At 44.1% G+C, this 72089-nt stretch overlaps 1 protein-coding gene across 1 annotated transcript; it reads left to right on the top strand.

Moving 5' to 3' along the window:
* Positions 1 to 9769: 9769 nt before the first annotated feature.
* Positions 9770 to 46594, top strand: STC1 (stanniocalcin 1). Its single transcript, XM_086943543.1, has 4 exons — positions 9770 to 10007; positions 14090 to 14232; positions 30665 to 30876; positions 43615 to 46594. The coding sequence occupies exons 1-4, from the start codon at positions 9884 to 9886 to the stop codon at positions 43877 to 43879; spliced, it is 744 nt and encodes a 247-aa protein (XP_086799669.1). The 5' UTR covers positions 9770 to 9883; the 3' UTR covers positions 43880 to 46594.
* The last annotated feature ends 25495 nt before the right edge of the window (positions 46595 to 72089 follow it).

Here is a 72089-nt window from a genome sequence, read left to right on the forward strand (position 1 = left end):
GGTTTATAGGGGAGTAGGGTGGGAAGTCATTTAATTATAATTAATTAAATATGTTAATTTATGTAGTGTAGTTTAATTATAATTAATTAAATATGTTAATTTATTTATTGGTATTTGTTTATAATTAATTGTTACATTATATTTTTTGGGTAATTCATTAAATTTTAAATGCCAAATAATTTTATTTAATTGATTAATTCATAATTATGTTAATTTAAGTAATTTAATTTCTGTAGCGAGGTGTGGGTTCATAGGGGAATAGGGTGGGAAGGAATTTAATTATAACTAATTACATATGTTAATTTTTTTGTATATTTATTAGATTTTAATTGTTAAGTAACTGTTTAATTACTAATTATTAATTGTTAATTTGTAATTAATTAGTGTTAATAGATAATTAATTATAATGATTAAATTAAATTAGTATTTGTAATTAATTAATTATTATATTATATTAAAGTGGTAATTACTATTAATTGCTTTTTTTATAGATATTATTATATATATTTTTTAAATAATATATGAAGTATCTACTTTCTCTACTGTTGCACTCACTGGAGTGGGAATAGTAATTTTTACCCCTACGCTATCCAACGCTTTCCCTACTGTTGCACTTTCTGGAGTGGCAATAGTAATTTGAACCCCTACGCTATCCAACGCTTTCTCTACTGTTGCATCCTTTGGAGTCGGAATAGTAATTTGTACCCCTATGTTATCCAACGTTTTCCCTACTGTTGCACTCTCTGGAGTGGGAATAGTAAGTTTTACCCCTACGCTATACAACGCTTTCCTTACTGTTGCACTCTCTGGAGTGGGAATAGTAATTTTTACCCCAAAGCTATCCAACGCCTTCCCTACTGTTGCACTCTCTGGAGTTTGAATAGTAATTTTTACCCCTACGCTATCCAACGCTTTCCCTACTGTTGCACTCTCTGGAGTGGGAATAGTAATTTTTACCCCTACGCTTTTCAACCCTTTCCCTACTGTTGCACTCTCTGGAGTGGGAATAGTAATTTTTACCCCTACGCTATCCAACCGTTACCCTACTGTTGCACTCTCTGGAGTGGAAATAGTAATTTTTACAGCTACGCTATCCAACGCTTTCCCTACTGTTGCACTCTCTGGAGTGGAAATAGTAATTTTTACCCCTACGCTATCCAACGCTTTCCATACTGTTGTACTCTCTGGAGTGGGAATAGTAATTTTTACCCCTACGCTATCCAACGCTTTCCCTACTGTTGCACTTTCTGGAGTGGCAATAGTAATTTGAACCCCTACGCTATCCAACGCTTTCTCTACTGTTGCATCCTTTGGAGTGGGAATAGTAATTTGTACCCCTATGCTATCCAACGTTTTCCCTACTGTTGCACTCTCTGGAGTGGGAATAGTAAGTTTTACCCCAATGCTATCCAATGCTTTCCCTACTGTTGCACTCTCTGGAGTTTGAATAGTAATTTTTACCCCTACGCTATCCAACGCTTTCCCTACTGTTGCACTCTCTGGAGTGGGAATAATAATTTTTACCCCTACGCTTTTCAACCCTTTCCCTACGGTTGCACTCTCTGGAGTGGGAATAGTAATTTTTACCCCTACGCTATCCAATGCTTTCCCTACTGTTGAACTTTCTGGAGTGGGAATGGTAATTTTTACCCCTATGCTATCCAACCGTTACCCTACTGTTGCACTCTCTGGAGTGGAAATAGTAATTTTTACAGCTACGCTATCCAACGCTTTCCCTACTGTTGCACTCTCTGGAGTGGAAATAGTAATTTTTACCCCTACGCTATCCAACGCTTTCCATACTGTTGTACTCTCTGGAGTGGGAATAGTAATTTTTACCCCTACGCTATCCAATGCTTTCCCTACTGTTGAACTTTCTGGAGTGGGAATAGTAAGTTTTACCCCTATGCTATCCAACCCTTTCCCTACTGTTGCACTCTCTGGAGTGGGAATATGAATTTTTACCCCTACGCTATCCAACCCTTTCCCTACTGTTGCACTCTCTGGAGTGGAAATAGTAATTTTTACCCCTACGCTATCCAACGCTTTCCCTACCGTTGCACTCTCTGGAGTGTAAATAGTAATTTTTACCCCTATGCTATCCAACGCTTTCCCTACTGTTGTACTCTCTGGAGTGGGAATAGTAATTTTTACCCCTACGCTATCCAATGCTTTCCCTACTGTTGAACTCTCGGGAGAGGGAATAGTAAGTTTTACCCCTATGCTATCCAACCCTTTCCCTACTGTTGCACTCTCTGGAGTGGGAATAGTAATTTTGACCCCTACGCTATCCAATGCTTTCCCTACTGTTGCACTATCTGGAGTGGGAATAGTAATTTTATACTTCCCCTATCCTACGGTAATAATATTGGATATATTTTAATTATATTATGTTACTATATATATATGTTTTAACAAATATGATTGTAACTTTTTTTTATAACTTTAATTAATTATTTAATTATTATAAGGTAATTTAAGTATTTTTAAGTATATTTTAGTAAATATTTTTTAATATTATTTTAATGTAACATTGTTTTTAATAATGTCGATATTTTTACAAACAATATTTTTGTAAACGATATTTTGTACTCGATATTTTTGTACTTACCTGTTTGTAGATACAAAGTCGATATTCTGTCTTTCGATATTTTGTCGCCGATATTTTTGGTACTCGATATTATGTCCCTCGATATTATGTCAGTGATCCATCTTATACTTCTATATATATTTACTTTAATCCAGGTCCGAACGAGTAGCGTGACACAAAATTATTCCCCCTCCAGAATGGGATGAGGGGCCATTTCTCACAGCTATCCATGGGCTTTAGACTGGGGCACCTTCCACTTTGGGGACTTGTGTTACATCCCTGGTCCAAATAAGTGTTGTGCAGGAGTCTCTGGTGCTGGCCTAACCTAATGGAAGTAGCTATTGGGCTGTACAAATGCAAGTCGTTGGAGAATGAGAAAAGCACTTGCGCACACCTGTTCGTGATTTTGAAAGCAGCAATCAGAATAGGCGGTGATTCATATGGATGTGTTCAGTGTGCAGCTCTGGCTCTTTAAATCCTCTCGTTTTGCACGTGTTTGGGTGCACAGCCAACCATACTGCAGGCATCTCTCAGCGTTTAGTTCAGAAGGGAAGAGGCAGTGTGCAAAATGCTTATCCTCAGCCTCAGCATTTGAATAAAGGGTAATCAGGAGCTATGCTGCAGGAATCAGTCAAAAAGCAAGGTCTTGAGTCCCTTCCTGAAATGGGTTATGTTATGTTATGTTAATATTTATTTCTAAAGCGCGCGTACACCTGTAGGTTTCATGGCGCTGTCTGTAAGGAACACAGAGCACAGTCTCTAAGCGTAAGCTTGCTGGAATAGCCACGTTTTCAAAGATTTTCTAAATGTCAGAAGATCCTGGCAGTGTCGGATGGATGGTGGCAGGGAGTTCCAAAAAGTGGCTGCCAGATAATGAAAGCATCTACCTCCTTGCCGCTTATTCCTGACTAGAGGGACTTTTGCTAGGCCACGATGGGCAGAGCGCAGGTTGTGTGCCGGTGTATAGTTGGTAATCATGTTTCTAATGAACCTGGGTCCACTACCATGCAATGCTTTAAAGGTGATACATCCCGTTTAAAGCCAATCCTTTGCTCCACTGGCAACCAGTGAAGTTTTTCCAATCCAGTTCTAATGGATAGCCACTTAGGTTGCTTCCAGAGAAGTCTGGCCGCCTGGTTCTGGACTATCTGCAGCCTTTTCAGCAAGCCCGCTGGGAGACCCAGATAGAGACTGTTCGAGAAATCCAGGCGGGAGAGTACAAGGGCTATGGTTACTTGGATGAGTGCTGTGTGTGTTAATAGATGAGCTATGTTTTTAATTTTCCTAAGTTGGAAAAAACTGGAGGATACAACAGCTCCAACCTGTCCTTTAAGTGATAGATCAGTGTTAAGCGTGATCCCTAAACTTTTAACCGAGTGGGTCTTGATCGGCGGAGATCCCATGTCTGGTGGCCAAAAATGTTGTCCCCAGCTTAGTTTGCTTTTCACGGGCAGAATCAATTCTGTTTTGCCCGGGTTGAGTTTAAGATGATTAGCATTCATCCATCTCTGTATATGTGTCATTGTTGCCTGGAATTCAGCCACAGAGTCAGTAGAGCTTAATGGGATAATTAGCTGAAGATCATGAGCATAATTGAATATAGTAATTTTATGATTCTTCAAAGAGTGTAATAACGGGTGAATGTATAGGTTAAATAACAAAGGTGATAGTGATGAGCCCTGTGGTACCCCACAGGTTGATGGAATCCTGGGGGCTGTGAAAGTCCCTAGTTTCACTGATTGTGTGCGATTCGTGATAACGGAGGTAATCCAGTTCAGGGAGGGAGCTCTGATGCTGGCCTGTTTGACACGGTTCATCAGTATGTTATAGTCAACTGTGTTGAATGCGGCCGACAAGTCAAGAAGCACAAGGGCTTGATGGATGCCCTTGTCTGCATTTGATCTTAAGGTATCCTGAACTGCCAGGATCACAGTCTCTGTGGAGTGAGATGGCCGAAAGCCAGCCTGATTAGGCTCCAAGTACACAGAGTTTTCAATTAAATTGGACAGACATCTAGATACATGGGCTTCAAGAAGTTTGGACGGAAAAGGGAGGAGGGAAATGGGCCTATAATTGGATAGCTCCAGGTTTTTTCACTAATGGGATTACCGTGGCATTCTTATAGTTGCCGGGGACCTTACCTTGTAAAAGGGATTCGTTAAGCAATGAGAGGATGCCAGATGGTATGGCCAGGCAGATCTCTTTGAAAATATGAGGTGGGCATATATCGTTGGGTGAACCAGATTTGACGCGGGAAAGAAGTTCTGTGAATGTTTTAACGTCAATGAGAGGGAGAGTGTCCAATGTGAGTGGATTCTGGAATATATCAGCTATAGGGTCCAAGTCAGACAGGTTTTGAATGCTCTTTTTTATAGTGACAATTTTATCGGTGAAGAAATTATTTAAAGAGTTGCACAATTCTTGCGTGGGGGCCAAGGAGGAGGCTGTTCTTTCACTATTGCATAAATCATTTACTATATTAAAGATGTCTTTAGATTTATTTTGAGAGTTTAGTATTTTAGTTGAAAAGTAGTCTGTTTTGCTATTTAAAATGATCTTTTGATAATTTCTATGAGCCAAAATAAATTCCTCCTTGTCTTGTACCAGATATTTTGCTCGCCATTTTCTTTCTTTCTGGCGAACCTCAAGTTTTAGATTCTTCAAATCTGAGGAAAACCATTTGTGAGCGTCCATGCTACAGGTGCGAGAATATTTCATTAGGGGCACATGGTGTTCCGTGGCTTGTAAGAGCCAGGGTCATGGAGGGTGTGGTGTGGAGGTGAAAGGGGAGGGCATTACAGGCTTTGGCAGCAAGATGGGAGAAGGAGCATTCCCCAGAGTGGCAGTGGCGAATACTTGTTATCTATGCGAGATGTGTGGAGTGGAGATTCTGGTGGGTCAATGGAAATGTAGGCAGTGATTCATGTCGGCAGGTCCTTGGTTGTGGGGAGCTTTGTAGGCATAGAGGTTAGAAGCTTGAAATTGCATCTCTTCTGGACCCTTTTCTATTTTACACGTTGTTGACATTTTCTTTATTATCAGAGTCAAAATTGTAAGGGCTTCTTTCTTTTTGAATTCAACTATCGGGTAATATTGATAGGGTGGATTGATATATAGACACTTTGGCTGGACTTTTGATGCCCTTTGTTGTTCACAGAAAGTATTGTGTTGTAGTAAGTTTCAAAGAGAATTTTCTCAATAGTGTGGTCAATCTCCTTTGAAAAAACTTGTATATATTTCTATATATGTGTATATGTAAATACAAAGGATTGCATTTTTCTTTTATTTTGTTTTAGGTTACCTTTGTGCCTCTAGTCCTCATTAGGCCCAGACGAAATGGCCTGAAACGCGTAGAACCTAGAAAGAAGCCCCTATGATTTTGACTATGATAAAAAAGAAAATTTCAACACCGTGTAAAATAGAAAAGGGTTGAGGCTCATTTTTCCCCTGATTGGTGTTGACAGAAGGGCTATCTTGTTGATACGGGCTGAGAACCATAGCTGTGTACATAATTGCTTAGCACAGCCCCCTAAGAAATTTGGGCAATAAGGTATCTATGAATGAGACAGAAGATACTACACAATTGTTGCTATATGTTAAATGTATATGTATATATCTTTTCATAATTGTTTGCATTGTTATACTTTTTTGCACTACTTTTTTGTATGTTACTGTAGATATTTGATCTTTTGTTGACAAATATGTGCATAGAGATAATCATCTTGATGTCAGTCTAGATTGAGTGCCTTTTCAATAAGATATATGTTTAAAGAGAATATTTCTCCCATGAAGGAATAATTAAGGTTTTCTTTCAGATACATAAATTATCTGTTGTTTTTTATCAATTCCACCGCATCAATTTTTGTTTTTTGCTGTTTATATTGCCCAGGTGCGTGAGAAGTAGTAGGACGACCCCCCTTTTTTATTGAAACAAGTGTGTAGAAGCAGGCTGAGGAAATGGTGTTGACCTGATGTTTCATGGAGAGTTTGCTGTCCAGGATGATTCTGAGGTTACAGGTGTGGTCTTTTTGCATTGTGAAGGGTCTCAGCTCCACTGGCCACCAGGAGTCTTTCCAGAGGGTGGTGTGTCTTCCAAAGATCAGAACTTCAGTTTTGTCCATGTTGAGCTTTAGTCAGTTGCCCTTCATTCAGGGTGAGACGTTCTTCAAACAGTTGTGAAAATTCATCGAGGTGGAGTCCACTGAGAGTGAGAGGATGAGCTGGGTATCATCTGCATAGGAGATGATGTTGATGTTGTGTCCGAATGGTGTCATGTAGATTTCGAAGAGGGTAGGACTTAGGGATGAGCCCTGAGGGACGCCGCAGATTGTGTACTTGGGTTGCAAGGTGAGGGGAGGGAGGCTGACTGGGAGACATTGTTTACCAGGCATCCATTTCAACGTGGTACTTTTACATTGTGGTTTTCACTACACAAGTTGTTACATCAGCTTGCACTGAAGGGCGCTGTAGACTAAGGAATAGACTCACGTTGTGAAAACCATGATCTAACAGACCACGTTGAAATGGCCCCCGTTGTATCGTCATACATCCGGCTGACTCTCTGGGTGCATCCTGTGAGGAAGGATGCCAGCCATTTGAGTGCATCGTCTATGATTCCAATCTGGCATAGTTGATTGATGAGTGTGTGATGGGAGACAGTGTTAAAAGCTGCTGATAGGTCAGGGAGGATTAGGGCTCCTGATTGTCCTCTGTCGAGTAAAGTGCAAATTTCATCTGTTGCAGCGATCAGGGCTGACTCAGTGCTGTGGTTGGCTCTGAAATCTGATTGGGAAGGGACCAATAGGTTGTTTCTCTCCAGGTGTTTGGTGAATTGGAGCTTGAGGGCCTCCTCCAGGACTAGGGCATGAAATGGGAACAGGGCCTGGACATATACAATCGACGCCCCCCCCCTTTCCAACAAGGTAAAAATGTGCATTAAATAAAAAAAGAAGAAGACTCGATGTTGTTTGTTATTCGCATACTTATAGTTTGACGTTTCCAGTTTAAATGCAATGCTGCAAGAAACAGAACTGCAAAGTGATTCCAGCGCAAAAGCGCTGAGAGACTGAAAGCTTCACACTAGGTGGTGTGCATTCTTTCTGTGCAACTGGGATCTTGTTTTGAGTGCTTTCTCTGCTATAACCAGTGCTTTAAATTGGAAAATATAAGTGCAGGTACTCACTAAATTGAATTAGGGGTGTGGCTAGTGGGCGGGGTTAGAGGCGGAGCAAGACATGATGATTCAAAGACACTTCTATTGAGTATTCATTTTGGTGTGGTGTGAAGACTTGTTTGGAAAAGCCCTAAATCATAATGGAAGGGGTTTGTAAACTGAGTGCAGCCAAGCCATCTATTGTACTATTAGCACTTTCAGGCTAATAATCATTGCGTCCCAGGAACACCGAGACACTGGCATAGCATCATTAATAATGAGTTTTACACCATTTGCATGACATACCAAAATATGTGTGAAATGTATCAATATACATAAAGGGGTTAACTCGTTACTTGAAATGAAGGGCAAACACGAAATGTTTATGTTTCCTTGTTTTTGTAATATTTGCAGCTTCCGAATGTCATACTCTTTCTACTTGCTTGCCTTAAGTGTAATCCTTATGTCTTGTAGAGTGCGCACACATACACGCAGAAGCAAGCACCTCACGCATGTCCTTTCAAACATCCCGAGTGTCCCAAATCTCTTCCTCTGATCTCATCTCTCTCTCAAACATACACAATATCAGGCAAACCTGAACACACAAGCAGAGAAATACACAAAAGGTTCACTTCGGATTATTCATAAGTTACTTCGCAGAACCAGCGCTGGGGCAACTGTGATTGACAGAGCTGGACCTGGATGGGGTCTACTCTGTCAGAGACAGCAGGACGGTGAAATTCCCAACACCCGGACATCCCGTGCATAATGCAAATGAGCCGCTGAGGAATGGTGCAGAGGTGTCTCAGCTAAAGGCTAGAGAGGCGCTTTGGATGTCAGAGTCCCCGACAGATCTGCTCCGCTCTGACTGACTAGAGCTCAGTAGCACTTGCAGAAATGAGCTTACATTTCTTGAGTGCTGACTGGTACTCTCCTTGGTAGTAAAGAAGTGCCGGTACTCATCTCGGTAAAAATGAGAAGTGCTGGTACTGAGTACCTGTGAGCACCGGCCCATTTAAAGCACTGGCTACCACCAAATGCATACTTCATGCTGTCATAGATATCAAATGACCTCATGTCAGGTGTCACATTTGTAGTCACACCTGATACCGTTAGGTGTGACAGCACTTCTGGCTTTAACACCAAAGGAGATTTTGCATGCTGGGATGTTTAAACTATTCGAATATTTATTGAAAACGGGATGTCCAAGAATGCAACGTGATGTTGGCAAAAAATTACCAGGACTGACTGAAGGTGTCAAATATGGTTTCGGAGCTACTTTTCAGCTCTTGTACTGTTGCCGTAGTACCCTAACACAACCTTTTACTATCCCTAATTTGCACCAATCTTTGATTGTCAGTAATCTCTTCGCATCTCCTCACTAAACGAGCAGTAGCTAGCAATGTTAGCACCCAGCAACAACTAGGTCCTGGGTTACAAATAACACAAAACCACCGACATTCAGAGGATTTAACTAGTAAATTGTGCAGTACACATAACTTCTGTTTCAGGTGGGGGGGGGGGGGTTCAGTCCTACATGCACAGACAGCATTCTGTTTTACAAAATCCACCCAGTCAAGCGTCAAACTAGCTAGTTGAAAAGCATGCATGCCCTATCTCCTCATCTCACCAAAAAACTGAAATAGGGCACTTGAAATCTGTATTTGTTCGGATTAAACTGTTCCAGTGGGGGTGGGGCATTAATGAATGCCTATGATTGGCGACGAGGCATGATCTCCGGTTCACTGCACCTAGTTAGGGAAGTGCAGTTTATCTGCAAGACCTAATTAATATATGTGTTAGAAGCAGGCGATTATCACGTGCATGAGAGAAAGGGGACGGGTCCCACCACTTGCAGCTCGATTAGCCCCAGGATGTGTTTTTTTCAATTTCGGCTCAGTGGAGAGTGGAGTTTTTGGGGCAGGTATTCTTGCAGCGCATGAATGAGGCTAGCAGCTGATTGGCCAGGCTTCTGATGGGTGTGATACGTGCTGGGTACATAAGGGCGGACTGGAAAGGAGCTCGGTCTTCAAACCCCGGCCAGCTTTAGAACTACCAGCAGGAGAGCTGTGCAGCTTCCCAGAAGAGACCAGGAACTCACAGGAAACATCTAGCGCCACCCTCAGGGACCCTGCCAGAGAATGCTCCACAAGTGTGCCCTGCTCCTGCTGCTGGTGGCTGTGTGTACCTGCGCGGCCCAGGACTTCGAGCAGGATGTGTCCGTGAGCGGCCGCAGGTCGAGGGGAGGCGCAGCCCAAAGCTCAGGTAGGGGGCGAGGGGGGCACGCGCACGGTTCAGGGGAGGGGGGTGAGGAGCAGCGGCAAACAGAGCAACTGAGAGAACAGAGCTCGGACAGGCGGCGGTGGAAGCAGCCGTCACGTCTCGCATGAGGGTGGAGGGGTAGTTGCAGCAGCAGCTAGAGGGGGGCGGGACAGAAAATGAACAGGGAGAACCGAGCCCGGTGTCTAGCTCGGCTCTATGGACTAAAACGTGAGCTGAGTCATTCACATATTTTTTCATTTAAATTGTGCATCGAACCATTCAAAAGTATAGCAGTGACGAAACAATTTTATGAAATTGTTTTAACCTGCAGACGTGTTTCCCTTTAGAGAATTAGTTTGCTATGAATGCCATTTATTGCATGACATTATCTTGGAAACATTTATGCCCCCTACCCTAAGGGCGATGCCGCTGGTGATTTCAGGTAAGCCAGGTGTCGTCTGTAACCTATATATTTTCTAGGTAGTTGTGATATAGGGTCTCTTAAAACAAATACAAGAATGTTTTCTACAATGCACATCCTTAACGGGAGCATTTCAAAGTCCTCTCTCAAACATGATAATGGAATAGGAGGCAATGTGACATAAGATAATTGCCTCGGATCACACATTTTAGACGCGGTAGAAAGCCGGGATTGATCTCTAGATTACTGCTTGTGCAGTTAAGCCACCAGAAGGGTATCTCTCTCTTGCTTTACATCAAAGTTTCCTGCAGGTTTTTCTTTATTTCTCGAGGAGCTTCTCCTTGACATTTTGTTTTGATAAACATACATATTCTTTTTTTTATATCAAGTTGAAATAAGACGGCTTTGTCGTAAAGTTGTCGACGAGGGAGGGTGGCAGAAACTACATGAAAGCTCGGCTTTGTTTAGGCTCGAAGTTCCTAGAAGTCCTCGAGCTGACCCAGACTTAGACACCCCGCTCGAGTCTTCAGCACCTCGCCCGCCTCTAAGCACTTGTATGGGGCGATGAGTAACACCGCACAACTCGTGGGGGAGGAGAGCAGTAGCACACAGCAATGTACAGCGTGGGTGAGAGCCAAGGGATTAGCAAGACACAGTTCAGGTGCGAGACATGGCTGCACATAGCTCAGATAAACGGTCAGGATGGAGCAGCAGCGCCCAGAACAGTGGCCACGGAGTGGAGTGACAGCGCACAGCTCAGGGGGAGAGGAAGAGCAGCTCTGGAAGGGGCCAGAGGAGTAGCACGCAGCCCCGTGAGCGGATGTTCTATACAGCACAGGCCGAGACAGGGAGAGCAGAGACCCCTCTCCAGTGAAAGAGGGGGTCAACAGTAACATGTGTTTATTGTTAGCCAACTCAACGGTACTCATTTTATGGACTTCAGAAGGATGAAAGGCTGAGTCTACCCGCCGGGATTTCAACCTGTGACCATGAGGTCGACCACACGCCCCCTAAGGTGCCTCAGTCCACTGAAGACACCCGACCCGGCTGCCAGTTCCATAGAAAGACGGAATGCGATCCGAGCACCTTTGAAACCAGTAGTAGAGTTGGGGGGACGTTGTATTGATCAAGTGTTCGGCTTCATATGATCCATATTTAAGAGGTGACCATCGGCTGGTTGGTTGGCGCTAGAGGTGTGGGGGAGTGGAGCAACCAATTGAGGGTTTCCGAAATAAGGCTTGATACTCTGACCTCTAGAGGACAAGACGCTGTGTGGGGGAATTAGGGGCGAGTTACTCACGGCTCTCCAGGGCAGCGTCATTCATTGCCGAGATGTGACGGGCACATACAGTGCTATCGGTGACTCTCCAAAGGGCACGGGGTAACCAGGGTGTCCAACAATGAGACCCCTACGCCTGTTGCAAAATAACGCTGTTAGAGCATCGCCAGAGGTGCCCACCAGTCGATTCACACGCCTATGTTTGTAAAACACCCGGCAGCACCGAGGCGCTGTCCAGCACCGGAAGTACCCGGGTCACGTGCGGCAGAGGGCTATATTGAAAGCACGTGCGTTGGCCGCACCTTCTGACACGCCCCGGCTCAAGTGCTGCTCATTACTGCAAGATGTTTCGGTGGCTTCAAAAGTACAGCGGGCGGGGCCTGGCATCAAACGGACGATGCGCGGCATGAACGGGCTCTTCCCCCAACTGTGTGGTGTCTCTAGGGGCGGGGGACATGCCCTGGTGCTGGTTTCATGCCTGCTCTATTGCGTCATTTACAATCCGGGTTCCCGTGGTGCTTAAACACCGTGCATCCTCATAACAGGTGTTTCTATTAAGGGGCCGCTTTTTCATGCACCAAACACAGGTGCAAGGTTTTCAAAAAAATATTTGTGAACGGTATCCTGGGGGGGGGGGGGGGCTAGAGCTCGAGTCATGCTCTTGCTGCTAAATAACTGTACGTGATGGTGCACTTATTAGCTGGAAGCTCTTTTGGGTCCATCATACGAGGAAAAATTGATTGGCATGAAACATCCTTGGCGTGATTGGTCCACTATCAGGTGTGTAATTGGCCTTCAACAACCAACTGGCTAGATATGTACTCTGTGTGCATTGAGTAGGGCTTGTTCTTATCTGCTTATTACAAAATAATCGAATTTATCTTTAAAATTGTATTTTTCTTTAGTAGTATGTTGGCCAGTGGTCACACTGTGATGTCTTAATTATAAACTCACAACAAATCATGCATGTCAAAAGAACTAAAACACATTTTTGCCAATATTACAGCCAAGTGTAAAACTTTCATCCTGCTCATCCCTCCAATAACATATGGGGACAGCTACCTAGTCTGTTGTTTCTCTGCAGGATCCCCTCAGCGCAAGCCACCATTGCTTGACCTTCCAGTCTGTAGGGAGTTCATTAGGGATTTGTATATGTCCGAGGCAGGATGGAAACTTGCTGGGGAACCAAAGGTTTTCAATAATTTCGATTAAAGTGAGATTATTGGCAGTAGGAGTCCACTGCTTTTTAATGTGATTGACAAATTGACTCGTAGGATCAGTTATTCACTCTCTTCATTGCTTTTAACGAACAAGCGTAAAGTATGAACCGTGAACTGAAGTCTTCACTTTCCAAGTTTTGCACACTGTGAAGCAAAGGAACAGCGGCAGTCCTAATGGAAATCTACTTGGGTTATACCGCAAGGGTATGTTTACATCTCGTGAGCATGACAGCTGGATTCTCAGATTCAGGTCGACAAAAATTGTGGTAGATTCTCAGGCATACGCACTTTCTAGTAGATTTGCTGCCTTCAATAAGACCTAGTTGAAGCCATGGAGTGCCAACTCTTGGGCCTCTCGCTGCAAGTGTGGTGTAAGCAACCCACCCCCGTTGTAACTTCAGCATTGTTAAAGAGCCATGAAATGAGTGAATAGTTAGCTAGGATGGACTGCAGTTACTCTGTCTCAAAAATATCTGCCCTAGTTCATCCCTTGGGGTAACAACCTTTTATAATGAAACTTTTAGCACGCAGTGCTATTACAACGCAGACTTTAAAACGAAAACCATTACAACGCGTTACACTGGGGGGAGCTCTAGGATAGGGAATAGTTTTAATTTACTATCCAACACCTTCCCTAGTGTCCACGGGGACTGGTGTTGGAATTGTAAAATAAACTATTCACTATCCAGCACCCTCCAGTGTAATGCGTTGTAATGGAATGCGTTTTAAAACTTGCGTTGTTACAGCATGCGTGGTAAAAGCATGCGTTGTAACAACGTACATCCCATGCCTTGTGACCGAAGGTGGATCTTGTCTTGTTGTATCCCTTGTTCTTGGGCAAAATTGAGCACTGAAACAACCACAAAGTATGTTGATACATGAGATTGTCCTTCCCAAGAGTAGAGCGGTTGCTGGCTACATATCTTCAAGCAGAAATTCGACTGATTCTTTTGTTGCAGGTTATCAGTGGAGGGCTTGTGTTTATGTATGTTTCCTGAATGGGATGTTGGACATATGTTTTTTTGCATGGCATCTTGTTAAGGGTATTTGAGGCGCTCTTGCTAGTCTGTCGTTCTCTGTTGAAAGCACCAAGCTCTTGCCTTGCTGAATTCTGTAAAGCATTTAAGCCTGTATCATTTTTTCACTCCTTGTGCTCTTTTTGCAGCTGAAGTGGTGCGCTGTCTAAGTAGTGCCCTCCAGGTAGGCTGTGGAGCATTCGCTTGCCTGGAGAATTCAACCTGCGACACTGACGGAATGTATGATATCTGCAAGTCTTTTCTATACAGTGCTGCTAAATTTGACACTCAGGTACGTGGTTGGTCTTTCATATCACAGTTTGAATTGTGTGTATGCTGCATTCTTGAATGATGATCCTCTCCGTGAATAGGCCCTGTTTGGGAGTGCTGAGACGTTTAGAGGGTGGAGGATTGCTTAAAGCAAAATGTCTGGCTTGCATTTCAAGTCCTAAAAATACATTTAAAAGCCTGCTGAAGTGGGAAAAAAACTTTTTGATTACTTTCTGAAGAGAATACATCTATGTGGAAGTATTTAAGGTGTGAGTTAGGATACTTACTATGTCAAATAGTCTTTCATGGATTGCAGTGCATGCACTCTATAGGAGGCGGAATGATCTACCAAACATCCAATAGCGTAAGATAGCAGAGAATTCTCCTGGGGGAGTCACAGACCACTCTATGTAGATTTTTAAGATTCTCTTAACAGTAGGTCATGCAGACAGCTTTGCTTTCAAGATAATCCAAAAAAAGATGCTTTATGTACTCTTCATGTACTTGAGTTGTCAGGAAGACCCCTCCCCATCACAGGTCACATGTCCATTAACCTTCATTCAATTGGTTTGCCCATCTTTAAATGCGCCTACTACCAGGATTTGTCCTGGTAATTGAAAGCGCCCCTCAAAGCTTGCATCAACCTCAGAATCTCATAGTAGTAACTGCAGCCTATTCTCTGTTTAATATTTTCCTTGGAGCGGAGCCTATTCCAGCAGGCTTATGCGTTTGCCATGTGGTTGTTCACTTTGAAGGACTCCCTTTAACTGGCTCTACATTAATGTACCATAATACCGTCTCTATCCCTACAGAGAAACCTACACAGGCATATATTTAGCCAACCAAATTTTACCAGTTGTTGTCTAGCCAAACTTGTACAAGGAAGAACTTAGTCTATGAATAACTGTAGATATTTTAATAAGGCTATTGGCATAAACAACGATAGTAAATGTGTTTATTGTATTAATTACAGTATTAACCCCTCCCATGCTCGTGACGGAACCGTTCCAAAACGAGCCTCGGGTGGGCTGTTCTGGTGACGGAACTGTTCCGTCACGGCCCTCTCTCGGCGCCTGCGCGGTGCGAATTACGCGCTTGCGCTAATGTTCTGAAGCACGGGCGGGGCCGTGACGTAACCGGTCCGTCACAAGCACAGCTCACCCGCGTGCCGTGACGGAGCGGTTCCGTCACGAGCACAGGACCGCCGCGCGGCCCCCCACCCCCTTAGCACTGCGGCGCAATAGCCGCCGCAGTGAAGGGGTTAATGAAGATCCATTAAAGTGCACCTAAATCACCTGATGTACAAAATCAGAAATTTGCCATTCAGAACTGTAAATCAAAACTATGGGTGCTGCACAATGACACCCTTCCAATATTGAAGGTTAAACATAAAAATACATTAAGCCTGTTGTGACATATTACTGATTACTTCAAAGTAAAAGATGAACCACATGTTAGTAAATGCACTGCTCTATTACATCTTTTCTCTTGCTCAAATTGACTGTACCTCCTATCTCTTTCAAGATCTATTCTTCATAAAAAAGCAGAAACTAACTTTCCCACACTGCCCACCCAATCCGCGACAGTGTGACTTTAACTATTCTGGGTTTACACCACTTCACAATCATTGGACATGACTCGTCTTTGTGTTTTGTTTCCCCCTTTAATTTCTTTGATCTAGAGTTTTTGGCATAGGCTAGTAGATTTCAAAATGTTCTTCCAATTAAACCAACTTTCCTAAATAAGAAGCAATGACAGTTGGAACCTTAAATGATCTCCTTTGATGCAGCATCTGGTCGTAATATTGTAGGGCTAGTGTGTTTCATGAACTAAGTTTGCAGACTTGAGATTTTTTCTCTCTAAAGTTTTATTTGTACATGAAGAGTCCAATATCCCAAACATTTGGATCAACCCAATTTCAAATCGGAGATGGACTAAAGAGCACTAAATTGATTACCACATAACGCTTTCCAGTGCTTCGTCCAACTAGTTGGTACTTTAATTCCCATACAATACTGTTAGAAATGGGGGTCTGTAGTTGGCAGTGGCGTTCACCCTGTCGAAGTAGGGACCCTTCCTTCTAGTCAGGATAAGAGTATTACACACACAAAAATTCCCAAGTTCCCCCCTTGATAGCTTGGCACAAGCAGTCCAGTTGCTGGGGCAGCCATGCGCTTTATAAATATTTTAACATAATAGTCAGGCTTATCTCAGAGACAATGTACAGCATTTATATAAACACACAGTGGCACAGTGAAAAGGATACAAATGGACACCACACCAGTTTAGAAAAATAACCAATATTTATCTGAATGAAACCGGACCAAAACAACATAAATCTAATATATACAAGTAAATATATTGCTTTTAAAAGGTTCAAAACAGCTCAGTTCATAGAAAACTATGAATGCATCACTTATGGAAGCACACAGAACCTAGGATGCTTCAAAATCAAGGACAAAAAGAGGCACTGGGGGGTTGAGGCACCGGAAAAGCAAAGTGATGTATCAGTTTGTTACTCCCAGAAGAGATGCCTTATTGTCAGAGGAGGTGGCGCATAGGTTCCTTACTGTGAGGAGAGGTGATGCGTCGATTTCTGGCCACGCGGCCTTGGTACCTTACAGCTGGGCTGCGTCGATGAAGAACAGGTGCAATGCGTCGAAAATCTGGGCACGCTGGGTTGATGTGGCAAACCGGCGCTGAGATTATTATTTTCCAGTCGTGTGGTAGGTGACACATCCGTTTCTTCAGCCGCACAGCAGGGCCTGTGACGGAGTGTGAATAGGAGCGGGGTCTCAGACATCAGAGACATGGTGCTCAGATCTTGGGCTGCGGTGCTCTGAGGCAATGCATTGGTTTGTCACCCACAGAGCGATGCTCAAACAGGAAAACAAGCATTGAAGGCCTATATATGCATGGGCTTTCTTCTCTACTTTGCAGCAAAGCCACAAAGGGCCCAGAACTGGAATTGACATACCTTGGCAGGTCAGAACTCCCAGCAGAGAAATTCAGGGGCTCAAGATAAAGTCTTTGATGGCCCTGAGACTTTTTAAGAGGAGGCAGACATACTCAAGTCCTTGAAGAACCTTAGCAATAGGATACAAAAAGCAAAGTCCAGTCCTTTTACTGTCCAAGACAAAAGCATCAGGCCAGCACAACACAACAACAAGCAGAGTGACCGTTCCCCCCTCCTACTGCTTATTAAACTCTTCTTCTTAGCAGAACCTCCTCTTGGTCCAGAAGTGTTCTAAACATGTGGCGTCACAGGTCCAGTACTTATCTCCGTTTTTGCCTTTTGAAGTAGACAATCTTCAAAGGATAGTCTTTGTAGTGCACAGGATCCTGCCTTTTCCTGATATTGCCCCAGACACACTATGGTGGTGGAGAACGCTTTGTGTCAGGATAACCACAGCTTTATTCAAGTGCCAGTGACAATTCCTCCCACCACTCTACCTCAGGAAGACCCACCAGCCTGGTGATGGGCCATCAATTTATGCAGGGCACACCTCAGCTCCCTTTGCGTGACTGTCTAGAGTGAATGCACAAACCACCGAACTGTCAGTCTAAAGCAGACATTCATTCCACATGCATGCAGAGACCCAGATTGGTAAAGCAAGAACATGCCGACCTTTTAAAAGTAACATTTTTAAATACACATTGTAAAAAACACAACTTCACTAAATTATGTATTTTGGAGTTTGGGTTCCCTGAACTCACCCCCAAATCTTTCTCTTATCACACAGACACTGCAGTGATGGGTCTGAGGCATGGTTACAGGGCTACTCATGTGGGTGGCACAGTAAGTCCTGCAAGCTCACTAGTAGCATTAAATACAGAATTCCTTCTCCTGGATTTAGTAAATCTTAATTGAGGTACATCCCTAAGAGGACGTTCTCATTGCAAAAAATCCGGAGAAGAGTAAGGTGCCACGCAGTTCAGCTACCTATATCAAAGTTGACAGCTAAAAATTTAAAAAAGCTCCAACTGAGACACTGCATAATCTAAAGATTTGGACAAATAAGAGAGTGAACTAAACAGAAAGTAACTCCTTATCTAACCAGAGAGCTAGAAAGATAGAAGGAAAAGAAAAGGTAGCTCCCAGAGGCGTTCTTCCCACCACGCAAAGTGATATGGAAATTGGACCGGATTGAAGTGGGTCCTTTCCATAAAAATAGAGTGAAAACCGGAAATTAACCACCATATGAGCATAAACAAAGAAACAGTGTAAAGAGCGGATAGAAACAGGCTCAGACATCAGATCCAGGAAATAAAATCTCCTGGATGTGACAATACAGGGAACGAGTCCTGAAGAAGGTGCGAGAATAAAACAAAGGGCACCGAAACGCCGCGTCAACAGTTTGTTCCTTTACCATTGTTTGACCAATAAATGTGATGTTTTAAATATGTTGATGTAGACAGTGCTATTATAGCATTTTTAATCTCATAACTTTTTAAATATTTGAGTGTATATTTTTGCAAAAATTTGAAATGTATTGCTTGTTGGTTCATATAACGTATCTCATGTTATTATGAATTTTTAACTTTTACAAAATAAATGAATGACATTTTACATAAACTTTTGTCCCTGTACATGAGGTTTTTATAGTACGTGTGGGTCCGACAGATTGTTTCAGGTGTAAATTTGGTAACCCGTATAACACTGCAAATCCCTTGTTTTCCAATGAGAACGTCCTCTTAGGGATGTACCTCAATTAAGATTTACTAAATCCAGGAGAAGGAATTCTGTATTTTGTATGATTGGTGACCCAATCCTTTTCCTGTCTGAAAGGGTAGCTCCATGCTCAAAACTTTTTAGATCACTAGTAGCATTTAAATTACAGGCCCAGGGCACACACAGTGCACTTTACTAGGGACTTAATTGTAAATCAAATATGCCAATCATGGATTACCACGTAACGGAGAACAATGGTTCCTGTGGACTATGTGTATGATATATGATAATTGAAACGCCCCATGGCATATATTTATGGGAATGGAATGTCAGAGAAAGAATCAAGGTTATACACACAATAATTTACCTGAGGTAATTTTATTACGCCTTTACTCTTTGCATCATAAAGACTGACAGTGTGGTCAGTATCCCAAGTGAACTAGAATCTAAAAACAGGGGGGAGTGACGATTGGTAACATATAAAAAAAGGTTTTAGTTTGTACAAAACAACCACAGGTGAGTGTACTAAATGAGTTAACAGTATTCTAACACAATGATAAAGACTGAGAGAGCGGTTAATTTGTAATACGTGTCATCAGTGTTTCGACCCCAAGATCACTTAGGGGATCTCATCAAGACCAAGTAATATGGAACATCTGGAATGAGAGCAATGGACTGTCAGTGTGACTGGTGCACACACAAAAATGTGTGGCACAAGACAAGTGTAGGAAAAACATGAGTTATTCACAGAGGGGCCCAGCCAGGAGCCCAAAGTGAGAGGGGACGACAGTGCGGACAGTCCTATTATGTACGCTTGCGGTGTCCCATTCAGTGGTTGGTGCACAAGGATTGTGTCAATTATCCATTGAGTGGGGAGATGTTAATCCATGTGCAGGGTAGTTTATATGGTAGATAAGCTGTATACCAGGATATAGGTCTATGGGTCCATGATACATCCAATGAGTATCGATAAGGGAAGCCGCAGGACGAGGAAGCCGAAGTCAGCCAGTCGGAGTGGGGAGAGAGCGAAACAATCCGCCCTTCCCCTTAAAAGCCGTTAGGGCCACATGTGAATCATGGATTACCAGTTAACATTTACACAGGAAGTAGTGGCGGTTTTGCAGTGATCAGCAGTGGTAAAGTACCCAGAGTTCTAATACCAGCCAAAACGAAATGCAGCACAGTCAAAAACAGGTCAGAAGAAAAAAGACAGGGAAAAACCCGCCAAAGATGTCAGTTCAAACCAATACTATTCCATAGAAGTATTGTTATGAATGCAGCTCTTAATCTAGTGAGAAGTGGAAGAGCAGTAGGGCTATAATAGTTGTAATAAATATCCATCCGTACAAAATCCAGTGCACATGCTTTTAATAGCAGTCTGTATGGCTAGCTCCATTGTCCTGCCTTGCTCATAAGTATTTAAAACAGTAATTGGCTTACGGTATCAGTAATGTGGTCAATTGCCATTGATAACACTTTTATACTGCCAATAGACCTCCATTCTTGTTGTATTAAGGTTTACCATGGGGCCATTCTTTTAAGCGTTCTTCAAAGTATGAAACACTCTTTGCAGACATTTGATATTCTGTCAAAAATGTAATCATCATCTGCATACGAAAGCAACGATATTCAGAACATTCAAGTTGGGGTGGCATGATGGGAGGTTTTTATTACCAGAACAAACCCCAAAATTGACTGTATAATAAATGAACAGTGGCCAAGTGCATCTCCGCTTCAGTTTTGGTTTGTCTTTTAAGAATATCTACTCTGATCCCAGACTTTGATTTGTTTGCATGTCGTGGAATATCACATTTGAATCACCTTTAAAAGTGGATTTGAAATTCCCCAATTCAAGAGCATTTGTCAAAGAATGGATGTATTACCCTTCAGTGGCTGCTGCTATGGATCTGTGGTGGTGAGGTGGGCAGTAGGGGGGTGAAGGAGAAAGAAAGAAGCACTTACCTGGCTGCCGCCTCACCTCCGTTTGTCTTCGTTGAAGACAGTCCAACAGGAAGCTCCCAGTCTTCCCAGTCTGTCCCACCCAATCACGATGCTGCTGTTGCTGCCTTTTGATTGGTCTGAGTACTGTGGTTCAGTGCTTGGAGAGGGAGTTGAAGCTCAGGCATGTTCTCTGCCCACGTTCTCTGTAATGCAGCCTGGGTGGAGAACATGCAAAGTAAGTATGATGGTTTGGCTGGCCCTAGACGGGCGACTAAATCGTCATACGCACATACCACACCTCCCCCTGCTGATTGACAGCCTAGCCCCACCCCGCCTATGAAAAAAAACTGGGCCAGTACCAGAAAAATAAAATGATATTAACATTATTTTATTTTTCTTGTGGGGCAACGCTCCTCAGTGGAGGAGCCACCGCTGTTAACCTTGTCAAGTATGGTAGATTAGTCTAGGAAACAAGTAAAGTTCACTGACTTCCAACCATACTTTCAGCATATTTGCACTCAGGATATTAACATTGATTATCCATTCCTGGTGAAAACCAGGTTGGCAAAAAGAAAGAATTAAGCTTCTTGAACTAGGAGTTTAAATTCCTACTTTAATGTTTTTGCGAATAATTTTCTTATAGCTAGGTCCTTAGTTGAATAAAGATTTTGGGACCGATTTATCAAAAATAAACTCCAAATACTAGGGTTGTACTTGTTATTTGCATACCACTACTAATTTTGGCAAACTCTGTGAACTAACCAGCATGTGCTCGGAAACCTCATTTCGCCCTAAATCTACATCTACTGATTTTTAGACCCAGTGCATAAACGGTTGGGGAATTAGTTCTAAAATGTGAAGTTGTTCAAGACCCTTTCTCACCTTAGTTGCACAGCTTACAACAAACAGTTTCTTTAAAGTTTGCATGAGCTGTTGCGGTGTTGGGGGTGGAATATTAATTGCAGATATTTGTAAATATCTGGTCCACTGCATCTTTATTGTTGCTCGCCACACTTTCAAAGAGTGCTTCCATTTTTGTGCCATTTATTGGATTTTCCGCAGTAAGCGACTTTTGCGTCACCCCTTGTGTTAATTTAAATCAGGACCTACCTGACATTCTGGTTGCAGGATAGATTTCTGCTGGTTGTTGCAATATTTCTAATTCTATGTTATGATCACGTTGCCAGTAATTGTACTGAATCATTTACTGTGTGGAAAAAATGACTTCCAAGATCTCCAATAATATTACACATAATAAAAGAAATATCCAATAAAGCTAGTAGCAAGTATATACCCGTGAGAATGTAGGGCGTGGTTTATATTTTAGTGGATGGGATACTCCGTCACAAACATGATGGATATTCCATCACCGGTACTATGGGATATAATGCACTTGTGATAAAGCGGAAGTGGCATCTGTCACACTTGTGGCCGAGTATCTTGTCCACCAAATTATAAATTGTGTCCCTAGCTTCTGATTTGTGTAAAATCAATCTGCCACTGCCCTACAAGTACTAGCATGATGAAGTTCGTTGTCACTAATTTTGACTGTCAACTGGTGCTTGAGTGATAAGTTCAAAGATGATTTGTTAAAATGGATGAAAACTTCTGCTGATTTGTGCATCTTTGGGGGTCGCATTTTCTTGAAACCAATTACTCTGAATTGTCCAATAATTCTGGTAATATGATTCGCATCATGACAATTCAATTGTCTTGAGATGGACCGTTTTCTGTTGAAGTTGGTAGGTTACATGTCAAATGGGATTTATTTACTAACCTTCTAATTGTGTCATTCTGGGAGAATTTTAGGTGGCCTAGTTTATATGATCGCTTTTAGAAGCTTGATAGTTAAGATCCCGTACACATACTTCAGCCCTAATAAACCCTTTCAATGTTGCCTTACTGTCTAGATTTGATCCAAGATATCTTTTGATATTCTGTAGGTAGAATGCTAGTGGTTGGTGACTTTCCTACAACTACACTTATGGGCATTACTTTAAAATTGTGTGCTGCTCCATTATACTGCCTCATTAAAAAGGAGTGAAAGATGTACTCCAATCTGTTAACGGCCTTTGAAGTGATGGATTCTCTTTAGTTAGTGCATCTTAAGGATATCCTTCTTAGTTGAAGCTGTAATAGTAACAAATCCATGGAACTTTGCATTAAAATGTGATTGGCTTTCACTGACACTGCATTTGGATGGAGGCTACTGGAGCTATACAGGTCTCTCTGAGAAGTGCATAGCATTCAACACTTCTGTGTTATAGATGGGGGATCGGGGAGGACCTATCTTTGTTCAGTTCCTAATTGAAAAGGAGCTGTCCAGCCTGAAAGGCTAGGCCAGGAATAATTTCCAGGGGGATTGAAACAACCTGAAGAGGTCACCTAGATGCAACTGCGTAGTCAGATGTTTTTGCCATATATGACCGTCTCTGGATGGTAGGCCATTTCTGAAAAATAAGATGGCAAAAGAACCCCAGGGCATGTGTAGCAGAAAGGCCATTTTCAGAACTTTTCTTCACATGGTGGGTGATTCAAAGGGATACAATTCATGAGAAAAGTCATTATGTTGACTTTGCTGCCAATCCTTGTGAATCTAAGTGACTATACTAGAATGTGTTGGCCCTTGCTTTACTGAACATTTGAGTGGAAATAGCTGTGAGGGTGTTTTATCATTGGTGATAAATTTAACATTGCCGTCAGAAGTGGTGACATGCAGGTCAGAGTGACACAAAACGCTGTTCGATTCTACATCACGCTGAGGCTTATTTGACTGGCAAGGTCTTTACCTCTTTCTTCTGGTGACCAAAGAATAAATGCTACTAAATTCACAGAAAACCACCAATGTCAACCATTGCAATTTGTCAAAAAAAGACGGGAATTCTGGAATCTGTCAAATACGGCTATATTGATGTCCCTAATACCATAGCCAAAAAGAGCAATTGATGGACATAATGCCGAACCATGGCATACGTTCACCCCAGTACAGAGATCTGGGCCTAAATCCATTGCTGTTTGGTCCTCATGCCATTCCAGTCTGAACCCAGCCCTATGCAACAGTCTTGACCCTTTGCCCAATTGGAACTGTCCAGCCCGAACTGCCAGGCCAGGGCCTCCCTAGACTGGGAACAAGCATTCTAGGACCAGTTTTGGGGTTCCACCCCTCATCATCCAGGATAGCTTGACTCCAGTGGCATGGAGAGCACGGGACCCACGTCTGGGCATACCCATCCCAAACAAGTTCTTCTCCCGCAATTGAAAACTAACACTGATGAAAATCCAGGGGAAGGAGTGGTCACACTGGCCGTACCCAAAGCTGCTTCCCGGTACCTGCCGCAAACTTAATGGGTGGAAACCTAGAGAAGCCAAAGCTCAAGAGAAGCTGATATAGCACACAGCCGCCTCACGATGGTGAAAAGTGAAAGGGGCGCGCTCACTCCAAAAGCACACATGCTACCTCCTCAGGAAAAAAAATGAAACTTGATGCATGCCCCAGTCCGTGAAGCAGGTGCCTCACTGATCAACTAAAATAAAGTTTGTTTACATACACTACTTGTTGGAAAATGCGACATCCGTAAAGTGGGTGCCGTGCTGATACACAAGCAGAGGCAAAGCAAAAAACAGTGCACATGAAGAAACCTAAATAAGAGTAAGACTACATGTAACAGGGCAGTCTCCTGGGATGGTTCGAAACGCCAAAAGGCGGGACTAATTAAGCATATCCACCAAGCAAAAGGAGACATTTACAAAGAGCAGTAGCAGGAACAAATGGAAAATATGGGCGGTGCTTCAGCCCACATTGTAGATACAGCATGTCTTGAAAGAGACAGTGCATGCACTGCCTAGGCGAGAACTAAAAAGGAAATAGTTGAACATTTCAAAAGACTTCATCTTGTAAAGATTTACCCCATGATGATTTAACGCTTGGCTGGTGGCAGCAGCCCGGCCCTCGAGGAACCTCGGACTCGTTTTTCTGACACCTCAGTCACTTGGTAGTCATTTTAAGCGCTGTAGCGCGATCTAAGCACTAGTGCGCTCGTATTTTTAAAAATTGCTTTTAATTTGTCATTTTGCATACTTTGACTTGCACTTACTGACTGGATACTATTTTCTTCTGCTACCCGCCCTGGTCCATCGCGGCTGGTGCCGTTTGTGTGGAGGGTGAGGCGAGCCGCCATCTTGGGTGGAGCTGGACCGGATCTAGCGGTCTAGTTCTCCCGGGAGGCAGGCCTTAAAACACTTCCTTGCTCTGGGCCACTCGAGAACGCTTGGCTGGTGGCAGCAGCCCGGCCCTCGAGGAACCTCGGACTCGTTTTTCTGACACCTCAGTCACTTGGTAGTCATTTTAAGCGCTGTAGCGCGATCTAAGCGCTAGTGTGCTCGTATTTTTAAAAATTGCTTTTAATTTGTCATTTTGCATACTTTGACTTGCATTTACTGACTGGATACTATTTTCTTCTGCTACCCGCCCTGGTCCATCGTGGCTGGTGCCGTTTGTGTGGAGGGTGAGGCGAGCCGCCATCTTGGTGGAGCTGGACCGGATCTAGCGGTCTAGTTCTCCCGGGAGGCAGGCCTTAAAACACTTCCTTGCTCTGGGCCACTCGAGAACGCTTGGCTGGTGGTAGCAGCCCGGCCCTCGAGGAACCTCAGACTCGTTTTTCTGACACCTCAGTCACTTGGTAGTCATTTTAAGCGCTGTAGCGCGATCTAAGCGCTAGTGCGCTCGTATTTTTAAAAACTGCTTTTAATTTGTCATTTTGTATACTTTGACTTGCACTTACTGACTGGATACTATTTTCTTCTGCTACCCGCCCTGGTCCATCGCGGCTGGTGCCGTTTGTGTGGAGGGTGAGGCGAGCCGCCATCTTGGGTGGAGCTGGACCGGATCTAGCGGTCTAGTTCTCCCGGGAGGCAGGCCTTATAAACAATGTGCATACAGGAGCGCAGCGGACGAGCGCAGCGGGTGTGACGAATGCGCGCCGAAGTCGCGCATAAGTCAAGCCCGTCTGCGCCCGTCCGCGGCAGTCCGGGGCCTGGGGCCACGACCCCTGGACCAAACATTAAATACTCCTCCTCTACACTGTTGTCACTTAGACCCCCAGACAGCGCTGTACTTGCCCCGCCCGCCCACACCTTAAAACGTGCTGCCACATATGGCATTCTGAAGCCCGAATACATTCTTGCCAAAACTCCCAAATATAGCTCCTCCCTGCCTTCTGCTACCCCTCATAGCTCCGCGACTACTCTTAAATGCCTATACTTAAACACCAGGTCCATGGTTAAACACCACCTTGACATTTTTCTCTTGCTTCAGGCCGACCAGCCAGACTTCTTATTTCTTTCTGAAACCTGGCTCAACGAAGGATCCCTGCCTGACATCTTAGCCGCTGTCCCCTCGAACTATTATATCCTGCACGCCGACAGACCCGCCGGCAAAAGAGGCGGAGGTGTCGCTGCGATCATTCGCTGCTCCCATAAAGTCTCCTCTCTACCATCTTTAGATTTAACAGGATGTGATAACCTGCTTTTTAAACTGGACACTGACTCAGGATCACTACTTCTGATCCTTCTATACCGCCCCCCTCAAACTTTGCCCACATTTACCACATCCTTTGCTGAACAACTTGCATCCCTGACTATCTCCCATGACAAAACTGTACTACTGGGAGACTTCAACCTATGGATGGACTCTATTGAGTCTGATCCTCAGGCAGCCAATCTTAAAGAAACGCTTCTGGATATGAACCTCATTCAACATATCCATCTTCCTACCCATGACAAAGGGCATAGCTTAGACCAAATCTGGTCCCAAAACATTCTTCTTGCTATTAATTCCATCATGCCCTGCATTTGGTCGGATCATTACCTGATCAATTTCACCATCACCATTGTAAGTAGCAGAAGGTCCCAACCTCAGCCAGGAGGAAAAACTAGACTGTGGAAGAATGTCGACATTCCTACCTTTATTGGATCCTTATCTTCCTCCCCTCCCTCACTCGACCAGGGCATTGATGAAATGGAAGAGGCTTTTTCAGGTTGGCTACTTCAGGCAGCCGATGTCTATGCTCCCTGCACCAACTTCCCTCGTTCCCGCCCCAACGACGCACACAGGTGGTTTACACCTGTTTTGAAAAACCTTAAGCTTGAGGTCCGTCAACTGGAGCGAAAATGGCATACAGCCTACTTAGAGCAAGACAAGGATAACTACCGTAAAGCTCGCAGGGACTATCAAAAGCTTATCCTGAAACACAAAACTGAATATTTCTCTGAAAAAATACTCAAAGCTCATAATAAATCCAGAGAATTGTTCAACATAGTGGAAAACCTCAGTACCAGTGACAGAACCTCCCTTCCGATAACTCCCACTCAGGAACTCTGCAATTCACTCAATTCCTTCTTTTTTAATAAAATCTGCACCATCAAACAGAGCATCCCCACCACTCAGCCCCCCCTTTTGCTCTCCGATATCTCTCACAACCCTGCCATTCTGGTTTCATATCCTCATATTGACAATGTCACTTTATCCAAGCTTCTCACCAAAGTCAAATCTGGTTCCCCTGACGACATTTGCCCTCCTCATATCTTGAAAGAAGTAGGCACCCACATCCCTGAGGGCTTACTTCCCTTGTTGAATGGATCACTCACTCAAGGGAAAGTCCCAAGCAACTTTAAAAAAGCCCTTCTCATTCCCCTTCTAAAAAAGACAGGAGCCAACCCGTCAGACCCACTCAACTATAGGCCCATTTCTCTGTTGCCATACTGCGCCAAACTTTTGGAATCCCATGTCTGCGACAGTATTTCTACATTCTTAGAGAAATCTGAGTACCTTGCACCTAACCAGGCCGGCTTCCGCCCTTGCCATTCAACCGAAGCAGTCATTCTCTCGGTGCAGAACACCCTAAGGCGGAATGCGGACGAGGGGATCCACCAGGCTCTGGTGCTGTTGGACCTCTCTGCTGCGTTCGACACGGTCGACTACACCATCTTGGTCGACCGTGTCGAGCAGGCTGGCCTCAGGGGCCCGGCTCTGAGCTGGATCCGCTCGTTCATCTCTGGCCGAACTCAATCGGTTAGACTGGGCACTTTTACGGCTCCCACCATATCCACCAACTGTGGAGTGCCTCAAGGTTCTTCGTTGTCCCCCCTGCTTTTTAATTTGTACCTGCGTCCTCTTCTGTTTTCCCTCAGAAACGCCAAGGTAACCATCTTCAAGTATGCTGATGACTTGCAGCTCATCTTCCCTCTTAACACCAAGGACTCAGTGGTAGAATTTCAAAACACCATGTCCCACATTCTGAGTTGAAACTTAACCCAGGCAAGACCGAATTGGTCTTGCCTGGACAGAGTATACATTGTTGGAATCCCAGCTTCTGGCCCTCCTGCATGGGTGCCCCTCCATCTAAGTCATCTTCGGTCAAAAGTCTGGGCATCCACATCAGTGAAGACCTTTCCTTGAAGAAACAGGTGGGAGCAGTCGTTTCTTCCAGTTTTTTTCAGCTGAAAAAAATTAAAAAAATTGCATGTTTCTTTTCTTTTTCCGCTCTCACTCAGATCGTCATCTCCTTGGTCCTATCCAGATTGGACTTCTCCAATAGTCTCTATCTTGGGCTCCCAAAAGGAGAGCTTAAACGCCTCCAGTTGGTTCAGAATCAAGCAGCCAGACTTCTTCTGAACATCCTTAGAAGGCAATCAGTCAGATCTGGCCTGAAACAATTACACTGGTTGCCGGTGGAACAACGTGTGGCCTTTAAAGCGGGCTGCATTTTGTTCAAATCCCTACATGACACTGGCCCCCAATTCATTAAGGACCTATTCCATAAATACAGCCCCTCCCGATATCTCCGGTCCACCCATAAATCCCTTTTGATTGTGCCGCCGTACAAAAGGAAATGTCTCGGAGGCAGCTGCTTTGACCATCTCGCAGCTGCCTTCTGGAACTCCCTCCCCCCTCATCTAAAACTAAGTGACAATCTCCTCAGTTTTAGACATCTTCTGAAGACCTGGCTCTTTTCTCAGGCACATCATTGAGCTGCTTCCTTCTATCAAATGACTGACGCGCCCTGTTCCTTCCTACAGCGCCATGAAGCCTCCGGGCGTACGAGCGCTCAATAAATGCCAGCTAACATTAACATTAACTCAAATTGGTCATGAAGGGTGAAACTACCCCCCCATACCTCCCGCCTGTACATGCCCTTCTCTATTTGAAAATAGATTACAATAATGATTGGGTTTGAATCCTGTTGGGTAATTATTTGTTCTAGAGCTGCTGAACATACGATTAGGGCATGTCTCAGCTAAGCAGCTACAATGGAGCCTGTTACCCACCTAACTATTGCAACTCAAAAAGATGAGGGACGAAATGTTGAACATTGTCAAACATTCACTCCCAGTCTTGTCCCTGCTTCCCCTGGAAAAAGTCCAGCCTGAACTGCCATACCAGGCCCTCCCTGGACTGGAAACTAGCATCCTGGGACTGGCTTCAGGGTATTACCCCTCATCATCTATGCTAGCTTGAATCCAATGGCGCAGTGAGCACACAACCTATGTCTGTGCATACCCTTCCCACTTTGGGTGACTATAGCAACACAAGAATATGATGGACAGAATGTTGATCATTGTCAAACATTCATCCCCCAGTCACAGATCACCAGTTACCCCTAACTATTCCCACAGAACCGGAGAGTGCCCGCTCGCAGCAATGTGGAAGATATGAATTTGATACCTGCCACCTTTCTGGAAATGAGCTTAGGACATTGATGGTAGGGTACTCATATTGATGGAGAAAGCAATCCATGACTCTGGTTGTGGACCCTTTGTGTAGCTTGACTGGACTACCTACAGCAGTAGAACTCTGCATCTAGTTTTGAGTTTGTAAGTTAGATGCTATTATCTGGTGTGACGTTTAGACATCCTGTATGCTTCTTGAAATATCCTGGGAGGAGAATCTACATGAAATTCGAATTATTCTGAAGTCTTAATCCGTTTATGTAATAAAAAATAACATTTGACCTGTAGCTGTGACGCGAAGCCCAAGCAGGAAAGATTTTACCACTGAAAGCTGTGAAAATGTCCCTGTTCTAGCCGAAGCCACCTACACATCTGGACTCTTGGGCCTTTGTTCGAAGTCATCTCTTAATTCCAGGGGTACTGGTAACAACAGTAACTGTCCCCATAGGAATAATGAGAACCACAGATCTCAACCTCCACCTATAGAGTTTGGCTGTTAAGTGAAGATGACCTCTCTGGGTGACATTCTATCACTAAATGATGAGCAAAGTATCCTTAACTAAGGGTTTGGGAAACATTTGGCCCAACTTTTGGGGCATTCAACACAAGGGCCTTGGTGTTTTTAAGTCAAGCTGTGAGAATCTAGATCTGCTAATGCTCCACAGATTCTGGGTACAATGGAATCTGCACTAGCACCCCCTCCTGCTTTTATCAGCCCAGGGGCAAAACCTGCCCACATGATTATCATGGTGGAGGTCCTTTAGGGCGGTTATCCCCCCTCCCCACCTCTCCACCCTGTACATGACTGTGCTTCTATGCACACTTTTAAAAAAGTGTCATGCCTTCAACCTAATGTCTGATAGTAGGTGTATTTTTCTATTTTAAGAATTTCCGTTCTGCTTGAACAGAATTGTTTTAGCATGATAGGCTTGCCATAATGGCTCAAAGACCAAATTCCCATCATCATATATGGCACATTTGTATAATGTTTGTTCATTCTTGTCGGGCTCCAAGATACGTAACAACTCGTTTTTTCGATAGGCATCTCATTTTAGTTCTATAAAATGTTTAGAAGGTATTAATGTTTGTTGGTTGACGTGTGTTCATTTTACAGGGAAAGGTGTTTGTTAAAGAAAGCTTGAAGTGTATTGCCAATGGAGTTACGTCTAAAGTGTTCCTAGCAATTCGAAGATGCTCCACATTCCAAAGAGTTATTTCTGAGGTGCAAGAGGAATGTTACAGCAAGTTGGACATATGCAGCATTGCCAAACGTAACCCAGAAGCAATAACCGAAGTGGTGCAGCTGCCTCATCACTTCTCAAACAGGTAACTCATACTTTCAACCCCTCCGCATGGGATCTATCAGTGACCATCCTGACGGTAAAGCACCCATTGAGGAAAGGCACCTACTTGGTAGCAGTTCCCTTTATAAACATTAATTGGGCAAGTGTTTAGAACTTTTTTGTGTGTAAAACCTGAATAGAGGTTTCTATAAATTTCTGCAGTAAAGGGGACTTTTTCCATATATATCTTTATAATGGAGAATTCATTGATCCTCACTTTGATATGTAGTAGAAATTGTATTTATGCTTTTCATGGTGCTGTTCTTAATGTTAGCTACACTGCAATAGTGAAACATAGTTGGTGGAGAGATGCACTCCTTTTTTCTCCTTTGATTGTCCAACAAAACTTATAATATCCACTTTTAACTCTGTCGGCATGCTCGCTCTCCGTCCATTTGCGCTGCAAACAAGTGAAAACACAAAGGAAACGCCGTCCGGTCTCCGTTTAGCTGCACAACCCATTATAATGAATTTAATTAATTAAATTCGTAATCAACCTTTTAGTTATACCAAATTTTTCCAAAAATGTTCATCGAATTGAATTGAATTTAAAGTATTTGTATAGCGCGCGTATACCGAACGGTTTCATGGCGCTGTGGGGTCAATTCAATTTCAAGGTACGAGCTCAGATATGACTTAGGTTGAAAAGGCTTGTTGAAATAGAAAAGTTTTCAGCTTCCCCCGAAACTCCATGTAGGATGCAGAGGAGCGAATAGGAAGAGGTAGAGAGTTCCAAAAGGATGGGGCGAGAACGGTAAAACGTACATCCTCCCGTCCTCTTCTTCCTAAAGCGAGGGACAACCAAAAGAAAGAGGGTGGAAGAACGCAAGTGTCTGCTAGGAATATACGGGTGGATGTGGGATTTATTAAAAGCCGGAGCTGTCCCAGCAAGAGCCTGAAAAGTAAGGCAACCAAGTTTAAACAATGCACGCTCTTTAATCTGGAGCCAATGAAGGGAGCAGAGAACAGGGGTGATGTGTTGAGATCTGGGTAAGCTAAGAACCAAGCGGGCAGCTTGGTTCTGCACCAGCTGGAGTCGGCGCAGGGCATAGATGGGAATGCCATTAAATAATGCATTACCGTAATCTAAGCGTGAAAGTACCATCGCCATAAGAATGAGCTTAAGGGCTGGGAGTGTGAAAAAACGTGAAATTTTGCGAATGGTGCGCAAAATAAAGAAACAAGCTGAAACCACCGTGCTCACATGTGAATGAAGAGTGAGGTGCTGATTCAAAGTGATCCCCAGGGTTTTAACAGAGGAAGAAGGAAGAGGAGCAGAGCCGAGTAAAGGGGGCCAAAAAACAGAGGACCAAGGGTTGAGTTTGCCTCCAGTCAGGACCAGCTCAGTCTTGTCAGGGTTAAGTTTCAAATGATTAGAGTTCATCCAATCCCTGATGAATACCATCACTGACTGGAAGTTGGAAATAGAGGAAGAAGAGTTGGATAAATTAAAAATAAGCTGGAGGTCGTCAGCGTAATTAAACACTGTGACCTCCATCTGTAGTAACGCAAAAATGAGTGGAAAAATATATACGTTGAAAAGAAGAGGCTCTCTGTTTTTCTTCAATCCGTTATACCCATTTTCTTTCTTTCTTCCAATTTTCAAAAAACACAGGGGAATCGTTGTTTCCTTATGCCACGTATTTTATTGCAAGTCACCCAATGCATTTCGGGAATAATCCCTTCTTCGGGGGTTTCTAAAGTGCAAAAAACTAATTTATCCTAATCAATTCATTTTTTAAAAAATGTACAAGCAAACTGACATCTACCATATGTCTCTATTATTTTATCTGTACACAAACAGTTGCTGTTATTGTTTATATACATAAAAAGCTTCAAGCACGCCCCATGCTGAAAATTTTAAACTGCCAATCGTCTTTCATTCTAATATCACTACGAACTGCCTAGATTGTTTATTGTTATGTACTCGCCTGGAGCCCTTAATTCAAGTAATGTTATATAACGCGCTTACCGTGGCACTAGTAATTTCAGCCTCTAATACGTCTTGTATTAGCATGGTCCATTCGTAATTATCTTTGCTGCAAGCTCGTCCCACAGCCAAACCGCATTCTGCTCCAACTCCTCACAACAAGCAAAGCTTTACTGGGTGAGGACCAACGCGCACCTTAATCACCCCACCCCTTGTCAGCTGCATTCTCACGTGACGAAACAGACTCATGCTGAACTACTTGCGAACTGCTGAGGCTACACTGCCTCTCACGCTGTTGCTCCATTCACCAAATTGCCCAGAATCTCTCTGTATCTAGGTCATAACTTAACTGCGTTATGACCTAGATACAGAGGGATTCTGTACAAAAAAAAGTTTTACTTTTTGTGAAATAGGTGGTCATTTTGCTTTCAGTTGCATAGAAAGGGTGGTTAAAGGACAGCTGACGTAAGCAATTAGTCAGTTGGTTCTGCTGACTGCTAGCCATTCTAGATTAGTGGATCTTTAAAAGTTTGGAATTTTTGACACCAATATTAGGACCACATCGAAACCAGCCTTGCGAAATATATGGAGCAGCTTTAAACTCCGTTCGCCTGGAAGCCAGTGAAGGAATGAGTGCAGGAGATGTGATCATTTTAGCCTTGCTTCAATAGATTCTAGGGCATAGAAGCCTGACCAGAATACTCAAAAGCCCTCTTCAGTCCTACTCTGCAATCCTGCTTTTGCTACTCCAGGCCTGTCTATCTGTACACCTTCATGTATAATTTGGAAATTGTAATCCCTTATAAGGATCACCCAAATATAATCTGTGGTACTACACTGCAAATATAGCAAATGGAGGATTGGAGAATGCCAAATAATCTATCCCCCAATAGAATGAGGACACAGCTTGCATATCCAAGATGTGTAGAAATAACTGAATCCTAGGAATAGAAGATGCATCAGCCAAGACTACTCTGACCGCAGAACATGAGCAAGACATGCTTTTTCTCCCTGAACACTGGTGAGACTTTCAGTTGATAACTCAATTTAATGTCAAAGGAAATCTGATAAAACTGAGGTCCTTTTAATTCCTCTCCATCTCCTTACTCTAACACAACGCTGCAATCATGGCTTGAAGCAATGCATATACTCCTCTTAAAGCCATCCAGTGTTAAATACGGAATTTGTTTGGTCTAAGTTCGTTTTATTTGAACCTGCATACACTTTCCTCATGCCCTATAAATAATATATAAGTAAATAGGCATAGTCATTTCGCTCGTATCTCTGCCTAATGATCACTCAGTGCTTTACTATTCTGCAGAAGGACAGAAAATCAATGTAGGGATATTATGATCTAACATACAGTGGTCATATTAAAGGACTACTCTCAATACCACCTTTTCAATTCCTTTAAAAATAACATCTTAGCATCAAATCCGCAAGCACTTGTTCTATCAGCAGTTGTCTAAATTATGCAGCTGGATACAACCAATTTTTTTTTTTAGAGAAGTTGATTAAATATAGAGCCAAAAGAAGACTATCATCTAAAGCACACTTACTGCTGCTTCCACATTTATTGAAATAACTTCCCATTCCGAGCTGAAAATAACCTAATTCTACAACTACTAAAAACACAAAATATAGTAGCCAGCCATGACCTCATCATTTTCACTCTAAGATCTTGGCAATTCTATTTAAATTGATCAATTTGTATTCAAATCTCCTTCTCGATTGCAGTTAATTAATTCATCCCCAATCTTGACTCAAATCCTGATTTCTTGACCATCGGGATTGTGGATTCCTTCACACACGAAGGTGAACTAAACTGTTTCTTGGTCTTCTTGGACATTATAACCTTAATGCGATTTGGTTATAAAATATTGTTCTTTTCCACATCTTAAATATATACACCAGTTTTGTTAACAAAAATAGCGAAAGAACCTCTGCCTTACCTTGTCAAAATGTCAAACACTTCAGCAAAAAGCTATACACTAGTCTAATAAACACAAAAGTGAGGTTTTTAATAAAGATAACTAAATTGCAGAAAGAAAATGATTTAATCTATAACATCAGTTTCTCCTGTCTCTTGTACAGCTCACGGAGTGGTAGAAGAACTGAACTGATATATCTCTAAAAAAATACCAGTCTTTTCATAGCTTTAAGTTCAAGAAAATTTTATTTGATAATGACAAGAGAAAAACCAGGTGTCAAAACAAAGTACATTGGAATATAAACTTGAAGACTATGAGGAGAATAAAACAAGCATACAAATGCAAATATTATGAGAAGGTAAATCTGGGTAATGGAGGAAAGGAAAAAGAAAAGGTAAAAGAAAAGCATGTTAAACAGCAAGCATAGTAAGCATGAAAACATTCGAAAGGAACAAGAAGATGGTACAATGAAGAAAAATGGAATGCATTGAGCAATTAAGGAGGTTTGAGGACTTCCTGTTGCGAAGGTGGTGGATGGAACAAACGCTTAGTACATGAGTCCAAATAAAGCGTGACAGGGAACCATAAGTCCATGCGTTTTGCAGCCATACATGCCGGAAAATCATAAGCAGTGTCAAGTCTATGATTGTGGCAGACATTGAACCACCACGCCTTGAAGGAAATATTGGAGAAGTCTTTCCAATTAACCGTTATTTGCTGGAAAGCAGCAGCCAGTAGTAAGTCAACAATCTGAGGCTTTAGATCAACATTGTCCCAGCAAGGGAAAGGCTGCCCAGGAAGATGTGTATGTGAGAAAAGGGGATACAAGTATGAACAATCAGATTAATTTGAGCCCAGACCTGTAGCCAAAAACCATGAACAGGAGTACATAAAAATAACATGTGAAACAAAGTAGCTTGTGGTGATGAACAAGACCAACATGTGTGCGGAGTGTTGGGAAAGCGTTTGTGAAGGTCAAAGGGTGTAAAAAGAAGTCTGTTGTAAATAAAACAAAGTCTGTGTAAGGGTTGCCGCTCTCGAGGATTTACGGATCTTGATCCAGATTTTGTCCCAAAATGAAACTGACCAGGACACAGACAAGTCGTGTTCCGAACATTCCTCCACCTTGGATTTAGGTCTGACAGATTCACCGTTGTGGAGGTATTTGTAGATAGCAGCAGCTTTTGGTGCAGTGTGTAAAAAGGAGTGGAGTGAGGAAAGGAGAGTGGGTGAAGCAGGAGGAGGACAGAGCTGAGAAAGCCGATTAAAGTTTGTTAGGACTGTGTCCTTAAGCAACTGATAGTTGCGAGCAAAGGAGGCAGGTAAGTCATAAAGGGAGCGAAGAGTAGTGAAAGGTAAGAAAGAGGATTGAGAAAAGAGTTGGGAAATCCACAACAGACCCCTACAATGCCATGTTTTCCAAAAGAAGGGTCTGTTACGGATAAGCAGAGCAGTGTTATGCCAGATGGGGGAGGAAAGAAAATCAGCAATGGTTGTGGGAGGGGGATGGGAAGAAGATAGGAGCAGTTTAGTAGTGAATTTGTGAATAGGAGTGGAAATAGAAGAGGGTTTACGAGAGAAGGAAAGATATTCGGCAAAGGAAAAGGGAGAAAGAAGAAGACGTTCAAATTTAGTCCATAAAGGACAGGGAGTGCTAGGGTCCTGTAGCCAAAAGGAGGCTTGTCGCAATTGAAACGCTTTATGGTAAGCAGGAAAGTCAGGGAAGTTAACCCCACCCTCAGACTTAGGACGAATCAGTCGAGCTAAAGACATTCGAGGCTTCTTTTTATTCCAAAGGAAGGATGTTAGAGTGGAGTTAATCTTTTTGAAAAATTTAGAAGGGATGGGGACTGGAATATTAGAGAGAGTATAAAGGACAATGGGAGACAGCATCATTTTAATAGTGTCAAGGCGACCCCACCAGGATAGGTAAAGAGGGTGCCATTTGGACGTGATATCCGCTAACTTTTGGATGCATTTGGACAAACAGTATCTGGGATGGTAGGAGTGATATACAACCCAAGGTATTTAATATTGGAGGGCTTCCATGTAAAATTAGATGCGGCAAAATCAGACTTAAATGTAAATTTTGTCAAGGGTAGGATCTCACATTTATCGTTGTTAAGCTTATATCCAGATATTCGGGAATAGGCCCGCACTTCAGTCAGGAAGGCGGGAATCGAAACAGTGGGATTGGAAACAAAGAGGAGGATGTCATCCGCATATGCGGCTAATTTGATGTGGGAATCTGATATTTGGAAACCTTGGATAGACGGATTTTGACGAAGTTTAGAAAGGAAAGGTTCTAAGGCCAAATTAAAGAGAAAGGGAGATAAGGGGCATCCTTGACGAACACCTCTTTTCAAATCAAAAAAAGAGGATATTTGACCATTGGCACAAACCGCTGCACGCGGGTTGGAATAAAGTAATGAAATTAGAGAAATGAAATTAGGGCCAAAACCAAACCAACGAAGGGTATGAAAGAGATAAGTCCATTCAACTCTATCAAACGCTTTTTCAGCGTCCAGGGCAATGGCCACAAGGGAATGGGGTAAGAGGCGAGATTTAGAGAGAATATTAAAGAGAAGTCTAGTGTTATCAGTAATGAAGCAACTCTTGACAAAGCCCGACTGTTCCTCACCCAGAAGATCTGGGAGAAGAAGATCAAGACGTGCCGCGAGAGACTTCGCAAATATTTTATAATCAATATTAACCAAGGAGATTGGTCTGTAATTTTTACAATGTTGAGGATCCTTCCCCTCCTTGGGTATGAGGCAGATATGTGCATCAGAGAAAGAGCCTGAGGAGGAACCCGAGGTGAGGAAAGCGCCAATAAGGGAATGAAGTTTTGGGATGAGAAGTTTTGAAAAGTGAAGAAAAAATTCTACAGTAAAGCCGTCTGGCCCAGGAGCCTTATCTTTTTGGAGAGTCTGAAGTGCCGTGAGCAGTTCTTGTTGGGATATGTCAAGCTCTAAGTGAGAAAGGTCAAGTGGGTAGTGGGCAGCTTTTTGAATAGTAGAGAAAAAATGGTCTAGGGATTGAGAAGAGGGCTGGGTTTCAGAGGAGTAAAGAGTTTTGTAAAAGGTAGAAAACTCAGTAAGAATATCTGTGTCTGTGTGTTTGAGAGTGGAGTTAGTGTCGTAGATTGAGTCAATATTCAGCTTATTTTGCTTAACTTTTAGATAATTAGCTAATATCTTACCAGCCTTATTTTTGCCCCCATAGAACTTGGCACTTGATTTCAATAGATACAAGGATGCATCGTCCGTGGATTTTTTGTTAAATTTCATTTTAGCGTTAATCAAGGCAGTTAAACTTTCCTGTGAACAGGAAGTAAAATAAGAATGCTCCAATTTCTTAATTTCCAGAAGGATAGCCGTTGTGAAGCTGCGAGCAGCTTTTTGTTTTTTGGCAACAAAGCCAATTATGAAGTCTCTTGCTGCAGCTTTAAAGGCGTCCCAAATGGTGTGCTTGGGGACGGAGGAAGTGTCATTGAGGGGAAAAAAATTCATCTGAGAAGGCAGTGAAGGAGGTGGTGAATTTAGGGTCTAAAAGAAGAGAGTTATTAAAACGCCAACGTTTGGGGCCAACTGATTTGGGTAAAATATCCAATTGAACTAAAGTGAGGGCATGGTCGGAGAGTAAAATCGGACCAATTTCAGCATGGGTGAGAGTTTGGACAATGTTGTGGGTAACAAAAATGTAATCGATCCGGGATTGGGAGTGATGGCATGGAGAATAAAAAGTAAATTCTTGAAGCTCTGGGTTACATAAACGCCAAGCATCAGTAAGTTTATGCTGGGAGATAGCTTGAGAAAAGGATTTATGTGACTTATTAGGAATGAAGTGTGCCTTGGAATTTCTATCCAAAAAGGGGTCTAGGGGCTGGTTGCAGTCTCCTGCTAAAATAAAATTGTCATCAATAAATCTGGTAAGGTGCCGGGAAAATGAATGCCAAAAAGTAGGATCACCAGTAGTAGGGGCATAAACATTTAGAAGAGAAATTGGAACATTCTTAATGGAGAGCTTAGCATACGTCCAACGACCATCAGCATCCGATTCCTGAGCGAGCAAAGAGTGAGAAAGAGCTTTGTGACAGAGAATGGCCACACCATTACGCTTGCCACCCCCAGGAGAATAGTAAACATCACCCACCCAACTTCTCTTCAGTTTAACAGATTCTTCAGCAGATAAATGGGTTTCTTGTAAAAAAGCAATATCCACATTTAAACGTGCAAGGTGAGATAAAATTCTCTGTCGTTTGATGGGAGAATTAATGCCCTTAACATTCCATGTAATTACTTTCAATGACATATCACATAAGAAAAGAAGAAAATATCAACATGAAGAAAATAGATGTAAGAAGAACCCAGAGGGGAAGAGAAATCAAAAAGAGTAAGAAAGTCTATAAGAGGCAATACAATATAAGATTGAAAAAGGAGGATGAGGAATAGGGAAAAAGAGTAAAAAAGTGGTAGTTAAAACCCGTTGAATTAAAAAACAAGAGAAGGTAATACAAGTAAAAGAGAAAGAGATAGGAAGGAATTTATAGCAGAAGAATTGTCGAAAAACAGAAGAGGGAGACACCTGTGGAACAAGGGAAACCAATGAAGATGAGAGGAAAAAAGATACAAAAAGGGAAGCGAACACCAGGGAAAAAAGGGAGAACATACTTACGGAGGGCAGAGCTGGGGAGGGATGATCACCGGGGAGAGGAGACGAGTAGAAAGGAGTGAGGGGGGAGCGCCAACTAGAGGAGGCAGAACATCCAACGCAAGCGAACCAGCAAGTCGAGGGGAAAACACAATATAAATTGTAAAACCTGCAAGGTAGAAAAAAAAAAGGGAACAATAAGTTCAAAAAGAAAAATAAACATAACAAAGGTGAGTGGTAAAAAAGGATACAAAATACACTAGTGAACATTATATATCCATATGACAGGGACGTAAGAAAATGAGCGAGAATCAAAAAAAGGAACATAGGAACTGAAGACGCTGGAAAGCCTAACAAAGGCAAATGACAAAACAGCCAGCATCAAACATCAAATATGCAGATTAATTAAGACAACAAAGCGGCAACATGCGAGAGTCATGGAGAAAAAGCTGATGAAGAACTGGATAAGTCCATATCAGACGCCTGTGCAGAGTTCAAAAAACTTCGGAGACGAACAGGATCCTCGTAAGTCGTTGTCTTGTTGTTGTGAGTGACTGAACAGGCAAGGATGAAAAAGGCCATATCTGGCCCCAATAGAGCGAAGCTCTGGTCGCATATCTAAGAAGGCTTTGCGACGTTGGCTTTGGCGTAATCTTGCGCAAAAAAGAGATTAGAACCTGACCATTGAAGACGAGGTGAGGCACGAGCCGCTGAGATGACTTTGAGAAGGTCAGTATATTCTAAGAAGTACATGATGACACCTCTTGGCCGTGAAGAAGGAGAAGAAGTAGAAGAAAGGTGGCCTAGCCTATGTGCTCGCTGGATGTTAAGCGTAGTACCGTCAGGCAGATGAAGAAGCTTGGGTAAGAATGATTTGAAAAAGGCGATGGGGTCAGTACCCTCACAATTCTCCGCCAGGCCGTAGAGTCGAAGGTTAATGCGTCTATTTCGGTTTTCCAATTCTTCAACTTGCTTCTGGAGAGAGGAAATCTGTGACTGCATGTGTGACACCTTGGATGATGACTCCTGAAGAGAAGACAGAGAACGTTCCACTGTAGTCACTCTAGCATCCATCTGAGACCAGTTGTCAGTGAGAACCTGCAATTTAGAATTAGTTTCCTCCATGAAGGGTCTGAGAGCACGGATCTCTTCCAGTAACATCTCCATGGAGACAGCCGATGTGGATCCTGTCGGTGATGGAGGATCTTTTTTAAGGCGTTTCGTCGTGACTTTCCCTGAAGGCTGGACAGGCCGCTCCGTGTTGGATTGCGACATATGAGCAACAAGCGCCCGAGAAGCCTCGAGATGCGCCAATGCAGAAAAGACTTTTGAGTTTTTAATGAAAACACGACGTGGAGTCTTGGGAGTACGAGGAATTGCACTTCTTTCCATAAAAAAAAGAGTCACGTTCAGAGGAAAAATAAGAGAGAAATTAAGTCCAGTAGTATCCGCTGCGAGCCCGCAGACACCAACAAGTGTGCGCAGGAACACCTGAATGAGAAAAGGCACACAAACTTCAAAAAAGGAAGAAGGAGAAGAAGGCTATTTGCTCGGAAGTCAAGAACGCCAGGGAGTTATAAAGATGTGTGAAGCAGCATTCATATGCTTACTTGGAGGAATCTGCACATTGAAGAACGAAGCAAAAAATCACCATGCCGATGGGGTGCAAAGAAGTAGCATATTGTGGAGCAAGAGAAGTCCATCAGAGGAGGCGCATTATGAATAGGAAAAGAGCAAATGAAGGTGAATGCGCAAAAACAGCACGAGAAACTGCCACAAATGCCAAGTAACCATGTACAGGAAAGCGTGAGGAATTGCAGCGCTTTTGATAGAGAGTAGGCTCAAACTGCGTATGCAGGTAGGTTACTTGAGGAAAGAAGAAGTCCAATGAGACAAAATGGCCGCCGAATTTATAAAATCGCGAGTAAAACTCGCATAAAGGCAGCGTATATTAAATGCTTGTGGCGTTAGTGCAGAAATGAAGAAAATAGCTCACCATGAGCAGTTGGTGGAAGGTGGAGCTCCGTGGCAGACACGCATGACCTGCGATCGGGTGCGCCGTGAATCGCACTGAGGAGGAACAAAATGGCGGTCGCGGCCGTCAGAGAGCCGCGTCCGCCACAAAACTCGTGAAAATGTTTATTCCTTCGCTTGAGTGCTGCCGTATCTGGGAGCGCACTGGTGCCTGTGAACTCCGGTCGGGGAAATTCCACTTTGCAGGCGTAGGTGAGTGGAATAAAGCAGCGAAAACCCCTGCCGACCCGGAGCACTCACATCGGAGCTGCCGTCCTCGCCGGGCGCCAAGCCACGCCCCGTCTTTTCATAGCTTTGATCAATATGTTGAATGATGCTAGATAGATATAGTGCTAGTTAAGCGAAGGCTACAGTACCTATCAGCAGCATCATACTTTACAGCTTGCCACGTGGTTTGCTATTGGAACCATAGTGTTACAGTCATGCCAATCCAGCTTTTTAGAATGCTGCCCAGTTTCCAAATTTGTAACAGTCTTTCACTTTCTGGTCTTGCTGGTTTAAGTTACTCAACAATAGTATGAGCGCTTCATCTTATTCCATCTGATTTTTGGAGCCCATTGGTGAATTATTAAATTCACTCAACTTATCTTTCCACCTTTATGGATGGCACACGCATAGGGTCATTTATCAAGATATCTCAATCATCTTCTGTAATAATTGGTTTACATATTTCAAATACTAGATGGGAAAAGAACTAAAACAGAACAAATCTTAGTTAATCAAACAGTTCTGACTCTAGCATTGACGTTGTAAAGTTATGGCAGATCCATACATACAGCTTTCATACTGAAATAACACAAGGCCTCTCACATGGCCTCATCCCATATAAAAAAAATAGAATTGGGATGCTCACCTTAAATCCATGGTTAAATGGGGCATGGACTAGCTATGATCATGCACAGCAATCAAAGTTAATTTCTAAAAAGAACTAAAAGAAGTTGCTACAGTGCTTATCATTTCTCATGTAGAATATGGACTCCTCACTCCTATTAACCATAGCTCGATTAGAAACTGCTCCTGAATGGCAGTTTCACATTGTGGCGAGATATTTTCATAGAATCTAAGAAATTTGACCATGTTATCTCTCTACAAACTTAGCTCAGAATCTGCTGCATTGAATTAAAACATGCCTCATTACCTGGTTCTAAGATGAACCCAATTGGGGAGAATCCCTATTGGTCGGTACTACTGGAGGCAAAGATCTGGGGTCCCTACTGTTGAGTAACAGCAGAATGATGGGAACAATGCTACAATCTTGACACTGATGTGCAAGCTCTCTGAACCGGCGGTACAAATGAGGCTCTGTAGGGAACCCTATCCACTGGATGTGTGGCACATCTGGCTCTTTGCACAAATAGCTCGAACCATATCGATAGCCACTTGGATGGGCTGAGGGGGGCTGTATCACCCCAGTTGACTAATACCCATCGGACTGGTTTATTACTCTACTTGACGTAGCAGAGTCTTTAAATATGGGAAAGGATCAGTTTCTTCAATATGCCAAAACTGACTCTACTTAGACTCTTATTGCACTGTTGACAATGGCAGGTGGTTTTATTACTCATATCTACCATGCTGTGTTGGGTTCAGGTAACTATAACTGCTGAATGTCTATGGTTTTCTATGTGTGAAATCTGAGCCTAACTATACAGCCTGTAACCTTAGTTTTTTTAGGGAACAAAAATATATATAGATATATGTAAATTTCTGTAACATGGAGTGCCCTTTAGTAATTGATCTTGTGCCAATTTGTATGTGTTTTATATTATTTGGTATTAACAGCAGGAGGCACAAAATAAAGGGGCGGCATTATCAAAGTTGGATAAACTCTCAATATGTCACTTGGATAATCTGAAATAAAGCGAGACATTCCTTGGAATGATTAGGCCCCAGATTTTGGTTTCATCCTCCCCCTTTTCCTGGACTATGCTATGTCATTAACTGTGGTGCTTGTAGTTAACAAATAAAATGTTCGTTAGGGACTTTTTTTGTTTTATTATACTTGCCTTGCTACCTGACATCATGTGATGTGCAATGCTGGGTTGAGTGGAATTGAAGAAGTGTGTGTGTGGGGGGGGGGGTGGGAGGGGTACAGCTATATTTGATGGTGCATTATCTTCTGTTTCCAGTTAGTTATTCTGTCCTAATGTTCCAATGTTTCCGGTGTCCACAGATATTACAATAAGCTTCTGAAAAGTCTTTTGGAGTGTGACGATGAAATGGTTGGTGCCATTAAAGACAGCTTGTTGGAGAAAATCGGGCCAAATATGGCGAGCCTCTTCCACCTGCTCCAGAGCAGTCACTGCTCCCAAGTGCATGTTCGTGGCGACTTTAACAGAAGACGTCCTTCAGAGCACCAGAAGCTGAAGGTCTACTTCCGAAATCTCAGGCCTGAAGGACCATCCAACATGAAGCGTACTTCCTCTGAGGGTGTCTAATTATAAGGGGGAGGGAGAGAAGGGCTCAGAATATGGTGCAAGTTGTGTTCTCACCAAAGTAGAAACCTCCTCAGCTGGAGGGAAAAAAATCACTCAATTTAAATTGCAACTAAATATGTTTTTAAGTAGGATGCATTTTAGTTAACCTTTACATTTTAATCGACTCCATTCACAATTCCCATTAGAATAAATGCATGGCAATAGGCATCCTTGCTCTCATGATGTACTGTCTTCAAGGGATGCACCAGTTCACAAATGCTCTCTGAGAAGTCAATTTTCGTTTCCTCGCAAATAGTTCAAGGGGAAGGAAAGACAATGGATTTCATAGGATCCTTAGTTCAGTTCCTGCATTTGCCATCCATGCAGAATTTGTAGCTATAAACACTTCTCTCTTCCCCACCCAAATTCCTACATGTCCTTTGCAACAAAAAAAGTTTGCTTTTACCACTGTGCTAGACCTTGTAAAATAAGATCTATCTGAAGTGAACCCAGGTCATTTCACTTCTCACAAAGACTCTAGAGGTCTGAATCTACCCATCTTCTTGTAATGCAATACTGGTGAAAGTTGCCACTCAAATCTTGGGTCCGTATCTTTGGAATGTGTTGGTGTTTATAGCTCTGTTCTCAGCACTCTGTCTTCAAGAGCAGGCTAGTTTCACCTTCTGACACCGTAATAGCTGACAGAAAATGTATAGCACTTATTGACCAAACATTTCTATCTGCAAGTCTAAGCTAACCATGGAAAGTGCCTCCATTGTAATGTTGAGTTTATTTTTTGTAAAACGTATATTCGCTCTTTTCAGTGGTCATACTCGAAGAGAGAGAGCACAGTATTTCCCATGGCTTGCTGCAAGCATCTGACCATCTTGTCCCAAATTATCATAACAGAAGCAAAGGTGGGTGCTTGTCTGAGTAGTCCATGTTTGTCAGTTTGCTTGAGCTGGGTAGAATTGGCATTGCCGATGAAGTCCTCTAACTTAATGGACAGCAGATGTCAGGGAGACTTATACCATTATGGATCTGCCTAATTATTGTGTATATCATGTATGTCCCTTCAAAAGTTTTAACATTTGGTCATTTTTTTTAAACCCAAAAGAATGTGGGGAATCCAGCCAACCTCACTACACCGCTTAACGGTCTTCACAAATCTTCAATTTTTCTACAAACATGAAAATGAGTCGACTGCTTGCTAAGCACCCTTAGAATGCGTAGAAGGTAATACATGCGTAGGATGTGTTCTCGTTGCTACAGGACACACCCTTTCCTTTTGGCGTTCTTAGTCCCATTATTACTCACTGATTATGATGGACTGTAGTAAACGGTCCAATATCTGGGACATCCCCTCACATCTGCCTCCTCCCTGCTGCAAATATAGTTTACCTTTCCTAGGTTGGAGAGGGCTCGTAATCACAACTTGAAACTGGATGTTCCTGAGAAGAAACTGTAGCTGGATACATGTTAGTCCATGCAGGCCAAAGGCTAACATGGGAGATATGGTTGATCCTGGGTAGATGTATAGCTTGCGTAAATTGATGCCCTCTGACGTATCTTTTCAACAGGCTAAAGTTTGGTTACCTGCCATGATCCGTCTTACATAAGAAAGTTCTGTTAAGGTACTTATTGAAAGGACTTCAAAAATGTGTGGAGGGAATGGGTCTAGTTCCTCAAAGTGTCATGAACATTTCATTCTATTAATGTAAATCGAATGCAAGGAGCCCCTGCACACAAGGTGGGGAGTATGTATTTCGCTGATCAGATTTACTTTTGTATATGGCTCCATATATCTGCATTGTAAAGCACATCTTCCTCCTTGTGGCCTTTCTATATAAGAAGACTCTTCCACAGAGATCTGCCCATGTACTGTAGAATGGATATCTTGACGTCATGCCTCGCATGCGCTGCACAAAGTTGCCTGTCGCTGTACTGTACAAATGTCAAAATGCTGCAAGATGGAATTCTTCAGCCGTTTGATGCTTTACCTATTTTCTTTTTGTTTGTGGGGTGAGAAAATGTAGTGGGATGTGTTCAATGACTTTTTGCTATTATCTCCATAGTTCTCTATTTTGCTTTTACTTTTTTGTGCACACTAATTTAAAAGGGCTTTTGGGGATGGTGTTGCGTAGAATTTTATGGTTAATGGCACTTTGTAGTAGAGTATTTGCACAACCTGTCCTTTGTTTCGCTTTTGTGGAGATGTGGAACATCTTGCGATATTCTTCTGGGAAATACAATTACTAATACATTTAAAGGGTAAGGGGTTCAGCTGCTGGTGCCTGTATGTCTGCAAAACTGTGCTGACTGTTGTGTGAATTTTAAAGGCCTTATGTGTGTTACCCAGTACCTGCCAACAGCTGTAGGTATTATTAGCGAGCACAGTGTTTCCTGTTTGGGTTTAGGTCCAGCCCAGTGCAGTTTTTCTTTCTTTTGTAAATTGTTTCTTAAGCTGCAGGGTAAAAGTCATGTACTTGCATTGGTGTGCCTGCAAAACAGTGAGCATTAAAAATACAGACCTTAATTCTAGGTCAAGCGTTGATAGTGTACTTGCAACCTATTCTGGCAAAATAATGTAGCACTAGCCAGTGACAGGAGGCAAATATGATATATTTCAAACAGTAATAAACACGAGACAAAAAAATTATTTTCAGAAAAAGCTAATCTTCATCATTTCCTGACTGCGTTGCAGCAGTGTTGGCAAAAGTCCTGCAAGCAAACGTTAAAAAACAAAAAAAAAAACCACCTCAACAGGGACCACAGTGTTAAGACTGCATGACTGTAAAGCATTCAGTCACGGAGTGTTTTTCACAGTGTTAATTACTTGAAAATGTCAGTATAGTGCATGATGGGACAGGATAGGAGCCTGGGTTAGCGGGCACCGGGATGTTGCCTGGAGACAAAGGAAGTGGCGGCTGGTATTTGATGTTGTTGGGGCGAGGGCGTGGAGGGGGGAGTAGGGAATGATATATAAAAAAAATACTTACCCATCTGCCAATGCCAACCCCCCGTCGCCTCCTCTCGGTCTTCTTCCCCACTTCCAGGGCCGGAAGCAGGATCCTCCTGGCTCCCAGCCTCCCGATAGCCAATCACAATGCTGCAGTGCAGCGCTGTGATTGGTCTGAGCGGCGTGGATAAGCGCTCAGCCAGAGAATGGGAAGCTGGGCATGTTATGCCTGCATGGTAAACAACAAAGTGCGCATGAATGTTTGGCTGGCCACAGAGGGACGGCAAAACATTCATGCGCACTTTAAGGGAGTACAAACCACTGCTCTCCTCCCCTTCTTTGTCAGCAGAGCAGCCCCGCCCCACTCCGTCCCACCCGCAATGCGCCACAACAAGGAAAAAATAAAATGATAATAAATTAGAGTTTTTATCATTCTTTTTTTCTTTTAGTGACAATGCTTTTGACGCCACTGGACGAAGGATATGTTCCACCTGAAAAGGGAAGCAAGTTTAGGGCAGGCTGATAATCAAAAACTAGGCCATGAAAAAAGCAAGCAATGGAAGCCCATATTTTACTGTAAAAATGAGCTTGGGAAAGGAAGGGTTGGCTCTTCAGTCTTGTGCAGAAGGGGGAACGGAGGAATCTACTGCACCTGGAAAAGAAAATCTGCCAACTTTGTGGGGTTAAGGGGGGGCGGGGTGCTGAAAGGAAGCCATGGTGGTGGACTGAAAGATAGGTTTCCCGGATCTCTCTGCAAGTTAAATAAATTAGGTTTGGAAATAGAGCAAATATCAGATGAAGGGGTCCAGTTAGTTAAACAGGCACAGTGAGTAGACGATCCACAAATGGCCTGCCTTTGCCGTTGGGTAATTTTGGTCGTGCGAGTGCATTTAACCTCAAACACATTTTTCTTCATTGAGTGAATATACATTGTGTTTGATTGGAAGTTCGGTTTCAAGGCCTTGCAGCAACATCAACTAGTGTCTGGTTTAGGTGGGGGACAGGTGTATCATTGGTGAGCAGGATATAACCTGTGCTGAATTGGAGATATTTGATTATATTTCAGGATGGGATTTTTGAAACTGATCCCATATGCTTGCAGGGTGATGCTTGATTTTCAGACGTCGGTTGGAACCACAGCTTTGAAAAACAGTTTGTACCATGTTTATGGTTTTTGCTATCTTTAGCAATATATGTTTTTACCAAAAAGCCTTTAACTTCATTTAATGCTGCTAAATAATCGAAACGGGGCACTACAACTTTACTGCCCTTGGAATAGCAACCCAATGATTATATCACAGTACTGTAAAAGGATGTTGGGCTGTCCTGGACTGTTGATTGCTTCTAGATTCATAAAAAGTCTCTGTTTTTTGGACACTCCGAATGTCTTTGAGGTTGTTGCTGATTGGAGACGACCATAACTTGGTTTTACATTGGGGTCGGCCACATGGTGCTGTGCATATATTTCCCATACACAAAAGGGGATGTGCGGCTCAGATTTTGTTAAAAAATTCCCTGTGGTGTTAAAAGCAGCATTGCTGTAACCAAAAATGTCACTGCGTCAATCTAGGAAAGCAATCTGTGTATTTTAGGGAGTGATGCCTTTATTACGACAACGTGCAAGTGTGCAATAGATCATCACCACTTCAGATCACATACATGTGAACGCTTATTCAAAGATTCTACCACCTTGACACTTAAATACATTGTAGCCATTGCAGATCAAGCTATGTTGGTTATGTCAGTCGGTGCTGTAAATGTCCATATGTGGTGGGCTCAACAGGCATTGGCTAGCTGGAAGAACCCACACCTAGTTGCCATTCTGGTCCTTTAAATTTGCATACCAAGAAGACCCAGCTTTGTCAGAAAATTCACAACTGAAAAATTATTTTTTGATTGAAATGTAATCAAGATAAGAAACCGGATTAGCATTCAGGCGTATGTCTGCGTACATTTAACAAAGTATAACCACTTGGCCTAATGCATGTCCTATGTTCTAGGACCCACAAAGGGCATCTGAATGATATAATTAGGCAGTGTGGCACCTATAACATGAACAGCTTGGTGACTCTGCCAACTCTTAAAATAAATGTACAAAGATGGGGCAAGTGTCGATATGGGATCTAGGATTGTAATTGCATTTTTTGATCTCTTGCTTTTATTAGTGTTGTGGAAAGTTCTTGATAACCTTCCGCCACATGTGGTTACAACCTCTCGCACTAGTGCCATGGCTAAATCCTTCGAAGACCTGTTGTAATGGTACCATTGCATTAAGGCTACCCTTGGAAGTGATGTTTTATTCACGATTTGGGTAGATAAAGAACTTTCTGCCCGAACTGCGATCACAAGATGTGCTACTGCACACTGCCTTGGCTGAGGGCAACTTTCGCTAGTAACCCATAGCAGAAAACACCCCCAGAAAACCACCTGCAATCTGGGAATAACCTGCACAAATCACTGTAAAAACAGCAATTTTTAGGTCGTTTCCTCATTTCTTAGTGTTAGTCCTGTAATGATGCTTTAATACTGCACACTTTATAAGGGCGATTCCTGGGTCCAGCATTTCTCCACTAAGCGTTCCAAAGCCCTTATAATTCTGGCTCCTTTAATCTGAATTTGACTCCAATTTATCTTAACTAGGCATTTACATCCAACCAAGAGCTCTACAGAGCGTACATAATAATATGCACTTTTACTGGTCAAATTAATGGGGTCGCTACTTACAGCATGTACCATCTTATAGCACAATATCGACAATCTGACCTAATGTCTGAGCTGACATGTAAACTCCTTCTAAGCCACTTTCATATTTCCTGACTGTTCACCGACCTTTGGTTCATTTAAAGAATATTCGTTTTTTCTTCTGAATCCTCATGTAGTCGCCCCACCTTTGAAAGTAGCCAAACACTGATGATATTTCAACCGTCCATTGTTAGGCAGCTTTTATTTTTTTATTTTTTTTACACTACATTGCTTGTGATTTAGAAATGTGCTCTTAGCCAGCTGCTGTCAGAGTGATCGTGGGCTTGCTACGCGCATTCCTCCACCCGTCCACTTTAGAGAACCCCAGCTTCTAGCAAGAATGCTCGCTTCGGTCGTGATCTCGTGGGAGGCCGCTTTGATTCGAAGAACAAAATCCGCAGACTGATATTTTTGGCTTGCCAGTGCAAAGTTTTTAACCTTGTGGCTTACAATTTCCTTGAAATGGCTCCAACTTTCTGTCTGTGTTTTAGTGCTGGCCAAAATTTATCATCACTTTAACTGGCTTGATCGCAGCACCTATAATATATTAACTTTGCAATATCTCCACATTATAATATATTTTACCAAATAAAAAAAACGTTCGAGGTTTTATGTCAAATATATATATATTTATTTTCTTTTGCTGGGCTGATTAAAACAAAGGCTTTTCACACGACTGCTTGTTTTAATATAAAACGGATAGAAATTGCACTGCTATAAAGGGACTTTTGAACACTATGGCTAAGTATTTTTTTCACTTTTGTATATCTGCAGTACGGGGCATGCAGTATGTAGCTACTTTAATTAAGCCTTGAGCTAATTTGCTGCAGTTAATGTAAAGCTTTTTTGCAATGGACTGACTACTGCGCTATCATGAAATCAAAATTTCCAGATTTGAAACTGAAACCCACACACTTGAGATATTCTGGCAAAATAGTGTTTTTTTTAGGCTTCTCGAGAAACATCTGGTTGCATAACTTTTACATGGAGATTTCTTTGCACTTTAGACAAATAAGGTTGTGCCATTATATATATTTCCATTGTTTATTTATAAATTAATTATGTCATTATTAGTTTTATTTTTTTGTCGAGTACTGGAATAAACAATGAGCATTGCTGGCATATCTCATTATTTATTTAAAAATGTTTTTATTCCATGATGTGTGCGTACAAAATGCATTTACATGACCATGATGAGAAAGAAATGCAAGTTATTGTCTTTGCTTATTTTTATAAATAAAGATGCCATGACGTATTATGAAGCCCTTGATGGACACCTACAGAGATTAAAATAAAATTATCAACTTGAACCACGTGTTTTCCGTATTTATGTTTTCAACACAAAGAAAGAAATAATTGACATGGTTTAATCCTTTTGTCATAAAACAATCAAGTTAAAACACCTGTATTTTGGAAGGCACTCACTAGTTTACTACATGAGAACCAGCTGCTTGGCAACCTTCAGGGCTACACTGCTGTTGTGTAGTTCTGAAATAGTGTTGAATTTTTATTAGTGGAACACTTCGGATATGTGCAAGTGGACTGCCCAATGGTTTTATGTGAGCTGAAAACCTGAGTAAAGTTGGATGAAACGTAGAATAGGAAGTGTGTCTTTCTAGATTTCAAAATACAATGTTATTCAGGTGCGGTATGTCCAATTTAAGCCCAGCAGAGCTGCTCCCATGCCTAGTTTTTGGGATGAACACTAGCTATGTAATTGATTTCCAATAATTTTGTGCAAATTTCAGTGAACAGCATGAAACTATTGCATGGATTTGGCTCTCATGGTCCTATGTTGGACATCCCAGTCATAAACCAGCACCAAGCACTTACTTTTGCATAAAGGGGTGTTCCCATTTAAAGGTACTTGGCAGTTTATAAAAATAAGTATGTCTGAGATTGCATCAAAGTAATCGAAACCCCGTTCTTCAGAAAGACTTTAGGAAGTTGTGTTACTGTGTTTTTTTCCTGATCTGGTGCGAAGCAGTCCCACATGTTAAGATCAGCCCAAATGGGATATGGAAAGCTGCTAGATTGCAATGGCTGTGCATGGAAGGTGAATAATTCTGCAAAAGGTTATAAAACAAAATGGCCACCTTCAACTTTATCAACAATTCAAACCACTAATTGCCCATTGTCATTTATTAAAGTGGTTTTAATTTTAATATTTTGCTGATTGAAATACTCATTCTACTACCAGTGGCAGATAATCATTGGTAACCTGAGTACATGTAGTATCTTTTTAACTAAACCAGTTTAGTATAGGGGGTTCCAGACAGCTGGGAACCAAACTTTCAAGCAGATGCTATTGTGTTGACTGGCATAATTGTCTCTTTATTTTTATTTGTTTCAGTGCACGGTTGTACTGTAAATCTAACTGGTTAGACCCTTGCCATGCAGGATTATCATGCAGTGATTGCACTACCCACTATCAGTAGGTGATGAGGCTGAAAAGGAAACTTTGGATGTGCGATGATGGAATCAAAGTTCGTGTGTCAGTGGTAGATGATGATGCCAATGAAGTTGTACACCAGGTCCCAAGCATTAAAAGCAAGGAGGAAGAGATTGGAGAAAGAACCAGCCAAAGACCCAATTTGAGCTAAGGCAACTGATAGTGTTGCTCCTGTTCAAAGCAGGCTCCTTTTGTGCGATACTCTGACCTGCATTGAATTGAATTAAAATCAATCTAAAGGGATATCGGGTCAGTGACACTGATTATGTGTTTTACATATAGGCTTATTTCAGATTCTAGGATTGCTTTGAAAAAGGGAATGTTTATACCGCTAAAAATGGTACAGCAATTCTGTGGTGACTACATCTATATGACCTGTATAATTGTCCGTCCTGAGCTTGACACCAAGACCCCAACATTTGACTTCACGGACGGGCCCAATAAGGCTGCGGGAACTTTTCCCTCTAAAGACTCCGGAGTCACTGCCTGGAGACTACACTACATCCATTTGTTCTACTGTACACTTACAGAAATTAGGACCTTCGCCAACAAGTGTGAGCTCACACTATCCTCCTTAAACATTCCGAATTGGGATTTCTACAGTACACCTGAATCTTTATTGCTAATGGACGTACATTTAGTCCAGAACTCAGGATCTACATAGATCTGTCTCTGAGCACACAGCATTTTTTTGACATCTACCAGTGGGAGTCGTCATACAGAATTTTTAACTGTTCTTCACGGGTAAATATTTTGAACAGCTCAGGACATTTCATAGGCACAAGGTTTTTTTATAATCAACTTGGTTTCCCACTGATAACGGTGATTGCCCTCAGGAGTCCTGATGCCCTCAGGAGTCCTGATGAAGTTCTCCCCGGGAGAACGGAACACGTTGGCTGGAATCTAAAGCTTTGATAACGACTGAACAATAAAGACATTTTGTAAATCTTATTTTGCTATCTGGACTTTATCATTCTAGGCATGCCCATCAATTGTATCTCAAGGAACTGGAGCACAGAGGCATCATTAGATGGTTGATGCCAGGGCTTGCTGCGCAGGACCGTACATATGTCAAAACTGGCGTGATGTGCAGAAATCTTATTCCGCCGTCTTTCAATGTGTTTTCACTAGATAAGAAGATTATGACTTGTAGAACAGCCACGTCTTAAGCTTTACCTTAGACAGAAGTTGGAAGCAGTTTTGATGTGCAATGGGAGATTTGTTCATAGGCTGGCAGCAAGAAAAGGATGTTCCTTCTTCTGTTCAAACGCAGCTCCTTCAGGTTTTGTGAGGCAGAGAACAGGGAGCCCACTGGGCGATATGTCGATTTTGTTTCCTGATGAAAGTAGGTCCAGTGTTATTTAAATCAGTGTGTGCAAATTACAAGGCTTTAAATATGAAGTGTTGGTAAACAGGAAGCCAGTGTAATTCCTCCAGGTGCTTCATGATGGAATTATAATAATACATTTTGAGTATGAGTCAAGATGCAGGATTTTGCATTTGTAGGCGCTGACAAAGAAAGTATTGGATGTATATTTATGCTACTATTACAAAGCGAGAACTGGGAACCTTTGAGGCGGGTAAACTCCAGAAGTACACCATCAATCATAACACTCAATACAGCGTTGGAAAGGGGAGGTCCAGGAGATGGACCTAGTCTATACATTTGTACAATATATACATTACGAAGGGCAAACAACATTCCGGAGAAAGTAGTTCCTTGTGGGCGTTGTTCTCAATGTGGGCGGTAGCATTGGCAGAGGGGCATGTCCCATTCACTCGGTTTCAAGCACTCAAGCACACACAAGCACACACACAACACAGCAACCAACAGATTCTGCAACCACACAACAACACAGCAACTTCAGCATACCGTTTTACGCTTCAGGAGCATTACGGAGCGTAGTGGATAAACATTGTGACGTAAACATAGTTTTTGAAATATGTACGATTTCGCCAAATTTGGAATGTGCAATGGGCTTAGCATTGTCACATAAACATAGTTTTTGAAATATGTGCAAATTCGGAATGTGCAATGGGCTTAGTACTCACTGACTCCGCAGGGTTCCGAGCCAACATAAACAATATCTGGTGAAGAATTGGCTTGGTAGTTTAGTCTGCCCTGTTCCCATGATGCACTGGGCCAGGGACAGACTGATTTGCATATAGCCAGGTTCTGAGCTGGGATGGGGCAGTGAGATAAATAACGGTGATGGATCAAGCCCTGATCTTTGGACTGGGTAAGAGTGGTCTGCTCAATTCAGACACTCTGTTCATCACCACCCCCTTTTCTGAATCGATTTTGGCCACTATAGGTGTGGCAGGGTATACTCAGACATGAGTCCCTTTCTCACTGCTCCATCAGGATTCAAGCAAGCCGGGCCGAAGACGGCTGATATGCCAGAAACCGGTCCCCGGTAGCTTGTTTCCTTTCTGGTGAAGAATTGGCTTGGTAGTTTAGTCTGCCCTGTTCCCATGATGCACTGGGCCATGGACAGACTGATTTGCATATAGCCAGGTTCTGAGCTGGGATGGGGCAGTGAGATAAATAACGGTGATGGATCAAGCCCTGATCTTTGGACTGGGTAAGAGTGGTCTGCTCAATTCAGACACTCTGTTCATCACCACCCCCTTTTCTGAATCGATTTTGGCCACTATAGGTGTGGCAGGGTATACTCAGACATGAGTCCCTTTCTCACTGCTCCATCAGGATTCAAGCAAGCCGGGCCGAAGACGGCTGAAATGCCAGAAACCGGTCCCCGGTAGCTTGTTTCCTTTCTGGTGAAGAATTGGCTTGGTAGTTTAGTCTGCCCTGTTCCCATGATGCACTGGGCCAGGGACAGACTGATTTGCATATAGCCAGGTTCTGAGCTGGGATGGGGCAGTGAGATAAATAACGGTGATGGATCAAGCCCTGATCTTTGGACTGGGTAAGAGTGGTCTGCTCAATTCAGACACTCTGTTCATCACCACCCCCTTTTCTGAATCGATTTTGGCCACTATAGGTGTGGCAGGGTATACTCAGACATGAGTCCCTTTCTCACTGCTCCATCAGGATTCAAGCAAGCCGGGTCGAAGACGGCTGAAATGCCAGAAACCGGTCCCCGGTAGCTTGTTTCCTTTCTGGTGAAGAATTGGCTTGGTAGTTTAGTCTGCCCTGTTCCCATGATGCACTGGGCCAGGGACAGACTGATTTGCATATAGCCAGGTTCTGAGCTGGGATGGGGCAGTGAGATAAATAACGGTGATGGATCAAGCCCTGATCTTTGGACTGGGTAAGAGTGGTCTGCTCAATTCAGACACTCTGTTCATCACCACCCCCTTTTCTGAATCGATTTTGGCCACTATAGGTGTGGCAGGGTATACTCAGACATGAGTCCCTTTCTCACTGCTCCATCAGGATTCAAGCAAGCCGGGCCGAAGACGGCTGAAATGCCAGAAACCGGTCCCCGGTAGCTTGTTTCCTTTCTGGTGAAGAATTGGCTTGGTAGTTTAGTCTGCCCTGTTCCCATGATGCACTGGGCCAGGGACAGACTGATTTGCATATAGCCAGGTTCTGAGCTGGGATGGGGCAGTGAGATAAATAACGGTGATGGATCAAGCCCTGATCTTTGGACTGGGTAAGAGTGGTCTGCTCAATTCAGACACTCTGTTCATCACCACCCCCTTTTCTAAATCGATTTTGGCCACTATAGGTGTGGCAGGGTATACTCAGACATGAGTCCCTTTCTCACTGCTCCATCAGGATTCAAGCAAGCCGGGCCGAAGACGGCTGAAATGCCAGAAACCGGTCCCCGGTAGCTTGTTTCCTTTCTGGTGAAGAATTGGCTTGGTAGTTTAGTCTGCCCTGTTCCCATGATGCACTGGGCCAGGGACAGACTGATTTGCATATAGCCAGGTTCTGAGCTGGGATGGGGCAGTGAGATAAATAACGGTGATGGATCAAGGCCTGATCTTTGGACTGGGTAAGAGTGGTCTGCTCAATTCAGACACTCTGTTCATCACCACCCCCTTTTCTGAATCGATTTTGGCCACTATAGGTGTGGCAGGGTATACTCAGACATGAGCCCCTTTCTCACTGCTCCATCAGGATTCAAGCAAGCCGGGCCGAAGACGGCTGAAATGCCAGAAACCGGTCCCCGGTAGCTTGTTTCCTTTCTGGTGAAGAATTGGCTTGGTAGTTTAGTCTGCCCTGTTCCCATGATGCACTGGGCCAGGGACAGACTGATTTGCATATAGCCAGGTTCTGAGCTGGGATGGGGCAGTGAGATAAATAACGGTGATGGATCAAGCCCTGATCTTTGGACTGGGTAAGAGTGGTCTGCTCAATTCAGACACTCTGTTCATCACCACCCCCTTTTCTGAATCGATTTTGGCCACTATAGGTGTGGCAGGGTATACTCAGACATGAGTCCCTTTCTCACTGCTCCATCAGGATTCAAGCAAGCCGGGCCGAAGACGGCTGAAATGCCAGAAACCGGTCCCCGGTAGCTTGTTTCCTTTCTGGTGAAGAATTGGCTTGGTAGTTTAGTTTGCCCTGTTCCCATGATGCACTGGGCCAGGGACAGACTGATTTGCATATAGCCAGGTTCTGAGCTGGGATGGGGCAGTGAGATAAATAACGGTGATGGATCAAGCCCTGATCTTTGGACTGGGTAAGAGTGGTCTGCTCAATTCAGACACTCTGTTCATCACCACCCCCTTTTCTGAATCGATTTTGGCCACTATAGGTGTGGCAGGGTATACTCAGACATGAGTCCCTTTCTCACTGCTCCATCAGGATTCAAGCAAGCCGGGCCGAAGACGGCTGAAATGCCAGAAACCGGTCCCCGGTAGCTTGTTTCCTTTCTGGTGAAGAATTGGCTTGGTAGTTTAGTCTGCCCTGTTCCCATGATGCACTGGGCCAGGGACAGACTGATTTGCATATAGCCAGGTTCTGAGCTGGGATGGGGCAGTGAGATAAATAACGGTGATGGATCAAGCCCTGATCTTTGGACTGGGTAAGAGTGGTCTGCTCAATTCAGACACTCTGTTCATCACCACCCCCTTTTCTGAATCGATTTTGGCCACTATAGGTGTGGCAGGGTATACTCAGACATGAGTCCCTTTCTCACTGCTCCATCAGGATTCAAGCAAGCCGGGCCGAAGACGGCTGAAATGCCAGAAACCGGTCCCCGGTAGCTTGTTTCCTTTCTGGTGAAGAATTGGCTTGGTAGTTTAGTCTGCCCTGTTCCCATGATGCACTGGGCCAGGGACAGACTGATTTGCATATAGCCAGGTTCTGAGCTGGGATGGGGCAGTGAGATAAATAACGGTGATGGATCAAGCCCTGATCTTTGGACTGGGTAAGAGTGGTCTGCTCAATTCAGACACTCTGTTCATCACCACCCCCTTTTCTGAATCGATTTTGGCCACTATAGGTGTGGCAGGGTATACTCAGACATGAGTCCCTTTCTCACTGCTCCATCAGGATTCAAGCAAGCCGGGCCGAAGACGGCTGAAATGCCAGAAACCGGTCCCCGGTAGCTTGTTTCCTTTCTGGTGAAGAATTGGCTTGGTAGTTTAGTCTGCCCTGTTCCCATGATGCACTGGGCCAGGGACAGACTGATTTGCATATAGCCAGGTTCTGAGCTGGGATGGGGCAGTGAGATAAATAACGGTGATGGATCAAGCCCTGATCTTTGGACTGGGTAAGAGTGGTCTGCTCAATTCAGACACTCTGTTCATCACCACCCCCTTTTCTGAATCGATTTTGGCCACTATAGGTGTGGCAGGGTATACTCAGACATGAGTCCCTTTCTCACTGCTCCATCAGGATTCAAGCAAGCCGGGCCGAAGACGGCTGAAATGCCAGAAACCGGTCCCCGGTAGCTTGTTTCCTTTCTGGTGAAGAATTGGCTTGGTAGTTTAGTCTGCCCTGTTCCCATGATGCACTGGGCCAGGGACAGACTGATTTGCATATAGCCAGGTTCTGAGCTGGGATGGGGCAGTGAGATAAATAACGGTGATGGATCAAGCCCTGATCTTTGGACTGGGTAAGAGTGGTCTGCTCAATTCAGACACTCTGTTCATCACCACCCCCTTTTCTAAATCGATTTTGGCCACTATAGGTGTGGCAGGGTATACTCAGACATGAGTCCCTTTCTCACTGCTCCATCAGGATTCAAGCAAGCCGGGCCGAAGACGGCTGAAATGCCAGAAACCGGTCCCCGGTAGCTTGTTTCCTTTCTGGTGAAGAATTGGCTTGGTAGTTTAGTCTGCCCTGTTCCCATGATGCACTGGGCCAGGGACAGACTGATTTGCATATAGCCAGGTTCTGAGCTGGGATGGGGCAGTGAGATAAATAACGGTGATGGATCAAGGCCTGATCTTTGGACTGGGTAAGAGTGGTCTGCTCAATTCAGACACTCTGTTCATCACCACCCCCTTTTCTGAATCGATTTTGGCCACTATAGGTGTGGCAGGGTATACTCAGACAGGAGCCCCTTTCTCACTGCTCCATCAGGATTCAAGCAAGCCGGGCCGAAGACGGCTGAAATGCCAGAAACCGGTCCCCGGTAGCTTGTTTCCTTTCTGGTGAAGAATTGGCTTGGTAGTTTAGTCTGCCCTGTTCCCATGATGCACTGGGCCAGGGACAGACTGATTTGCATATAGCCAGGTTCTGAGCTGGGATGGGGCAGTGAGATAAATAACGGTGATGGATCAAGCCCTGATCTTTGGACTGGGTAAGAGTGGTCTGCTCAATTCAGACACTCTGTTCATCACCACCCCCTTTTCTGAATCGATTTTGGCCACTATAGGTGTGGCAGGGTATACTCAGACATGAGTCCCTTTCTCACTGCTCCATCAGGATTCAAGCAAGCCGGGCCGAAGATGGCTGAAATGCCAGAAACCGGTCCCCGGTAGCTTGTTTCCTTTCTGGTGAAGAATTGGCTTGGTAGTTTAGTCTGCCCTGTTCCCATGATGCACTGGGCCAGGGACAGACTGATTTGCATATAGCCAGGTTCTGAGCTGGGATGGGGCAGTGAGATAAATAACGGTGATGGATCAAGCCCTGATCTTTGGACTGGGTAAGAGTGGTCTGCTCAATTCAGACACTCTGTTCATCACCACCCCCTTTTCTGAATCGATTTTGGCCACTATAGGTGTGGCAGGGTATACTCAGACATGAGTCCCTTTCTCACTGCTCCATCAGGATTCAAGCAAGCCGGGTCGAAGACGGCTGAAATGCCAGAAACCGGTCCCCGGTAGCTTGTTTCCTTTCTGGTGAAGAATTGGCTTGGTAGTTTAGTCTGCCCTGTTCCCATGATGCACTGGGCCAGGGACAGACTGATTTGCATATAGCCAGGTTCTGAGCTGGGATGGGGCAGTGAGATAAATAACGGTGATGGATCAAGCCCTGATCTTTGGACTGGGTAAGAGTGGTCTGCTCAATTCAGACACTCTGTTCATCACCACCCCCTTTTCTGAATCGATTTTGGCCACTATAGGTGTGGCAGGGTATACTCAGACATGAGTCCCTTTCTCACTGCTCCATCAGGATTCAAGCAAGCCGGGCCGAAGACGGCTGAAATGCCAGAAACCGGTCCCCGGTAGCTTGTTTCCTTTCTGGTGAAGAATTGGCTTGGTAGTTTAGTCTGCCCTGTTCCCATGATGCACTGGGCCAGGGACAGACTGATTTGCATATAGCCAGGTTCTGAGCTGGGATGGGGCAGTGAGATAAATAACGGTGATGGATCAAGCCCTGATCTTTGGACTGGGTAAGAGTGGTCTGCTCAATTCAGACACTCTGTTCATCACCACCCCCTTTTCTAAATCGATTTTGGCCACTATAGGTGTGGCAGGGTATACTCAGACATGAGTCCCTTTCTCACTGCTCCATCAGGATTCAAGCAAGCCGGGCCGAAGACGGCTGAAATGCCAGAAACCGGTCCCCGGTAGCTTGTTTCCTTTCTGGTGAAGAATTGGCTTGGTAGTTTAGTCTGCCCTGTTCCCATGATGCACTGGGCCAGGGACAGACTGATTTGCATATAGCCAGGTTCTGAGCTGGGATGGGGCAGTGAGATAAATAACGGTGATGGATCAAGCCCTGATCTTTGGACTGGGTAAGAGTGGTCTGCTCAATTCAGACACTCTGTTCATCACCACCCCCTTTTCTGAATCGATTTTGGCCACTATAGGTGTGGCAGGGTATACTCAGACATGAGTCCCTTTCTCACTGCTCCATCAGGATTCAAGCAAGCCGGGCCGAAGACGGCTGAAATGCCAGAAACCGGTCCCCGGTAGCTTGTTTCCTTTCTGGTGAAGAATTGGCTTGGTAGTTTAGTCTGCCCTGTTCCCATGATGCACTGGGCCAGGGACAGACTGATTTGCATATAGCCAGGTTCTGAGCTGGGATGGGGCAGTGAGATAAATAACGGTGATGGATCAAGGCCTGATCTTTGGACTGGGTAAGAGTGGTCTGCTCAATTCAGACACTCTGTTCATCACCACCCCCTTTTCTGAATCGATTTTGGCCACTATAGGTGTGGCAGGGTATACTCAGACATGAGCCCCTTTCTCACTGCTCCATCAGGATTCAAGCAAGCCGGGCCGAAGATGGCTGAAATGCCAGAAACCGGTCCCCGGTAGCTTGTTTCCTTTCTGGTGAAGAATTGGCTTGGTAGTTTAGTCTGCCCTGTTCCCATGATGCACTGGGCCAGGGACAGACTGATTTGCATATAGCCAGGTTCTGAGCTGGGATGGGGCAGTGAGATAAATAACGGTGATGGATCAAGCCCTGATCTTTGGACTGGGTAAGAGTGGTCTGCTCAATTCAGACACTCTGTTCATCACCACCCCCTTTTCTGAATCGATTTTGGCCACTATAGGTGTGGCAGGGTATACTCAGACATGAGTCCCTTTCTCACTGCTCCATCAGGATTCAAGCAAGCCGGGTCGAAGACGGCTGAAATGCCAGAAACCGGTCCCCGGTAGCTTGTTTCCTTTCTGGTGAAGAATTGGCTTGGTAGTTTAGTCTGCCCTGTTCCCATGATGCACTGGGCCAGGGACAGACTGATTTGCATATAGCCAGGTTCTGAGCTGGGATGGGGCAGTGAGATAAATAACGGTGATGGATCAAGCCCTGATCTTTGGACTGGGTAAGAGTGGTCTGCTCAATTCAGACACTCTGTTCATCACCACCCCCTTTTCTGAATCGATTTTGGCCACTATAGGTGTGGCAGGGTATACTCAGACATGAGTCCCTTTCTCACTGCTCCATCAGGATTCAAGCAAGCCGGGTCGAAGACGGCTGAAATGCCAGAAACCGGTCCCCGGTAGCTTGTTTCCTTTCTGGTGAAGAATTGGCTTGGTAGTTTAGTCTGCCCTGTTCCCATGATGCACTGGGCCAGGGACAGACTGATTTGCATATAGCCAGGTTCTGAGCTGGGATGGGGCAGTGAGATAAATAACGGTGATGGATCAAGCCCTGATCTTTGGACTGGGTAAGAGTGGTCTGCTCAATTCAGACACTCTGTTCATCACCACCCCCTTTTCTGAATCGATTTTGGCCACTATAGGTGTGGCAGGGTATACTCAGACATGAGTCCCTTTCTCACTGCTCCATCAGGATTCAAGCAAGCCGGGCCGAAGACGGCTGAAATGCCAGAAACCGGTCCCCGGTAGCTTGTTTCCTTTCTGGTGAAGAATTGGCTTGGTAGTTTAGTCTGCCCTGTTCCCATGATGCACTGGGCCAGGGACAGACTGATTTGCATATAGCCAGGTTCTGAGCTGGGATGGGGCAGTGAGATAAATAACGGTGATGGATCAAGGCCTGATCTTTGGACTGGGTAAGAGTGGTCTGCTCAATTCAGACACTCTGTTCATCACCACCCCCTTTTCTGAATCGATTTTGGCCACTATAGGTGTGGCAGGGTATACTCAGACATGAGCCCCTTTCTCACTGCTCCATCAGGATTCAAGCAAGCCGGGCCGAAGACGGCTGAAATGCCAGAAACCGGTCCCCGGTAGCTTGTTTCCTTTCTGGTGAAGAATTGGCTTGGTAGTTTAGTCTGCCCTGTTCCCATGATGCACTGGGCCAGGGACAGACTGATTTGCATATAGCCAGGTTCTGAGCTGGGATGGGGCAGTGAGATAAATAACGGTGATGGATCAAGCCCTGATCTTTGGACTGGGTAAGAGTGGTCTGCTCAATTCAGACACTCTGTTCATCACCACCCCCTTTTCTGAATCGATTTTGGCCACTATAGGTGTGGCAGGGTATACTCAGACATGAGTCCCTTTCTCACTGCTCCATCAGGATTCAAGCAAGCCGGGTCGAAGACGGCTGAAATGCCAGAAACCGGTCCCCGGTAGCTTGTTTCCTTTCTGGTGAAGAATTGGCTTGGTAGTTTAGTCTGCCCTGTTCCCATGATGCACTGGGCCAGGGACAGACTGATTTGCATATAGCCAGGTTCTGAGCTGGGATGGGGCAGTGAGATAAATAACGGTGATGGATCAAGCCCTGATCTTTGGACTGGGTAAGAGTGGTCTGCTCAATTCAGACACTCTGTTCATCACCACCCCCTTTTCTGAATCGATTTTGGCCACTATAGGTGTGGCAGGGTATACTCAGACATGAGTCCCTTTCTCACTGCTCCATCAGGATTCAAGCAAGCCGGGTCGAAGACGGCTGAAATGCCAGAAACCGGTCCCCGGTAGCTTGTTTCCTTTCTGGTGAAGAATTGGCTTGGTAGTTTAGTCTGCCCTGTTCCCATGATGCACTGGGCCAGGGACAGACTGATTTGCATATAGCCAGGTTCTGAGCTGGGATGGGGCAGTGAGATAAATAACGGTGATGGATCAAGCCCTGATCTTTGGACTGGGTAAGAGTGGTCTGCTCAATTCAGACACTCTGTTCATCACCACCCCCTTTTCTGAATCGATTTTGGCCACTATAGGTGTGGCAGGGTATACTCAGACATGAATCCCTTTCTCACTGCTCCATCAGGATTCAAGCAAGCCGGGCCGAAGACGGCTGAAATGCCAGAAACCGGTCCCCGGTAGCTTGTTTCCTTTCTGGTGAAGAATTGGCTTGGTAGTTTAGTCTGCCCTGTTCCCATGATGCACTGGGCCAGGGACAGACTGATTTGCATATAGCCAGGTTCTGAGCTGGGATGGGGCAGTGAGATAAATAACGGTGATGGATCAAGCCCTGATCTTTGGACTGGGTAAGAGTGGTCTGCTCAATTCAGACACTCTGTTCATCACCACCCCCTTTTCTGAATCGATTTTGGCCACTATAGGTGTGGCAGGGTATACTCAGACATGAGTCCCTTTCTCACTGCTCCATCAGGATTCAAGCAAGCCGGGCCGAAGACGGCTGAAATGCCAGAAACCGGTCCCCGGTAGCTTGTTTCCTTTCTGGTGAAGAATTGGCTTGGTAGTTTAGTCTGCCCTGTTCCCATGATGCACTGGGCCAGGGACAGACTGATTTGCATATAGCCAGGTTCTGAGCTGGGATGGGGCAGTGAGATAAATAACGGTGATGGATCAAGGCCTGATCTTTGGACTGGGTAAGAGTGGTCTGCTCAATTCAGACACTCTGTTCATCACCACCCCCTTTTCTGAATCGATTTTGGCCACTATAGGTGTGGCAGGGTATACTCAGACATGAGCCCCTTTCTCACTGCTCCATCAGGATTCAAGCAAGCCGGGCCGAAGACGGCTGAAATGCCAGAAACCGGTCCCCGGTAGCTTGTTTCCTTTCTGGTGAAGAATTGGCTTGGTAGTTTAGTCTGCCCTGTTCCCATGATGCACTGGGCCAGGGACAGACTGATTTGCATATAGCCAGGTTCTGAGCTGGGATGGGGCAGTGAGATAAATAACGGTGATGGATCAAGCCCTGATCTTTGGACTGGGTAAGAGTGGTCTGCTCAATTCAGACACTCTGTTCATCACCACCCCCTTTTCTGAATCGATTTTGGCCACTATAGGTGTGGCAGGGTATACTCAGACATGAGTCCCTTTCTCACTGCTCCATCAGGATTCAAGCAAGCCGGGCCGAAGACGGCTGAAATGCCAGAAACCGGTCCCCGGTAGCTTGTTTCCTTTCTGGTGAAGAATTGGCTTGGTAGTTTAGTCTGCCCTGTTCCCATGATGCACTGGGCCAGGGACAGACTGATTTGCATATAGCCAGGTTCTGAGCTGGGACGGGGCAGTGAGATAAATAACGGTGATGGATCAAGCCCTGATCTTTGGACTGGGTAAGAGTGGTCTGCTCAATTCAGACACTCTGTTCATCACCACTCCCTTTTCTGAATCGATTTTGGCCACTATAGGTGTGGCAGGGTATACTCAGACATGAGTCCCTTTCTCACTGCTCCATCAGGATTCAAGCAAGCCGGGCCGAAGACGGCTGAAATGCCAGAAACCGGTCCCCGGTAGCTTGTTTCCTTTCTGGTGAAGAATTGGCTTGGTAGTTTAGTCTGCCCTGTTCCCATGATGCACTGGGCCAGGGACAGACTGATTTGCATATAGCCAGGTTCTGAGCTGGGATGGGGCAGTGAGATAAATAACGGTGATGGATCAAGGCCTGATCTTTGGACTGGGTAAGAGTGGTCTGCTCAATTCAGACACTCTGTTCATCACCACCCCCTTTTCTGAATCGATTTTGGCCACTATAGGTGTGGCAGGGTATGCTCAGACATGAGCCCCTTTCTCACTGCTCCATCAGGATTCAAGCAAGCCGGGCCGAAGACGGCTGAAATGCCAGAAACCGGTCCCCGGTAGCTTGTTTCCTTTCTGGTGAAGAATTGGCTTGGTAGTTTAGTCTGCCCTGTTCCCATGATGCACTGGGCCAGGGACAGACTGATTTGCATATAGCCAGGTTCTGAGCTGGGATGGGGCAGTGAGATAAATAACGGTGATGGATCAAGCCCTGATCTTTGGACTGGGTAAGAGTGGTCTGCTCAATTCAGACACTCTGTTCATCACCACCCCCTTTTCTGAATCGATTTTGGCCACTATAGGTGTGGCAGGGTATACTCAGACATGAGTCCCTTTCTCACTGCTCCATCAGGATTCAAGCAAGCCGGGCCGAAGACGGCTGAAATGCCAGAAACCGGTCCCCGGTAGCTTGTTTCCTTTCTGGTGAAGAATTGGCTTGGTAGTTTAGTCTGCCCTGTTCCCATGATGCACTGGGCCAGGGACAGACTGATTTGCATATAGCCAGGTTCTGAGCTGGGAGGGGGCAGTGAGATAAATAACGGTGATGGATCAAGCCCTGATCTTTGGACTGGGTAAGAGTGGTCTGCTCAATTCAGACACTCTGTTCATCACCACTCCCTTTTCTGAATCGATTTTGGCCACTATAGGTGTGGCAGGGTATACTCAGACATGAGTCCCTTTCTCACTGCTCCATCAGGATTCAAGCAAGCCGGGCCGAAGACGGCTGAAATGCCAGAAACCGGTCCCCGGTAGCTTGTTTCCTTTCTGGTGAAGAATTGGCTTGGTAGTTTAGTCTGCCCTGTTCCCATGATGCACTGGGCCAGGGACAGACTGATTTGCATGTAGCCAGGTTCTGAGCTGGGATGGGGCAGTGAGATAAATAACGGTGATGGATCAAGCCCTGATCTTTGGACTGGGTAAGAGTGGTCTGCTCAATTCAGACACTCTGTTCATCACCACCCCCCTTTTCTGAATCAACACAAACAAAAGGGCGCGGATTCGGGACACTCTTGGCTGTGCCTTCCACCAAACAACCTTGCACAACCATCCAATCGTGGCACCGCGCCTTCCAGCAAACATCCAATGGCGCCACACACATTACACAAATAACCAATCCCTCAAGCACTGCGACTTCCAGCAAACAACCAATGGTGCCACACACATTACACAATTAACCAATCACGCAAGCAATCACGCAAGTACCACATTCATTGTAAAGAAAATTATGAAAAACCTTCAGCCATTGGTCCAACACGCACTTGATCTAGGAGCATTATTGCTGTCGGGGCCACTAACGGCTGAGCAATACACATTGTCACAGGCCACGGAATAAATTGCACGGCGATTTCCACAAGCCATTGAGGCATCATGTACGCTCTACAAACCCGAAATCCGTAATCGTGCACTGTTGTTGAATAGGGATACACAGGGGGCGGCCAGGGACATAATAACGGAGAAATCACAAATTTGCACACACATTTCCAGAAGCCTCTTTCCCATTCTACAACGAGGCATCATCTACGACCTTTAAACGTGAATGCCGTACTTGTGCACTGTTGTTGGAAGGGGCTGCACAGGGGGTGGCCAGGGAAGTAATCACGGACAATTTAACAAGCCTCACATTTACATTACACAAGGAGGCATGATGGACGTTAATTGACCGTCTAACGTTCTTGCAGGGAGAAGCAAAAAACGTGCTCACAGCAGTCCCTCTAATAGCGCTCACAATACGCAGTCAGAGCATTATTGCTGTGTGAACTAGAACATTATTGCTGTGTGGACTTACAGATTGTCAGAGGGCACATAACGAGGCAGAATAACGCTGTTGCAAGGCCCTGCACAGGGGGCAGCCAGGGCCTCATTGACAACGCTTTACACACGTCTAACATGAATGAATGCTTGCAGCACTCACACTAATTGACGCACCAGGCGGGGGACGGAGTGGCCGGGGGCCCGGGCTGCTGGGCAATGTCGGGGCAGGCGGGGGTCGGGGAAGCCTGATTGCTCCCGGACAAGGTCGGGACGGGCTGCTAGTGCATATATATAGTATTTCTGTAGTTTGGACCTTGCCAAAAGATAGCAGAATGGTGTACATGGCCAAAGACAAGCATACAGTCAATGGATAATAGGAGAGGTAGCTGGGTTGTGGAAAGTTAATGTATTGTGATTTAGTGTTTTTTAAAAAAAAGTGAATCTTCAACTTTTTCTTAAATTGGTGCAGAGTTGGGGCGGTTCCGATGTTTACAGAGATGTTGTTCTAGTTCCTAGGTGCATAGAAGGAAAAGGCCGGTTGTCTTGTAAGGGAAGTCAGCAGAATTTTAAATAAAATGAGTTCCTGTGACATGAGGAATACAGATTTGTGGAATGAGACTGGGAGTAGTGGGAAGACCTATCAACATTTCTGCTAAACCTAAAAACATAGGGTAATGGGACCAAAGAATACGAGCATACACTCTACTGTCCTTAATATCTGTCATCATACTTTGCTAGGAATATCGGAATCTTTGGTTAAAGCAAGGAGACTATAATATTGCAAGTTGGATTATAAGTAATATCCTATACAGGACCATGGTTTCTATGTTTAAAAGAAACAAGCTGAAGATAAAGTCTGCTGGCCAGTCTTCTAATCTTATAGTACCTCAAACAGCCACCTAGAGCTTGACAATCATATTTGTCGATACTCGTTTGGCTCGTTATCAAATGGAACCATTTCAAAGAATAAAGACTGGAAGGTGATTTTCCATTAAAATTACCAACTATGATCCAGAGGTATCTCTAAGGCATCGAAATTCATTGTTTTAGAACACACAACTGAGGGTTCCCCGGATTTTCCATAATATAGAATGAAGATTGAAAAATATATTCACACCTTAGAAAATGCATGTCATTGCTTTTACCCTGAGATTCACAGTCAGGTAATTTACAAATGCAAAGTTACACCATTTAAATGTCCACAATACAAACCCTCATAATCATCCAGTCATTGTATCGTAAAGCAATGTAACTGATGTCTGTTTCTTCACAATTGTAATATCTCAATGTTAACATGTGGCACCTGCCAACTTTCTCCTTTTTGTTACTCTGTGACACACATTATGTTACTTTATTACTTTGGGCCAGGGGTGTAGGGTACAGCCAGTCCCGCGGAAGGCTAGTGGGGATGGGGTACCAATGACTGTAACAGAGTCTGCTATTGTTAAACAGATGGCTGACCAAATTTCAAGTTGTGCCTAGTCACTCATTTCTGAAACATTGACTTCTGAAAGCTAATTCAGAAACCCTTATCTCGGACCCCTACTGTCCAAAAAAAGGAACTATTACTAGTGACCTGATCTTTTCCACTAAAAGAAGAGCTCAGTGGAGAATGGCATTCCATTCTTTACTCAGAATCACCTTGATCAAGAAATGTCCCCACGGTCTAAGACTCTTAGCTGTGTTGTCACCCACATTCAGAGCAAACGCTACCATATCCATATACAACAACAGGACTATCCTAATTCAAGCCTTCGATTGGAACCTGGGCATCTTTGACAACAGTTTCTCCCACATTAAAAATTGCTTGACCAAACTGACACTCATATTCACTCTAGGATCACCCCTCCCCTAACTCTGCCACAGGACTGTCATGATCTCTTTCTAATATGCCACAACCACCTATTGATCACCCCGACTACACTTAACAACACACTTAGGGCCCTAGATCCGCCAAATATGGGACCACAGACCCACCCACCGTCCCCCAACTGCCCGACCTTGACCAACACCTTTCCCTTAATGCTGTGGCAAAGGTCTTCCCCACCCTGACCACCTCTCATATACTTCCCCCACTCCTCCCCTGCCCCCTGGCTCTCTCCTACATAACTCCCCTTCCCCACATCAGGCCCTTCCCCCTAGCTCTCTCCTACAGAATTCCCTCTCTACTCAGCAGGCTCACCCACTCCCATACAGAATTCTAATTCCCCCTCACCCCCACATCACCAAAGGACTCCACTACCGCTCCAACTTTCAACCCTCAAACCCGTCCCCCCGTCACCCCTTCCACCCAAACTCCTGTTTCATGCCAATTTGAGCACCAAATTACCTGGCTCTCCTCCACAACAGAGTTGGAAATTCTCCGCAGGGGAAGCCCCCCTCCTCAACATTTCCTGGGACTTGCCTACCTCCACCCTTGCGAACAACCCTCCTCCTCCCCTACTCCCCTCCTCCCCTCCTCATCAGCTATGAACCACAGTCTGATTCTGCATCTAAGATCAAGAAAATTAACAGGGAACTTCTAAAACTAAAACTAAACATTCACAAGCTCATTAACATCACCTCAGAGCTGCCCCTTGACCTCTCCTCCAACATGACATCGCAGGTAACCCGACATATTAACCAATCATAACCTATTCTACAATCTCCTTCCACATTGGTACAGAATAACCATGGGCAGAAACCCCCTGGCCATGACTGGACTACCACTCCTTACCTCAACGCTCATTCTAGACCTGCCAGATCCAAAAATCATATATCAGAACTCAATATTCTCTCCCTCTTCCAAGCTTACAACTCCTCTCTTACAGACATCTCAGTCCCTTTTGGAATGCTACAAACTGCCCCTCTGATTGCGCCTAGAGTGACTAATCCAAAGCATGGCAACATGGAGCTAAACAAAGTATCACTTCTAACCCGCATAGAGCCCCCAGTTGCAACGTCAATGCCCTGAACACTAATAACCTCATGTAGATCCCCATAACACAGCCCTCGCTCACTGACCACAAAGCACACCTGAAATGCCTGTTACTCAACTGTAGATCAGAGGTGAAACATGCCACTGACCTTGCCGATCTCTTCCTTGCCCAGGAATTAGACCTCCTTATCCTCACCAAAACCTGACTCACCAATTCCTCGGGTCCCATCCTTGACATTCTAATCCCTTAAAGGCACAACATTATCAGACTCGATCGATTCAAGAGAATGGGCGGTGGCATAACCTGTATCTACCACAACTCTCTCTCAGCAAAAAAAATACCCTTCGGCTAATCTCTTATCCTGTGAATACTTATCTATTGGCATTACTAGTAAACATAGACCCTTATGCAGCCTGCACATCTTCTGCCACCCCCAGGAGACAACCTCACTCTAATTGAACAAACTATGGAAACCATATCCGCCAACCGTGGGATACACTGCCCTCAGGTGTTCCTTGGGGACTTCAATCCCCATTTGAATGACCCACAGGACCAGGAGGTTAATAGTCTCAAAGGCTACCTAACTGACCTCGACCTGAATCAATTCTGTGACAGTCCTACATACAACTTAGGCGCGTCCCTTGATCTAATCATTTCCAATCCCAACTCCATTCAGCTCGAATCGATTCTCTGCTGTGACTGGTCGAATCATCACTATATCACATTCCATATCCTAGAAAGTTGGAACTCCAAAATATTACAACCATTAAAACAAAAACTTTGGAAAAAAACGCTCTAAAATGAAAACGTTAATTAGCTCATATCCTACTGCAATATCTCCCTACCGTGGCCTGCTAACATGGCTGACATTCACGCCCTCTTGGAGCACTATAACAACTCCATGTTATCTGCTCTGAATGCAACAGCCCCCCTTCAACTAAAAAGAAAATCCATCAAAGACTCCAAACCTTGGTTCATAGACAGCCTAAACGCAGACAGACGAAACATGAGATTAGCAGAACGCGTCTGGAGATCTGCTCCATTCACTAGTCTACTAAAAGCCCTAAGACTAAAAAGGAGTAGATACAGCAGACTCATCAGATCGGGGAAAGCAACCTTCTTCAAATCCCACTTGACAAAGCCAAAAATCGCCTGAAAAGGTTGTTTGAGCTGATTAAATTACAATCCAATAACACTACTATCCAATCTCCTCTCAACTCCTGCCCTCCGCCAAACTGCGATGCCGTTGCCGACTTTTTCCTTGAAAAGTCGAGTAAAATCGAATCAGATCTAAAAATTGCCCTGATCAATCTCTCACCCTCTCCTGACCACCCTTACCCTCACCATCTTCTACACCGCCCTATTCCTTCCCTAAAAACAATGCCTCCTGAAGTCAATTCACACCCCATCTTCAACATTCTCTCAACCCTGAAACCTTCAAATCACTTCAATGATCCCTTCCCCCCAACTTCTTTAAAAAAATTATAGGATAATTAGACCCACTATAGTCCAAGATCATCAATGCTTCTCTTCTCCAAGGTGAGATCCCTGACTGCCTGAAGGCAGGCCTAGTTCTCCCCATTCTCAATAAAACCCACGGCAGGCCCAGAAGACCTGAATAACTATTGCCCAATCACAAACATCCCTACCACAGCAAAACTCCTTGAGAAATGTGTACATGAACAACTGCAGAAACACATTGAGCAATTCCAACTTCTTGACCAATTCCAATTAGGCTTCCTTACCGGCCACAGCACTGAAACGGCCATCACGTATATAATGGACAACGCGGTCACTGTGCTTGACCAGAATGAATCTTGCCCACTAATACTACTCGATCTCTCATTTGCACTTGACACTGTCAAACATGACAATCTACCTAGCCTTTTGGATGGCAGGATGGGGCTCTCAGGCACTGTCCTAAAATGGCTTGCCTCTTTTCTCAAAAACAGAACTCAGAGAATCAAATGCAATCAAACACTATCCAACCCCAGTCCCTGCATACTGTGTGTGCCCCAAGAGTCCTCACTCTCCCCCACGCTCTTCAAGCTTTTCATTGAACCACTTACTGCAATCCTCAAAGCTTCAAAAATCCAATATCACATGTATGCGGATGACACCCAACTGTACGTTAAAATTTCATCCCCTGAGGCCATCAAGTCACTCAATGGGACCCAGTACAAAACACCAAATTAGCTAACCTCTAACCCCCTCAAACTAAACGCCCTTAAAACGGAATTCCTCCTCATTTCACAAACTAGGCAAACCCCCATTGTTGAGAAATATTTAATAAACCTCTCCGCTCTCAACTGCACACCACACATCATTGATTCTACAAACTCACTAGAAATTGTGCTTGATAAGAACCTAAACACGCAGGATCGCATCTACCAAAGGAGCGAACTACCAACTGAGCATTATAAGAAAACTCAAACCCTAGCTTCCCCATTATGACTTCAAATCTGCTCTGCAAGCACTAGTCATCTCAAGACTAGAATATGGCAGTGCTACTCAATGCAGTCTTCCGAAACTCAGCTTAGCTCCCCTTAGAGCTTCTCTGAATGCTGTGACTAGACTCATCACTGGCTCGAAGAAAACCAACCTAATCTCTCCAGACCTGAAATCGCTCAACTGGCTTCTTTTTGAATCAAGGATCCAGTTAAAAATTGCATGTATGACTCACAGAGCACTACACTTCAA

Source organism: Lissotriton vulgaris, chromosome 11 (genome assembly GCF_964263255.1).
Source record: "Lissotriton vulgaris chromosome 11, aLisVul1.2, whole genome shotgun sequence".
Lineage (NCBI taxonomy): Eukaryota > Metazoa > Chordata > Amphibia > Caudata > Salamandridae > Lissotriton > Lissotriton vulgaris.

Coding starts and splice junctions, on each gene's coding strand:
- STC1 (XM_086943543.1), top strand. CDS start 9,884: ATGCTCCACAAGTGTGCCCTGCTCCTGCTGCTGGTGGCTGTGTGTACC. Junction 14,233..30,664: donor CTGCTAAATTTGACACTCAG/GTACGTGGTTGG, acceptor TTCATTTTACAG/GGAAAGGTGTTTGTTAAAGA. Junction 30,877..43,614: donor CCTCATCACTTCTCAAACAG/GTAACTCATACT, acceptor CGGTGTCCACAG/ATATTACAATAAGCTTCTGA.